We start from the raw sequence: 72089 nt of genomic DNA on the forward strand, positions 1-72089 counted from the left end.
GGGGAATGACAACATACTCCTAGGGGTACGCGTACCCTCAGTTAGGAAACACTGGTGTAGAGAATGATTATGCCAGGTCACTTACCAGTCACAGAACATGGCTGTTAGCATCTGCTTTGAATAGATAAGAGCATTTAAACATTTTATTAAAGAATATATTAGAAATATTTGTAATACTACAATGCCATGCATCAGGGTTCAAATCACGCTAACATTAATATTCCTTTTCTTTGGAGTGCACTTCTCCCCGTAGACCCCCTGTAAATCAAATCACGCTAACATTGATATTCCTCTTCTTTGGAGAGTGCACTTCTCCCCGTAGACCCCTGTAAATCAAATCACGCTAAAGTTGATGTTCCTCTTCTTTGGAGAGTGCACTTCTCCCCGTAGACCCCCTGTAAATCAAATCACGCTAACATTGATATTCCTCTTCTTTGGAGAGTGCCCCTGTAAATCAAATCACGCTAAAGTTGATGTTCCTCTTCTTTGGAGAGTGCACTTCTCCCCGTAGACCCCCTGTAAATCAAATCTTGCAAAAGATAATTGTTGAGTTCATTCAATCACCAAAATTTGAGTTGCCAGTCTTGTGGTTCAAACCATTACAAAATGACAACTGTTGTCAAAGACTTCACTACACCAATGTCTACTCGTTTCTTTTTTGGTAAAAAATGTTTATTGGCTTCTCTAATCAGTTTCTAAATGCAGTAACATGTACAGCCCTGTAAATCAGATCACAATGGTCTGGAACTAAAAGGACAGGGATGGGGAAGCATCAGCTACAACATTAGGTGTTGTGGTCGATCAGAAAAAAGGGCCATACAAAATCATCAGATCATGCATATGGGAAGAAACCAAATGAACAAACTTTTAGTGTTTTTGTACATTTTTGTAAACAATATCCTTCTAGAGATATGAAAACATTTAGGACAAGTAACAACAATAAAAGGATATAACATAAGAGAACGGTTCTATGAGGCACCTAGAATGCAACACTGCTTGGCGTGAATGCTTTACAGACAAAAAAAGATAATACATTTTGCATTTCAACGAGTCAATTGCTCTTCTATAAATGTAAACACAAGCAGTGTTACATGATTATACAATATGTTTAACCTATACTACAAGTATTTTCACTACATACATAAAACACGTGTTCCTGCTTTCTGTAGCTTCAGTGATGAGGTATATTTAGGTAAATCCTATTGTTTGTTTCTCTCAGCCTCTCGCTCTCTCTTTAAACGCATAGTGTGTGTTTTGGAGTGAAGTGGCCGGCCAGCCAGTCTTTCGTTTCCTGAGATCTGAGCAGATGTAGGAAAAGATCAACCCTGGCTGCCAGGATAGAAGTGGCTTGAGCCAAAGAAGACAAAGGCCATTGTTTATTCTCGCAAAATGTTTGAAGGACTGCATTTGGGGGGGGGTTTATAACGTGAAGTTGAGCCTCTCTCACCAAGGTTATTTTTCAGTATCAGGCCTGATTTCGTAGGGTGAAGAGATTGAGGTGCAGTGAATAATTGCACTTTCAAAACATGCTGTAAAAATAAACACTTGCTAGGTTAAAGACATGATCGGGCACTTTGGCGAGTAGCAAGTATCTTTTTTACCTCCAGCTTTGAGCTGGATGTGTCATTGTGTAGTTCATACATGCATAATATACATGAGCAGAATTACGGTGTCCTCAATTGGCCATGAAATCCCTAGTGAGACTTTTCTGGAAGCTGTGAGCGGCCATTTTGCTTTCATCTACCCCCACGTTGGACAGCCCCCCCCCCGCCGCTAGAAATTAGAGTTTTAGCAAATGAGCTTCAGCCCTTCGCCATTTGAGTGACAACTAGCAAGACGCATACACACAATAGAGCAAGCAATGATGTGGTGCACATATGTGACACAGTACGCTATTTTCCTGGATCACCTTTGGCTTGTGGGCGTTACTTTGAGAAATCCTGGCTAAAAAGTATACTCAAGTACCGGAGAATATCTTTAAGAATAAATAAAGGAAAAATAGTTTGATTTTTGCATCCAGTAGTCTTAGTACATCAGTGGGGGGAGTTCCAGCATAATGTCTGCATCTCTCATAATAATGGGTAACATACAATTCTAACAACCCCTCCACCTGACCAAACAGTCAAAAAACTAAAGCAACTATACATCTAACTGGCCATGGCCATAACCGTTCAACCCCAGTCTAACCCTCCCTACAGAACACCCTCACGCTCTATTCCACCCACCCCTGTTCAATTTTATCCAATAAAAATCACTTGGTTTTGCACATCCTTAATTGAGTCGGGTTGTTTTTCATTTTCAATTACGATGTTGTTTTCCATTGATTTCCAATGCCAAAAAAAAGGGTAACAGCCAGGAGTGGAGGACAAAGCGGTAAAAATGTGTGACAATATAATTGTTGAAATGTCGCTAATGGGGCCAGTGTGTTTCCTTGTCATGGGCCACTGAAGGGGGGGGGGGATTCCAAAGAGGTGCATGGCTAAACAGATATTTCGGTTGAGGCTGGGGTGTGTACACCATGAGTTCTTGAGTGTATAAATATCCATGTTCCCATGTCTTTTACATGTGGCCCTTTATGGAGGAAATGTGAGCGGTTGTTTTCACATTGACATAGAAGTACCATAACAAGTAGCGGAAAGGGTTGGATGAGGAAAACTCAACAGGAAGATCCAGTGAAGTCTTTTTGTTCCGCCCTCTTCCTGGGATAAATAGTCACAAAGCTTTGTAGTCTCAAAGTACACCTGTGAAAAGTGTGCCAGTTGCATCTCATAATACAAAGTTATTCTTATTACACAATTTTGCCTTAATTCCTGAGTAACACAATTCTTGTAACAGACAGTATAGAACTTTTTTTTGCCATTTGAATTCTGGGCTTTTCCCTGACACAAGCTTAATTATTATTATTGTAATTCTCATCATTCATTAATACTTTACAGCTGTATGATTGTTAAAACAAGGGGTTACAGGTGAAAGAAATAATTAAGTTCATAGCTACCCCCTATTCTTTTGTTTTAAAATTACATACAAATGTAGGTTTAGTTCATATCATAGCAACTACACTAACAAAATAAAGACTAAACACAGATACAAACAAATATCTAAAAATTGCATTTGAGGCCTTAAAAGACCTTCCCTGGTAGAGTTCTGGTTATCAACATTTAATGGCAGTGTTTCATTTTAAAAATCTCACTACAAGAAGAAAATGAAGGGTATAGGAACACAAAGAAAAACAAAACCCACAACTAGGTTCACCTATTTTCAACCCTTACCTGAAACTTTGGCTTGTTGCGGTTTTCGATCCTGTACTAACTGGCTCGCTGACATCAGCTAACAAACTGGTAAACCCTGAGAATTCTGACACAGTAGCCCGTATTCGGTGGTCGACCTCGGGCCGGAGGTCAATGCTGTAACCCAGCGGGGTATGGCGGCCCGACTTGAACTGGGAGCCGAAGGCCTGAGCAAAGTTCTCGATCTGGTAGGTAGCCCGCAGGTCCACTTCCTTGGGTGTATCCAGGTCGGCGTAGTTGCCGGAGCCGTTGCTCCTGTTTCCCTTGGCCCCCTGCTCCTTGGTGGCCCCGCCGGCGGCAGTCAGCTCCTGGGGTGTGAGCTGGAACCCATGGGAGTGGTGCACCTTCTCCAGCTGCTCAGTAAGCTCCTGAGAAGGGGTGAGCTGCTGGTGGCTAGCCGCCTCCAGGCCATTGAGGTGGAAGGCCGGCTGGGACGGGGAGCCTACCAGTATGCCGTAGTGGGACTTAGAGGATGACAACGAAGAAGAGGAGACTGTGGAGCTGGGCAACGGCAAGGAGATGGATGGTGGGTAGCCACATTCCAGCGGGGATGAAGTATAGACATGCTTGTCAGGGAAGAAGGGCCCTGTGGGGCTGGAGCTGCTAGGGAGCAGAGGGAAGGGCCTGCTGGGACCCAGAGTGGGGAAGGGCCCACTGTGGCTGGTACGCTCTAGGGCCTGCAGTAGGAATTTGGAGTACTCGCTCATTACCACCTGCTTGTCGCCGCCGTTGGGTGAGTCGTCATCCAACTCTGGGGTGACAGGTGCGGCCGGCTGCAGGTCCACGTGGTGCGAGCCACTGCTGTCGGTGAGGTCAAAGGTTATGTCACTATGGTGGTGGTGTGTGTTGTCTGACTTGTGGCTGTAGTGGTCCAGCAAGCTCTGGAGCACCTCGTCCGGGATGCATGACTTGTCATGGTGCTTGAGGTCCAGGGGCAAGGCGTCCAGCATGGCCATGGCGGGCTCGTTTTGGTGGCCCAGCGAGCCCTGAATCACACTGCTGGACTGGGGCTGGCCCATGTGGAGGGAGGGTGCCCCATAGTCGTTGTTGGCCATATGTTGGAGGTAGCGACGCTTCTTCACAAACTGCATGGCGCCGTCGTAGTTGTTGCTGGTGGCTGACTGGGCCTGCTTGGTGGCTGACTGGGCCTGCTTGGCGCCCCCACCGGAGGAGCCCTGGAGGAGGCCCAAGGCCTCGAGCCCTGAGCCCACCGCCAGCTCCATGGAGCCCTGCTTCTGAGACAGCAGCTTCTGCTCCCCGTCCTCCACGGAATTGAGGGACTTATTGTTCTTCTTGAAGACTAGCTTGGGTGTGCGGCCCTGCATGATGGGCCCGAGGTCGGAGCACTCCGTGCCGTAGTCCTGCAGGCTTCCCGACGACACGGTGGCGGCCACAGTCTTCTTCCGCTTGCGCTCGATGCCTTCGCCTGCGTTTTTGGACTTGCCCCTCCTGCGTCCAGAGGTGGCGGTAGCATTTCCCTGAGTGAGTGAGTAGCTGCCGTGGCCAATGTCTGCATCAACCAGCTGCAGCATGCTTGGGTCTAGTCCCTTCTTTAAGGCTTCTCCACAGGTCCGCTTGTGCTTTAGTAACCGGTCTGTCCTCGAGAAAAACTACAGGGTGAACAGGGGGAGATGCACAGCATTTTAAAATATGTTCTCGTCACCCGATTGACCAGATGGATCAACGACAACAAGATGTATTTGTCCAGTGTTACATGCACACAAAGTGCTCTCGAACAAGCGTTACTGTTCCAAACGGCTGTGATAACAGAGCACGTTGCAAGCATCCAACACTGGATTACCATTATATTTTGAGCAAACAAATAGGCTAGATTGAGACAAACTTCAGTGTGACATCAAGAATTGGCATATTGTCAATCCGACCTGGTTTCAAATACATGGTTATTTTCGTATTTGTACTTTCAAATTCCTATAAATGGCTGAAACCATTTTCAAAGACTTATTTCCAAAGACATTATCTGAAATAAGCTTAGGACAAAACAGACCTGGGTTTTAATGCATGGAGTATTGACATGAGTATTTTTAAATACATGCCAATATTCAACTACTTGAAATCTATGCCATTTTTCTAAATACTTTATTTTCAGAGACATTTTAAAAGTATTGAAATACCCTAAATAGTATTTGAACACAGGTATTTTGTCAATCAAATATCTGTTTCGGATTTGAGGGTAAATCCTAGCTACCCGTGTGACTAACTGACCTGTTGGCAGGTGTCACACCTGTATGGCTTCTCTCCGCTGTGGGTCCTCTTGTGCCGCTCCATGTGGTACTTCTGGATGAAGCACATGTTACACTGGTCACAGCTGAAGGGCTTCTCTCCTGACAACCGACACAGTTGGAACCAAATTTACTAACTCAAAGCTCGTCCCGAGCGATTAACCGATCTAGATAAATGTTCATTTTTTAGAAACAATTGCCTGACGTTTCAATTATACTAAAATGGATTATATATAACATTTTAGAAAACTCATCAATCTACACACAATACCCATAATGACAAAGCAAAAACAGGTTATTTTTTTGTGTAAATGTATAAAAAAAAATGGAAATACCAGATTTACGTAAGTATTCAGACCCTTTACTCAGTATTTTGTTGAGTCACATTTGGCTGAGATTACAGCCTCAAGGCTACTTGGGTATGACACTACAAGCTTGGCACACCTGTATTGAGTTTATCCCATTCTTCTCTGCAGACCTTCTCAAGCTCTGTCATGATGGATGGGGAGCGTCGCTGCACAGCTACTTTCAGGTCTCTCCAGAGATGTTCGATCGGAGACTTGTCCTGAAGACACTCCTGCATTGTCTTGGCTGTGTGCTAAGGGTTGTTGTCCTGTTGGAAGGTGAACTGTCTCCCAAGTCTGAGGTCCTGAGCAGGTTTACGTCAAGGATCTCTATACTTTGCGCCGTTCATCTTTGCCTCAATCCTGACTTGTCTCCAAGTCCCTGTCACTGAAAAACATCCCCACAGCATGATGCTTCCACCACCATGCTTTACCGTAGGGATGGTGCCATGTTTTCTCCAGACGTGAAGCTTGGCATTGAGAACAGAGAGTTCAATCTTGGTTTATTCAGAACAGAAAATCTTGTTTCTCATGGTCTGAAAGTCTAAGTGCCTTTTGGCAAACTACAAGCGGGCTGTCATGTGCCTTTTACTGCCATCTGGCCACTCCGCCATAAAGGCCTGATTGGTGGAGTGCTGCAGAGATGGGAGAAAATTCCAGAAGGACAACCATCTCCACAGGAACTCTGGAGAGTGGCTAGAGTTACCTTCTATTTCTTGGTCACCTCTCTGACCAAGGCCATTCTCCCCTGATTGCGCAGTTCAGCCAGACAGAAAGCTGAAGGAAGAGTCTTGGTGAGTCCAAACTTCTTCAATTTAAGAATGAAGGCCACGGTTGTTGGGTACCTTCAATCCTGCAGAATTGTTTTGGTACCCTTCCCAGATCTGTGCATCAACACAATCCTGTCTCTGAGCCCTAAGGACAATTCCCTCGACCTCATGGCTTGGTTTTCGCGCCGACATGCACTGTCAACTGTGAGACCTTATATAGACAGGTGTGTGCGCCTTTCCAAATCACGCCCAATCAATTGAATATACCACAGACAACAATCAAGTTGCAGAAAAATCAAGGATAATCAATGGAAACAGGATGCACGTGAGCTCAATTTCAAGTCTCATAGTAAAGGGTATGAATACATGTAAATACGGTATGTTTATGTAATGCATTAGCAAAATTTAAAAAAAAAAACAGTTTTTGCTTCGTCATTATGGGGTATTGTGTTGATATTTAATCAATTCAAATATTGAATAGATTTTAGTATAAGGCTGTAACGTAACAAAATGTGAAAAAAGTTCAGGGGTCTGAATACTTCCCGTAAGCACTGCAAATCACAAATTGAATGCACAAGCTGCATTTTGAATGCCTTCAGGGACCAGCGCCTGCTGTTTCTGGGAAGGGGCCATTGCGGGTCCCCCCACACAATGTATGCATTCATGATGGCAATGTTGAGCATCCCCCAAAACACATACCTCCACCATTTTCTACCTGTCCGTCCAATATTGTAATAGCTCCTCAGTTGGTCAAGCCTAACCATTTTCTACCTGTCCATCCAACATTGTAATAGCTCCTCAGGTGGTCAAGCCTAACCATTATCTACCTGTCCGTCCAACATTGTAATAGCTCCTCAGTTGGTCAAGCCTAACCATTTTCTACCTGTCCGTCCAACATTGTAATAGCTACTCAGTTGGTCAAGCCTAACCATTTTCTACCTGTCCGTCCAACATTGTAATAGCTCCTCAGGTGGTCAAGCCTAACCATTATCTACCTGTCCGTCCAACATTGTAATAGCTCCTCAGTTGGTCAAGCCTAACCATTTTCTTGCTGTAATCTATTACGAGCTCTGGAACAGATATTCCTACCACTTTCAAAAACAACTGCAAAACACCGCCACTGTGACCTTAGACCTTAGAGTCCGTACTGTTAGGTGACCTAAACTGGGATATGCTTAGCACCCCAGGCGTCCGACAATCTAAACTAGATACCCTCAATCTCACAAATTATACAACCCTAAATCCATAAACATGGGCACCCTCATAGATACCATCCGGACCAACTTGCTGTCTTCAACCAGGATCTCAGCGATCACTGCCTGCGACCACCCCATCACTGTCAAACGCTCCCTAAAACACTTCAGCAAGCAGGCCTTTCTAAATCGACCAGGCCCGGGTATCCTGGAAGGATATTGACCTCACTCCATCAGTAGAGAATGCCTGGTTGTTCTTTAAAAGTGCTTTCCTCACCATCTTAAATAAGCATGCCCCGTTCCATTTTTTTTTTTTTTAGAACTAAGAACAGATATAGCCCTTGGTTCATGCCAGACTTTTTACTTGACTGCCCTTGACCAGCACAAAAACACTACTGTAATAGCATCAAATAGCCCCCGCGATATGTAAGTCAGGAACCAATATACACAGTCAGTCAGCATTCCTAAGGCTAGCTTTTTCAAACAGAAATTTGCATCCCGTAGCACTAATTCCAAAAAGTTTTGGGACACTAAAGTCCATGGAGAATAAGAGCACCTCCACCCAGCTGCCCACTGCATTGAAGCTAGGGAATACTGTCACCACCGATAAAACTACAATAATCGAGAATTTCAATAAACATTTTTCTACAGCTGGCCTGCATTCCATCTGGCTACCCTACCAACAGCTCTGCACCCCCTGCAGCAACTTGCCCAATCCCCCCCGCTTCTCCTTCATCCAAATCCAGATAGCTGAGGTTCTAAAAGAAATGCAAAATCTGGACACCTACAAATTCACTGGGCTAGACAATCTGGACTCGCTCTTTCTAAAATGATCCGCCGAAATTGTTGCAACCCCTACTATTAGCCTGTTCAACATCTCTTTCGTTTCATCTGAGATTCCCAAAGACCGGAAAGCTGCCGCGGTCATCCCCCTCTTCAAAGGGGGAGACACTCTAGACCCAAATGGTCTAGAATGAACTATATTCATCCTGCCCTGCCTTTCTAAAGTCTTCGAAGGCCAAGTTAACGAACAGATTATCGAGCATTTCGAATCCCACCGTACCTTCTCCGCTATGCAATCTGGTTTCGAGCTGGTCATGGGTGCACCTCAGCCACGCTCAAGGTCCTAAAGATACCATAACCGCCATCGATAAGAGGCATTACTGTGCAGACGTATTCATTGACCTGGCCAAGGCTTTCGACTGTCAATCAACACATTCATATCGGCAGACTCAAAAGACTTTCCTTCTCAAATGATTGCCTCGCCTGGTTCACCAACTACTTCTCAGAGTTCAGTGTGTCAAATCGGTGGGCCTGTTGTCCAGACCTTTGGCAGTCTCTATGAGGGTGCCACACGGTTAAATTCTCGGGCCGACTCTTTTCTCTGTATATATCAATGACGTCGCTCTTGCTGCGGGAGATTCTCTGATCCACCTCTACACAGACGACACCATTCTGTATACATCGGGCCCTTCCTTGGACACAAACAAGCTTCAACGCCATACAACACTTCTTCCGTGGCCTCCAACTGCTCTTAAAGGCTAGTAATACTAAAAATGCATGCTCTTCAACCGATTGCTGTCCGCACCCACTAATCTGGACGGTTCTGACTTAGAATATGTGGACAACTACAAATACCTAGATGTCTGGTTAGACTAAAAACTCTCCTTCCAGACTCACATTAAGCATCTCCAATCCAAATTTAAGTCTAGAATCTGCTTCCTATTTCGCAACACAGCATCCTTCACTCATGCTGCCAAACATACCCTCGTAAAACTGACCATCCTACCGATCCTCGACTCCGGCGATGTCATTTACAAAATGGCCTCCAATACTCTACTCAACAAACTGGATGCAGTCCATTACAGTGCCATCCGTTTTATCACCAAAGCCCAATATGCTCTCGTTGGCTGGCCCTCGCTACATATTCGTCGCCAAACCCACTGGCTCCAGGTCACCTTTAAGTATTTTCTAGGTAAAGCCCCTCCTTATCTCAGCTCACTGGTTACCATAGCAACCCCCTCCCATAGCACACGCTCCAGCACGTATATTTCACTGGTCATCCCCAAAGCCAACACCTCCTTTGGCCGCCTTTCCTTACAGTTCTCTGCTGCCAATGACTGGAACGAATTGCAAAAATCACTTCAGGTGGAGACCCATATCTTCCTTACCAACTTCATGCATCAGCTGTCAGAGCAGCTTACTGATCACTGTACCTGTACACAGCGAAATCTGTAAATAGCACACCCAACTACCTCTTCCCCATATTGTTATTTATTTGTTATTATTTTGCAACCCAGTATCTACTTGCACATCATCATCTGCACAGCTATCACTCGTGTTAAGGCTAAATTGTAATTATTTCGCCACTATAGCCTATTTATTGCCTACCTCCCTACACACTAAGTAGTGTCAAACAGGCCAATCAATATTCTACATAGTTGAAGGAAATGTGGGAATTCACTACAATGACCATAATCCATTGCGAGCATACTTGTCCGTCCTGTGTGTCTTTTACGCTGGCTTCGTAAAAGAGATAAGAATGCACGAGAGGGATACAGAGCAGTTGCTTCACAAGTTCTCTACATGAAAATACATTATCCAAGTCATGTCCTAGAGTGCCACAGGCACTTCATGTTTTTGATTTATCAGACCTGGAAAACCAAGTGTGTTGAATTAGGCAATCACTGAACTGCTCAATTAGCTAAGTAGCTCAGTGTGGTGCCTAGTTGGGACATAATCCTGCAGTATCTGCGGCTCTCCAGTAACAGGGTCACCAATCCCTGATCTAAGATTGATAGTTTGTACTTGTATTCATCAGTCAAAAAAGTATGATTTACTTTCAAGAACTACTAAAATTGGGATTGTCAGACAGCAGCTCTATAGAGATGAGATGTTCTGGAATTAAATAAAGTCATCAACTAAAACAAAATGTAATATGAAACTGAAATATTTTGAAGTAAATTAATAATGAATAAATTCATGGTTAATAGGGTACCAGTCTAAAGTTGACACCTACTCATTCAAGGGTGTCTTTATTTTTTACCATTTTCTACATTGTAGAATAATAGAAGTCATCTTAACTATGAAATAACACATGAAATCATGTAGTAACCAAAGAAAATGTTAAATACATTTGATATATTTGAGATTCTTCAAAGTAGACACCCTTTGCACTCTGGCATTATCTCAACCAGCTTCACCTGGAATACTTTTCACTTTTGAAGGAGTTCCCACATATGCTGAGCACTTGTTGGTTGCTTTTCATTCACTCTGTGGTCCAACTCATCCCGAACCATCTCAATTGGGTTGATCGTGTGATTGTGGAGGCCAGGTCATCTGACGCAGCACTCCATCACGCTCCTTCTTGGTCAAATAGCCCTTACACAGCCTGGAGGTGTGTTGGGCCATTGTCATGTTAAAAAACAAATGCTAGTCCCACTAAGCCAAAACCAGATGGGATGGCGTATCGCTGCAGAATGCTGTGGAAACCATGCTGGTTAAGTGTGCCTTGAATTCTAAATAAATCACTGACCATGTCACCAGAAAATCACCCCCACACCATCACATCACCTCCCCCATGCTTCACGGAGGGAACCACATGTGGAGACCATCCATTCACCTACTCTGCGTCTCATAAAGACAGGGTGAAGACAGGGTGGTTGGAATCAAAGATCTCACATTTGAAGTCATCAGACCAAAGGACAGATTTCCACCGGTCTAATATCCATTGCTCATGTTTCTTGTCCAAAGCAAGTCTCTTATTATTGGTGTCCTTTAGTAGTGGTTTCTTTGCAGCAATTTGACCACGAAGGCCTGATTCACGCAGTCTCCTCTGAACAGTTGATGTTGAGATGTGTCTGTTACTTGAACTCTGAAGGATTTATTTGGGCTGCAATTTCTGAGGCTGGTAATTCTAATGAACTTATCCTCTGTAGCAGAGGTAACTCTGGGTCTTCCTTTCCTGTGGCAGTCCTCATGAGAGAACAGTTTCATCATAGCGCTTGATGTTTTCCATGTGTGTTATTTCATAGTTTTGATGTGTGCACTATTATTCTACAATGTAGAAAATAGTAAAAATAAAGAACAACTCTTGAACGAGTAGGTGTCCAAACTTTTGACTGGCACTGTAAGTGATAAGCAACAATGGGGCAGTCACTACCATCATGGGACTTATATGAATTGCTTCATTCTGTATCGTTACAGCATTCAATCCACAATGCAAAATGCATTTCATGTTAAAAAAAATCTAAACCAAAATAGAAAACCCATGATTATTTTTTATTTAAACGACCTCAAAAAGCATGAAATGCTCAGCTGAAACGTTTTAAAATTGCACACTGGGTTCAATTTCATTTCAATTTGGGAAGTAAACTGAAATTCCAATTTTGCCTCTGAATTTGAGATTAGTTCTTGAATTTAAATGGAATTGACCACAGCTTTGACTGTCATTGGTTAAGGGCAAAACTCACCACTGTGGATCTTCTCATGCCGCTGCAGCAGATACTTCTGGATAAAGCTCATGTTACACTGACTGCACCGGAAAGGCCTCTCACCTGTGCGATCAGAAATACAATCACCCACTCTCCACATTAATTGACTATCAGTGGGGGAAAGCAGAGGTTGGCTTTACTCAAGAAGGGTGGGGAGTGTCAGTTGATTACATTGGATCATTTGGAGTAACACCGCAGAAGAAGACAATGTTAAGTTAAAGAGTGAAATCCTAAAGGGATGGTTCCCCCAAATTACACATTTAGATTTGTTTCCTTACCTTGAAATCAATCATAGGACAAAAACAGCAATCCACACTTTGGTGTCCTGTTTACTAAAACTACAGTGTGAATTGCAGTCTCTCCTTGTCCATAGATCACTTTCAAGGTAAGGACATTTCTATATAAATTTGTAATTTGGCTGAACATTCACTTTAAAATACAAAAAATAACAGGATTTCCCTTTGCGTCAATGGGTCGGACCTCCTGCAAGAAATGTGAGTCATTTACATTACCTCAGCATTTAGAAAATATTCATTGCATCACACAAATGATCACATCCATGCTACTCAAATCAGTGATATTGTGTGCATTCATTTTAGTTCACCTGGTGCCTTGGGTGGGTGAGGATTTCAGTTTAGGACCAATAGATTGATCTACAAAGTACACACTTCACCCACCAGGTGCCACAGTCAAGCAAAAACAAATGCGCCAAATGAACAAAGAATTCTCATGCAAAAATCAATGAAAGCCTCTCACCTGTGTGAATGAGTACGTGTCTGCGGAGGTGGTAGGAGCTGCGAAAGGCGGCGCTGCAGTGCTCGCAGATGTGTGGTTTGGAGTTGGGAGACAGGCCACCCCCTTCGCCATCCAACATCTGTGCAGGTGAGCGACGGAATGAAAGGTCAGAATAACGCAATTGTGCTGCTATGTCAAAGTATAAAAAAACCTGTTGTGTGAAGGGGTTGACATGACAACCGCAGAAGTGAACAGTTGTGCGACATTCTGGTAGCTTTGACTCAAATGAAAATGAATGAACGTTAGAGATGTGTTGGGTTCTACCTTGTGTTCTCCACGTTTTCTTCTGGCTTTACCTTCCCCGTCGCTCTTCCGTCTTCTTCCCAACGACTCTTTTGTCCCTTTCACTGGTCTTCCAGACACCTGAGGATAAGGTGGCCATGTAGACAGATAACATACACAGTGTGAATATTCTCAAAGGGAGCTATCGGTCTTTAGAGGGAATCAGGGATTTTTCTGACATGGGTGGGCTGTAAAAAATAAATAAAAATAAATGTTTTTGCCCAGAAAAGCGCTTTATTATAGACAGAAATACTCCCTTTTTCATCAGCTGTCTGGGCGGTTGGTCTCAAACGATCCCATAAGCGAAGCAGCCCGGAAGTAGAGGTCCTGAGCTAGCGTGGTTACACATGGTCAGCGGATGTGAGGCCGATTGGACGTACTGCCAAATTCTCAAAAACGACATTTGAGGCAGATTATGGTTGAGAAATGAACATTCAATTCTCTTGTTGTCCTTCTGGAAGGTTCTCCCATCTCCACAGAGGAACTCTGGAGCTCTGTCGGTGTCTTGGTCACCTCCCTGACCAAGGCCCTTCTCCCCTGATTGCTCAGTTTGGCCAGGGTTCCAGCTCTAGGAGGAGTCTTGGTCTTTCCAAACTTTTTCCATTTGAGAATGGAAGCTGTGTTCTTGAGGACCTTCAATGCTGCAGAAATGTTTTGTTACTCTTCACCAGATCTGTGCCTCGACACAATCCTGTCTTGGAGCTCTAGGGACAATACCTTCGACCTCATGGCTTGGTTTTTGCTCTGATATGCACTGTCAATTGTGGGACCTTATGTAGACAGTTGTGTGCCTTTCCAAATCATGTCCTATCAACTGAATTTACCACAGGTGGACTCCAATAAAGTTGTAGAAACATCTCAAGGATGATAATTGGAAACAGGACGTACCTGAGCTCAATTTCGAGTCACATACCAAAGGGTCTGAATACTTGTGTAAATGTAACATGGCAGTTTATTCTTTAAATGCGCTAACATGTCTAAAAAACAATTTTTGCTTTGTCATTATGGGGTATTGTGTGTAGAATGAGGTGAAAAAAGGCTGTAATGTAACAAATATACATAAATAAATAGAGCACCAGGATGGGCGCCTCTAAAATGTTGTTAGAAATTCAGCCGTGCTGACCGTGCCCATTGCCACACCCACCACCGAAACTCCTTTTTGATACATAAAAAAACCCTCGGAGTACCAAAGTGGAAAATATTAAAAAGCATACGTAACCAATCAACAAACTATATTTATTGACTGGCATTGTTGTTTTTGACTGAAAAACTACAACGCCCACAACAAACTTGGCTTTCTCACCAGCTCCCCAATTCGGCCGTTGCTGAGGTCATGCAGGAGCATGTTCTGATGGTTGTGGTGGTGGCCTCCACCAAACTGCATCTCCAGCATTTCATTGCCCTTCCGCATGCCCCCTCCTCCACCACAGCTGCCACCCAGTCCTCCTCCACCATAGAGGGGCACACGGTAGTCCAGCTCGCTCATCTGCTCCTGTTTGATGCCCATGCCATGGAGGAAGCTGCCGGCTTGGGGAGGAGAGTCACGTTCCTTTTTTAGGATAATCTCCTGGGGTTGGTTGCCCACCATGACTGACTGCGAAGCCAGGCGGGTGAAGCTGGTGACAGGCGGCAGGTGGCTAAACATGAGCATACCCGGGGTGAAGTTGGGGTCCATACCCCCGTTGCTTTGCAGAAACTCGTTGCCTAGCTTGTCTTGGATAATACTCATGGCAAGTGCAGGAGGGGAAGCACTAGATGGGGTCAGGTAGGGGTGTCCTTAAAGAGAAGGGAAGAAAGGATACAGATGAAGTCAGAAGTTCACATACACTTAAGTTTTAATGACTCCAACCTGTTTTTTAACCACTCCAGAAATGACTTGTTAACAAACTATAGTGTTGGCAAGTCAGTTAGGACATCTACACTGTGCATGCATGACACAAGTCATTTTTCCAACAATTGTTTACAGACAGATTATTTCACTTGTAATTCACTGCATCACAATTCCAGTGGGTCAGAAGTTTACATGCACTAAGTTGACTGTGCCTTTAAACAGCTTGGAAAATTCCAGAAAATGAACATGGTCACGTTCATCTGTACAAACAATAGTACGTAAGAATAAACACCATGGGACCACACAGCCGTCATACCGTTCAGGAAGGAGACGCATTGTCTCCTAGAGATGAACGTACTTTGGTGGGAAAGTGCAAATCCATCCCAGAATTGCAGCAAAGGACATTGTGAAGATGCTGGAGGAAACAGGTACAAATATATCTAAGTCCACAACAAAACGAGTCCTATATCGACATAACCTGAAAGGCCACTCAGCAAGGAAGAAGCCACTGCTCCAAAACTGCCATAAAAAAGCCAGACTACGGTTTGCAACTGCACATGGGGAGAAATGTTTGGAGTAAAAGGGGAGAGGCATGCAAGCCGAAGAACACCATCCCAACCGTGAAGCACAGGGGGTGGCAGCTTCATGTTGTGGGGGTGCTTTGCTGCATGAGGGACTGGTGCACTTCACAAAATATATGGCATCATGAGGAAAGGAAAATTATGTGGATATATTGAAGCAACATCTCAAGACGTGAGTTAGGAAGTTCAAGCTTGGTCGCAAATGGGTCTTCCAAATGGACAATGACCCCAAGCATACTTCCAAAGTTGTGGCAAAATGGCTTAAGGACAACAAAGCCAAGGTATTGGAGTGGCCATCACAAAGCCCTGACCTTAATCCTTTAGAAAATTTGTAGGCAGAACTGAAAAAGCGTATGCGAGCAAGGAGGCCTACAAACCCGACTCAGTTACACCAGCTGTCAGGAGGAATGGCCCAAAATTCACCCAACTTATTGTGGGAAGCTTGTGGAAGGTTACCTGAAACATTTGACCCAAGTTAAACTATTAAAAGGCAATGATATACCAAATAATAATTGTGTGTGTGTGTGTGTGTGTGTGTATGTAAACTTCTAACCCACTGGGAAGGCGATTTAAGAAATAAAAGCTGAAATTAATAATACTCTTATTCTGACATTTCACATTCTTAAAACAAAGTGGTGATCCTAACCGACCTAAGACAGGGAATCTTTACTCAGATTAAATGTCAGGAATTGTGAAAAACTTAGTTTAAATGTATTTGGCTAAGGTGTATGTAAACTTCCAACTTCAACTGTACCAGGCTATGTATAGATCCACGTTATGGAAACATCTTGAGTGAGATAATACAGTACCGGTCAAGTTTGGACACATCTACTCATTCAAGGGTTGTTCTTTATTTTACTATTTTCTACATTGCAGAATAATAGTGAAGATATCAAAACTATGAAATAACACAGACTCTTGTAGTAACCAAAAAAAAGTGTTGAATCAATATATTTTATATTTGAAATTCTTCAAGTAACCACCCTTTGCCTTGTTGACAGCTGTGCACAATCTTGGCATTCTATTTGTTTAACATTTATTTGGTTGGTACATGTTCCCATACGTGTTACTTCATAGTTCTGATGTCTTCACTATTATTCTACAAAAATGCGCATGTTAAATTTGCTGAAAATAAACGCAGTTGACAGTGAGAGAACGTTTCTTTTTTTGCTACGTTTATTAGATGAGTTGTTTTCTCCTGCGGCTATTTGCAGGAGAGAAAGAATCTAACAAAACAGGACAGTTATACTGAGGAGGATATCGGCTGCAGGTATTGGTTTAACCCTGACCATAGGGCTAGACTGGCCCCAGGGGAATGTGGTCAGTGTGCTTACAGTCATCCATTAATTACTTGGGCTTCGCCTATCATCTGGAACACGATGTTTGAGTAATTCTTATTTCGATGGAGTGAGGCTATGAAATAGTGACTGGGTTAAGGTTATCAAGCAATACCTGTGTGTTGTGGTTCCTTTTAAGACCTTTTAACACCCTGCTTCTCAAATGAAATCTTTAAAGAGGGACACATTTACACTGCTATCGTGCAAAGTGCAGGGGGAGTGACCTACGTTAATCATGTCACAAGGTTATCACAGCAGCGGCGTGAAATCAAGGCCATTACTAGCCGTGCTACATATCGCGTCAGGTCAACAAAGATTGAAGAAACTACTTTATTTTATATTATTTTACTAGGCAAGTCTGTTAAGAACAAATTCTTATTTACAATGACAGCCTAGGAACAGTGAGTTAACTGCCTTGTTCAGAGGCAGAACACATTTTTACATTGTCAGCTCGAGGATTCAATCTAGCAACCTTTCAGTTACTGGCCCAATGTTCTAACCACTAGGCTACCTGCTGCCCTACTTCAGTAAGCTACGACAAAGCTTAACTTCTTGACTCCACCAATAATGGAACAAGCAGCTGTGGCCAATAACCGATCCTCCTACTAGGCCTATCAAACGCTTTTAAGACAAATTAAAGTTTTGAACGGTAGCCCATTTCCCAAATGTTCTAATAGTCTACGAAGGTACGGTTGTCCTAAAGCTGACGTTTTGTAAAAGAACAAGAATGAACGCCGGAGTCTATAGGCTACTCTCAATAACAGCTTTATGCGAGATGTAACAAACAAAAGCCTATTAAGAGAGGAGGATTACCATCCAGATCTGAAGACTGTAGATTTTGCTTCTATCCAGCCCATGATTTATAACCAAACTCACTACGGTAAGCCGGCCCGTTCCTCATCAGTTGAGTGTCACTTTGTGCCATCATATGCGCGAGACACAGACACACCTGTTCCATCATGAATCTCCACCAGAAATTAATATAAGACCTGCACTTTGGCTTTCAACAACCTTGTTTCATGTATGGTCCAGTTGTAGCATGTGATTTCACACTTTAGCACAATGGTAATTTGTGTGGAGTTTTCTACAACAATTGGGGGACTTGGCCAATACCATTGTATATCACAGTTTAGAGTACATAATCATTATAGGCGATGTCAACCGTTGTTCTAACGCTGTACTGTACTGTCCAAACTTGTGAACCCAACAGTGGACTGTGACTAGGATTTCCCCATTGCAGCAAATTCTATTGCAGATTGTTTTCAGATAATTTCCAGCTTTAAATCACAAAATAATTAATCAACTAAACTGATATCAGTAAAAACACTATCTAATGGATAGGTCTACTTGTTACTTCTGAACTTTCATTATCCTCCTTTGCAGTGCTTAATTTGTAAATTGGGAGGTGCTGGAACAAAAAGTGAGCCCAAGAGGGGATGACCTGGGGGGCTCTGAGGTAGTGGAATGTGTTACTTTTTAAAATTATAAACACATAAAATAAATCTTGCATGAATTATCATCACTTTTGAATAGAGCAGTAGAGGAGCTTGTAGAAGTTGCGCGCATGGGGGAGCGGAATTGATTTAGCCTTTAATAAATGGATTGCATGCGATTCTACATAGTTTTCGATGACTGGAGACTGTCAGATACCTAACAGTAACTCACAAATGATCAAAAGGACAGGCTACTGTGATAAACTGAAAATTTGAGATCAATAAAAATGACCTCGTCTTGAATCCATCAATAGCATAGGCCTAAGTGTGAGGAAACACACATTGTACAATATGAGGAGGAAATTAGTCCTAAAAAAAAGCTTTGCAGCTTTACTGACTGATGAGCAGACCGGTCACGGCCGATGCGCTCGTGCCAAAAACTATCCTAAAGTAAAACAATGCTGTTCGCTCAATAGGATTGTTTATTTTTTTACCCTTATTTGACCAGGTAGGTTGACAGAAATGACCTGGGGAATAGCTACAGGGGAGAGGGGGATGAATGAGCCAAATTGGAAGCTGGGGATGATTAGGTGGCCATGATGGTATGATGGCAACATCTGGAAATTAGCCAGGGCACCGGGGTTAATACCCCAACTCTTACAATAAGAGCAATGGGATCTTTAGCGACCAGGACAGCCATTTAACGTCCCATCCAAAAGACGGTACCTTACACAGGGCAACGTCCCCAAACTCTGCCCTGGGGCATTAGGATACATGTTTTTTTTACCAGAAGAAAGAGTGCCTCCTACTGGCCCTCCAACACCACTTCCAGCAGCATCTGGTCTCCCAACCAGGATCAACCCTGCTTAGCTTCAGAGGCAAACCAGCAGTGGAATGCAGGGTGGTATGCTGTTGGCCACTGACAGATTAGTCCTCTTTTCAACAGGATCCATTTGCTGTCCATTCAGGTTATCCCGCAATTGCATGTCAAATATTGCGAAAGGACCCTTTTGGATGCATACTGTTCTCTGACAGATTTGCCTCGTGTTCCCGACTGTAGGCATGCCTTGCGATTTGGCTACACACAATCCACAGGTAGGCTATTTAAAATAAAATAAAAGCTATTGATCCTCTTTTGCTGAATTCTAGGCCTAAACCTGGTGTAGTATTCAGATTTATTTCTGAACAGACAGCAGTAATTCTATAACTTTGGAAAATGTATTTCAATTGATCAGGGGTGCTGCAGCACCTCCAGCACCCTTCCATGGATTTGATCCTATATGGAAATAAATGATGAAGTGTAACACTGGAGATGAGTTGCAGGTCCACGTCTAATAGAGCAGAAAGAGAACATAGAAAGTTAATCTCATTCTAGTTCTGTGAGAGATACAGGCGTGCTTCTCTCTCTCACCAAAGCAATGGCCATTGGCCAATTTTGCTTACATTTTTAAAAAAAAAATTTTTTAAAGTTAGCTTATAACAGTGAACCTTTTTTTGTGAGATACACAAGGCAATTCTAGATCTTATGGCATATTTTGGTTAAACTATTCCTAATTCAATGGAATTGAAACCCTCTGCATGCACAGTGCATTCTTCCATCACATGTACAACTGATTCTCAAGATCTTGCACACCAATGAGATGCTATTGAGCCCACACTATTACACTGTCTGAGCCAAGGACCACATGCTTTCTGGTAAGTTTTGATTACAATACTGGGTGGGGTGAAAATATTTTATATGACACATGATTTGTTGTTAACTAGTAAATAGTAGCCCACAGCAGTGTTTAAGTCATTCTAACGTAACAATTTCTGCTACTTAGTTTTTGGTACCATGTGGGTTTTAGCTTGCTTGAGCCTGTTAACTGAGGAGTTTTGTTTCATTTTAAAACACGCATCTTACAAAGAAGTTGTTTAATATAACTCCGTAAATATTTATCTGTACATGGAATTTTAGGGTTTTTTTACTCATTTTTTTAGGAAACTGCCACGTGCACACTTGTGTAGAGACATTATTGCAGCTAATGTAGAAGGAAGAGCTGTGTACATATGCAAATACTGTGCCAAGTCATATGTGAAGAATGCAACAAAGATGCAGAATCACCTGGCCAAGTACATAAAGTTCCCTCAGCTCTCACAACAAGCAACCTCTGACAAAAGTCCCTCTACTTCTTCTCAAGGTGAAAATGTGGAATCAGACACCTTATCGATAGCAACAGCTCATGGACCTCCTGGAATCAGAAGTTTCTTTGGCTCAATGGAGGAACTTTGTCAGAGAAACTACATCAGCATTCTACAAGAGCACAGACAAGGGACAACAGACAAACCGGTCTACATTGCAGATGATTTGAAGGCAGTCAATGCTGCGAACATGTAGGCTGCTTGGTCTAAAGTGGAGGAGTCCTACCCTCACATCACACCCATTGGCTGTGCTTCTCATGCATTGAATCTGCTTCTTGAGGAAATCATGGCACTGAAAACAATGCATACACTCTACAAGAGAGCCAAGGAAATGGTTAGGTATGTGAAGGGCCATGCTATAGCAGCAATCTACCTCACCAAGCAACGTGAGAAGAATAAGAGCACCACATTGAAGCTGCCCAGCAACACCCCCTGGGGTGGTGTTGTCATGTTTGACAGTCTCCTGGAGGTGCAGGAGTCTCTCCAAGAAATGGCCATATCACAGTCTGCTTACATGGACAGCCCCATCAAGAGGATCCTCCTGGATGATGTATTCTGGGAGCGAAAAGTATGCAGCCTGAAACCTATAGCAGTTGCGATAGCACAGATTGAGGGAGACAATGCCAGCCTGTCTGATGTTCAGACTGCTTGCAGACGTAAGAGAAGATACCCGTACTGCCCTGCCCACTTCACTGTTTCTCCAAAGCAGAGGAAACTGCAGTTCTGAAATATATCAAAAAGCGTGAAGACTTCTGCCTGAAGCTCATACACGCCGCAGCGTACATGTTGGCCCCCAAGTACGCTGGCAAGAGCATCCTGTCTGGTGCAGAGATCAACCAGGTCTATGGTGTCATCTCTACCGTGTCTCACCACCTTGGCCTGAATGAGGGCAAGGTTCTTGGCAGTCTGGCGAAGTACACTTCCAAGCAAGGGCTTTGGGATGAAGATGCAATATGGCAGTCGTGCCAAACATCTCATCAGCCACCTGGTGGAAGGGACTTTGTGGATCTGAGTGTCTTTCCTGTTGCCTCCATCATCCTCCAAATCCCACCAACACCAGCCGCCTCAGAGCGCAACTGGTCCTTGTTTGGGAACACACACACCAAAGCACGCAACAGGCTGACCAACACAAGGGTTGAAAAATAGGTGGCCATCCGGGCGAATTTGAGCCTGACAATGAGCCATCCTCAACAAGGTCGGCAAGTGACTGAAGATGAGGCCTCAGAGTCCGATGTTCAAGAGGTGGACATTGAGGAGGTCCAGGGAGAAGACATGGAAGCCCGAGAAGAAGACACCCAAAGCTTTAGTTTCTAGACCATCATTTAACAGACACATGTTGAAAACATTTTAGGGACATGCGATGGCTCATTGGGGATCATTCAATAAACCCTTTCTTTTGTTGTTCAGTGAAATCATCCCATGTTTAGAGTCAACTAGTTTAATTAAAGTTCAATCCGTAACCAATTATAAATAAATAAAATATATTGGAAGGATTTAACCATTTGCAATTATGTCTGCTTTTGATAAGGTAAAAGGATTATGATTCTGTCTCTATATAATATGGTAAATATATTTAACGCACATTTACATTTAAATGCTAATAATATTAGTTTGCATATATTCCTGTTAATTCCCATGGAAAAGAGTCCACCTCTAAATATTCCCCAAAATGTGCAACCCTAATTTTGACACTTAATCATTTTAACAATGACATTTACTTTTAGTAATTATGTATGAACCAAATACGTTTAGACTTTTGCTGAAGTTGCATTTTACTGGGTGACCTTCACTTCAGTTATTTTCTATTAAGGCATCTTTACGTTTACTCAAGTATGAAAATTGGGTACTTTTTCCACCACTGCTTTTAAGCTACACCCAAGCCATGGGCTAAACCCAGGCCAACACAAATTAATTGCTATCACTAGCTGGCTACCACCCGGTTACTCAACCCTGCACATTTGAGGCTGCTGCCCTATAAAATACATAGACATGGAATCACAGGTCACTTAAATAATGTTTGCATACTGCATTACTCATCTCATATGTATATCCTGTATTCTATTCTTCTGTATTTTAGTCAGTGACACTCACATTGATCGTCCTAATATTTATATGTTTTTTTATTCCATACTTGTACTTTCAGATGTGTGTGCATTGTTAGATACCAATGCACTGTTGGAGCTAGGAACACAAGCACTTTGCTACACCTGCAATAACACCCACTAAATATGTGTATGTGACAAAATATGTTATTTGATCATATCAGGCACATTTTCAAGTTACATTGTTTTTAGGGGGCAGGATAATTACATAAGAGTCTCCTTGAATTAACACAAGCAAGCCTTCATGACCTGGCCTCTGTACATTTGTATAGAATCAGCTTGATTTTATTTAACCAGGCAAATCAGTTAAGAACAAATTCTTAATTACAATTGACGGCCTACTCCGGCCAAACATGGACGACACTTGGCCAATTGTGCGCCGCCCTATGGGACTCCCAATCACGGCCAGATGTGATACAGCCTGGATTCGAACCAGGGACTGTAGTGTCGCCTTTTGCACTGAGATGCCGTGCCTAAGACCGTTACGCCACTTGATCCCCTCTGTCGAAGACGCTTCTTTTTTGATATTGTCAGTGGTATGGGTAACAAATACACCCCCATAAAGAGAATTTGCCACCAATGCTCCTTATAGGAGACATCACTGCACTCCATACTGCTCATCTCTGTATACCCGTCACAAGACCCACTGGTTGATGCTTATTTATAAAACCCCCTTAGGCCTAACCCCATCTGAGATATGTACTGTAGCCCTCATCCTCCACATACAACACTTGTTCTGCCAGTCACATTCTGTTAAAGGTCCCCAAAGCACACACGTCACTTCTCTTTTCAGTTTGCTGCAGATAGCGACTGGAACAAGCAGTAACAAACTGAACAGTTTTATCTCAATCTCTTCATTCAAAGACTCAATCATGGACACTGACAGCTGCTTTGCGTGATGTATTGTTGTCTCTACCTTCTTGCCCTTTGTGCTGTTTTCTGAGCCAAGTAACATTTGTATCATGTTTTGTGCTGCTGCCATGTGTTGCTGTCGTGCTGTTGTTGTCTTAGGTCTCTCTTGTCATGATGTGTGTTTGTCATGAGTGTTTGGTCCGATATATTTTTTTTTAAATCCCAGCCCCCATCCCTGCAGGAGGCCTTTTGGTAGGACACCTTTGTAAATAAGAATTTGTTCAAGCTGACTTGCCTAGTTAAATAAAATTTTAAAAAATAAATAAAAAGAGAATGCAATTTTAAAATTATAATAAAAGCAAACAGTGAAATACATTTGTTACAAGCGGTAGGCCTACCGAATCCTGGCAATTGAGTTTCGGAACGAAACAGTCCGAAACTGAAAGGTGTCGGATCCTGTTCCTGCTCATATTAAGCACTACTCCCTCACGAGGGAGAGAAATCAAAAACATCTTCAAGGTGTGTTTTTTTTGCAATGGAATTTCAAGGCAATGTTTCTTAAACTTACAGAGGGCAGGACAACTTCTCCAAAACTAAATCTGTGTTGATATTAGTTGGCAGCGGTCTTAAATTCCACATTATTATGGCTTGATGTATTTTTAATACCGTAAAGACATTTTCTGCTAAATATTTTCTAAAACTCCTTTTCCATCTTTGACCCAAAATGAAACCCTTTGCTTAGTCCTAATTTTTTAGGATGAAAATGTGCCTTAACTTCTCAAAAACGGACTCTTAAGTTCATAGGAGCGTGTCAAATGAAAGCTCACGTTGGTGCTCATCGGTCGTTTTACATGGAAATGCCCAACTGCTTATTATGATTGCTAAAAACAGCACAATCTAAACAAATAGCCAAAACACATGTAAATATTGGACTTTAAATTGAGCCTTCCTATATTATACTTATGCTAAAAGGTTTATATTGTACTGAGCCATTTACTTTGTTCGTATTCTTATATTTTCTTATTGTTGTTGCAGGGTTGAGAATTAACCTACAAATAAGCATTTCGTTGGACGTGTATACAAAATAACATTACCTCTGTCTCAAAACCACCTTGTGCTCGCCTATTACCAATTAGACATCCCCATAACATTAGGCCCAAGTGGAATAGTGTGTGCCATTTCACCAGCGTAAGACAAAGTTGCATTTTGTATCATATACAGCTTGGATTGTAGCCACACAAAAAACTGTGCTGCAATGTAAAATTTGCAATGGTATATTCTCATTCAAATGACACTAAGTGACAATTACTTCAACTTTATTACAGGGGGTGTGAACAACATGAATTTGCTGCCCTTGGAAAAGTGAGTATACAAATAAAGAACCATTGGAAGGCTGGACACATTACATTTTTAACAATGCTTTTTTTCTTCTGATTTAAAAAAAAAGTATTGTATTTGCCGTGGAGCCCAGTTTCATAATATTACCATATGTCCCAGCTGGTTGCCGTAGTTTTGAAGTAATCACGAAAAAAAACAGACCTTGTTTTAGGGCATTTTTCACACTGCCAGCTCATATTAGTTCTATTGAGCAGCGTGGTACCAACTCGCCTTCCAAACGTTCTATTCCCAGCCCATTGTTCCACGTCACAATGCCTGCTATTGTTGGCAATGAGACCTGCTCATGTTGTTTGTAGGTAAAATGTAAACAAATTTACTTATGGAACTCTGAGGTCGTCCCATTGTTTCCTATAGGGAAATATAGGTATGCCTGTCTATATCACCAAATATCTCACAATTTGTGTATTTAAGAGTTTTAAAATTTACACCATTTTAATGAGAATCTCCCCTGTCTAATTTATGTAAGGCTGGGCAGTGTAATTCCACTGTCATCAAACGCTAGCCATGAAATGTATTTTGCCCTCGGAACGCTGAACTCCCCCCATTGTCTACCCATAGAGAGGCATGCTGTTATATTTCGCCAATTATCTCGCAATGTGCAACTGTATATTTTTTTAAAGTTGGACACCACTTTAATCATGAGAATATCCTCTTTATAATTATGTAAGGCTGGGCAGTGTATTCCTTTGTCATCAAACGCTAGACCAGAAAGTCAGAAGTTGCCATTTGTTTCCTGCTTCCACTTTATGCAGACTTAAGCACACTTGGCACCATTGAGGTGGGGATGTTAACTTTCTGCACGAGTTGTTATTTTTCCGTTTCGTCCTAAGAACAGATTGTAGTGGTAAAATAAAGGGATACATCTTTGGGTGCCATTAAGGCTAAATTGAACTGTAAGCATCACTCCAGTTAACAGGCTCTGCGGAGGTCATTTGCTATGGGATTGGGCTAGTGTTCCAGGTCAGACAACCTTTTGACATGTCCAGCCTTGGGTGAATTTAGACTCCTATTATCCAGCCTACCATCGGCTGAAATCGCTACCTGCTAAATTGTACACCAAATTACACGGGTCCACTAGACTAAAGCACACCATATTTTACCACGGATTTAGCCAGAATTTTCTCTAACGTCGTTGGGGTAAAACTGCTGGCCAGCTGACAATTCCAGATGGCTCAGGCACAATATTTTGTTTAGTCTAGCCGACCATAATTTCACGGTGAGCGGATGGGCTTTTGTGATGCATAGCCAGCAGCTAGCTAGCACGCTACAAATAGCGTTAGCTGTCCTGGTCAACTGTTGATACAAAGCACGCTTCTGTCACAAATACAATACTATCGAAACACAGATGACAACAAACCGGCTCACATGATGACAATAGATGCCAAAAGGCGACGGCTCAATCAATAATGGGTTACCCTGATTCGCCATATCAAACCATTGTATAAAACTCAGGGAGCTAGTAGCTTGCTAGTCTCATGCTGGCAAAACATTAGCCAGGGATTCAACGTTACCGCTCGCACGACCTAATTTGTCCGAAGGAAATTTGTGTTATTAAAACCTTAACGCCAGCTAGTTAACGGTATAATAGCAGCACATTTTATTTGCCCGTCTATGAAGGAAGCTTGGCTGTCCTTGGCTGGGACGACGTTGGTGAAATAAAGTCGGACTAACAAACGCTTCATAGTGGTCTTTGGCGCTCGACCCTATTTATCGAGATTGTGTTAACACTAACTCAGTACACCCAGATCTAATTATAGCCTTCTTCAAGGCTTGCGGTGCACGTTAACTTTAGATCACATACTGTAAATAGTACGGGTGAGCCAAGTTTCTGCTTACCAGCTAGCTAACGAGCTAGCCGACTGAAAGCCCACATTCTGGCCCATGCAACAGAGAAACAATGATGCTCGACTGAGAGTCTCTCTCGCATGCTGAAGCGATTTGCCTCTGACATTTCCACCGCGTATAACTCCACACATTTAAACAAATACTCAGAAATAAAGGTACATTTCAATAAACATTTACCTACACATGACCGCGACTGGCTAGAAATGTTGTTATTTTCTTCGCTTGTTCGTTCCTTTGAGGTGTTATAGACAAAACATTGTCGTCTTGCGGCCGATGCTTTCTTCCATCTTGTCCAGGCGCGGGGAATTGTGGGTCTAGCGGACGGGTCGTGAGAGGAGAGAGCTGCTGCAGTATGACTAGATATGGCTAGTGTCACCAAAGGTCGCCTGACAAACTTTTCCATTGTCAGGGCAATATTGTTGACTGGAATATTGTCCACTATATTCCGTTTTATTGTGTTACACTTTTAATTCTCTCAAGGTAATCATCATTGCCATTGCACATGCGGCTTCTGGTGATAGAAGTCACAAAATTGTTACATTTAGTGAATTAATTAGTTGATTTACGAATTGTACTTTCATAAGGGCAGTCTTTTATGGAATCGTATTATTATTTGAAATTAATGTGATGATAGGCTAGGTCTCTCTGTCACGCACAAAGATCTAGCTTAACCATATATATATATATATATATATATAATCTTTATTTAACTAGGCAAGTCAGTTAAGAACAAATTGTTGTTTACAATGACGCCTACCAAAAGGCATCCTGCGGGGACAGAGGCTGGGATAAGAAAAAAAAATTATATGAAGAATGAAGTGAAATGAAGAAGTATTGTTGAAAACTTATGTGCAATAGACAATTTATTTTTCTTTACTAAACTGCATCAGTATGCAGAATGTTCTAAGGGTCAGATCAGCTTTGCCTTGTCATTTGCACAATCCTTTTTTGGACTGTTGACAATCTATGCAAGACAGATGAGAATCGTATTATATATATATAAAGGACAAAACACACATCACCGTGAGAGACAACACTACATTACATAAAGAAAGACCCAAGACAACAACATAGCAAGGCAGCAACACATGGTACACACTTTATTGGGCACAGACAACAGCACAAAGGGCAAGAAAGTAGAGACAACAATACATCACGCAAAGCAGCGACAACTGTCAAGTAAGAGTGTCCATGATTGAGTCTTTTAATGAAGAGATTGATATCTCTTAAAACTGTCCAGTTTGAGTGTTTGTTGCAGCTTGTTCCAGTCGCAAGCTGCAGCGAACTGAAAAGAGGAGCGAACCAGGGATGTGTGTCATTTGGGGACCTTTAAGAGAATGTGACTGGCAGAACAGGTGTTGTATGTGGAGGATGAAGGCTGCAGTAGATATCTCAGATAAGGGGGAGTGAGACCTAAGAGGGTTTTAATAATAAGCATCAACCAGTGGGTCTTGTGACGGGTATACAGAGATGACCAGTTTACAGAGGAGTATAGAGTGCAGTGATGTGTCCTATAAGGAGCATTGGTAGAAAATCTGATGGCCGAATGGTAAAGAACATCTAACCGCTTGAGAGCACCCTTACCTGCTGATCTATAAATTACCTATAAATTATGTCTCCGTAATCTAGCATGGGTAGAATGGTCATCTGAATCAGGGTTAGTTTGGCAGCAGGGGTGAAAGAAGAGTGATTATGATGCAAGTCAGATTTAACTTTAGCCTGTAGCTTTGATATGTGCTGAAAGAAGGACAGTGTACCGTCTAGCCATACCCTCAAGTACTTGTATGAGGTGACTACCTCAAGCTCAAAACCCTCAAAGGTAGTAATTACACCTGTGGGGAGAGGGGCATTCTTCTTACCAAACCACATGACCTTTGTTTTGGAGGTGTTCAGAACAAGGTTAAGGAGAGAGTTGTTGGACACTAGAAAGCTTTGTTGTAGAGCATTTAACACAAAATCCAGCATTTAACACAAAATCCAGGGAGGGGCCAGCTGAGTATAAGACTGTATCATCTGCATATAAATGGATGAGAAAGCTTCCTACTGCATGAGCTATGTTGTTGATGTAAATTGAGAAGAGCGTGGGGCCTAGGATTGAGCCTTGGGGTACTCCCCTGGTGACAAGCAGTGGCTGAGACAGCAGATTTTCTGACTTTATACACTTGCACTCTTTGAGTGAGGTAGTTAGCAAACCAGGCCAAAGACCCCTCAGAGACACCAATACTCCTTAGCCAGCCCACAAGAATGGATTTTTTTAGCTGGCGTCGATAGAGATGGCAGCTTCACGTCTAGTCCTTAGGATTCTATGCAGTATATATTTTTTCATGTATTATTTCTTACATTGTTAGCCCAGGAAACTTTACATGTTATTACATACAACCGAGAAGAACTATTGTATATCAAAGAGATGTCAACTTACCAGCACAACCAGCACTACAACCAGGAATACTCGGAGTGTGGTGTCAGGAAAATAACCTCTCACTCAATGTCAGCAAAAACAAAAGGGATGATTGTGGACTTCAGGAAACTGCAAAGGGAGCACGCCGTTATCCACATCGATGGGACAGCAGTGGAGAAGGTGTCAAGTTTAAAGTTTCTCCGTGTACACATTACCGACAAACTGAAATGGTCCACGCACACAGACAGTGTAGTGAAGAACCTCTTCAACCTCAGGAGGCTGAAAAAAGTTGGTTTGTCACCGAAAACCCTCACTAACTTTTACACGTGCACAATTGAGAGCATCCTGTCGGGCTGTATCACCTGGTACGGCAACTGCACCGCCCACAACTGCAAGGCTCTCCAGGGGGTGGTGCAGTCTACATAACGTATCACCGGGGGAAAACCACCTGCCCTCCAGGATACCTACAACACCCAATGTCACAGGAAGGCAAAAAAGATCATCAAGGACAATAACCACCCGAGCCACTGCCTGTTCACCCCGCTATCATCCAGAAGGCGAGGTCAGTACAGGTGCATCGAAGCTGGGACCGAGAGACTGAAAAACAGCTTCTATCTCAAGGCCATCAGACTGTTAAACAGCCACCACTAACATTGAGTGGCTGCTGCCAACACGCTGACTCAACTCCAGCCACTTTAATAATGGGAATTGATGGGAAATGTAAAATATATCACTAGCCACTTTAAACAATGCTACCTAATATAATGTTTACATACCCTACATTATTCATCTCATATGTATACGTATATACTGTACTCTATATCATCTACTGCATCTTTATGTAATACATGTATCACTAGCCACTTTAACTATGCCACTTTGTTTACATACTCATCTCATATGTATACACTGTACTCAATACCATCTACTGTATCTTGCCTATGCCGCTCTGTACCATCACTCATTCATATATCTTTATGTACATATTCTTTATCCCCTTACACTTGTGTCTATAAGGTAGTAGTTTTGGAATTGTTAGCTAGATTACTAGTTGGTTATTACTGCATTGTCGGAACTAGAAGCACAAGCATTTCGCTACACTCGCATTAACATCTGCTAACCATGTGTATGTATGGTCCTTCTGTAGCTCAGTTGGTAGAGCATGGCGCTTGTAACGCCAGGGTAGTGGGTTCGATTCCTGGGATCACCCATAGGTAGAATGTATGCACACATGACTGTAAGTCGCTTTGGATAAAAGCGTCTGCTAAATGGCATATATTATTATTATTATAAATAACATTTGATTTGATTTGATTTTACAACCAGCGTGAAAACAATGACCAGTAGAAACTGCAGTCATTTTCATTATTCTTAGCAATGATTTAGGAATCCTTGTGAGTAAGTATTAGCAAGGTTGCCACTTGTTGTTCACCTATTGAAATTGAACTTCAGTTCATGAAAATAAATAGCGTTAACCCTGTTGCCCAAAGCTAACGTTATAAGCAGCCAGCTAGCTTCATTTGGCTAGTGAGGCTCGACCGGACCGGGTTATGTGTTGTGAAGCTAGCCACAATAAGGATTAGCCACAATAGTGGAATTTGCAGTTGGCCTTCAAAATAAAAGTATATTATTGACAGTGATACAAATGAATAGAAATAGTAGAATTTATGCCATACTTTTATTTTGAAGGCTAACCGCAAAGTCCTCTATTGTGGCTGATCCTTACTGTGGCTAGTTTCACATAGATGTTTCCGACCACCATTAATCAAGTAAGAACTGTCTTATAAATGAAAGTGATTTTACATGATGACACCTAGCTATGTAGTTAGCTAGCTAGCTAACTATAGCTACTGAAACAGATTATGTTGTGTCATTTGTTCAGTCATTTCATTCTCAACTAGGATTTCTTTGGAACGCCGTTTGGGTCTTTGCATGTCAAAAAAGATATTCATCAAATAATCTATTTGACATGTAATGACCCAAACGGTGTTCCATAGAAATCCTGGTTGAGAATGAAACGACTGAACAAATGAACAACGAAACAGCACAGCATGTAAGTGAAAGAAAAAGGTTTTGATTATGTTTTACTGGTAATGGGGACATACGTAAATGCCAACAAAATAACTTTTTGGGACGTGATAAAGTCTGGATTCGAGCCAGGGACTGTGGTGACACCTCTTGCACTGAGATGCAGTGCCTTAGACTGCTGCGTCCATCTGTGTGTGTTAACTATTAAACTGTACTAGAATGCTTAAAAGGCCGCTTAAATTTTAAATATCAATATCGTTTTTTTTTTTTTTTACAAGGAAAATATCGGATATCGGACAAAAATGTCATATCGGTGCATTACTATACAAAATCATTACATTCATTTCAACAGGAAAGTTACAAAACTATATTGTGGTATTCAGTGTATTTTTGCACTTTACTGACCTGTAATACAGGACAAATTATGATACAGGAGAACGAGGCCCCTCTTTCAAAGGTTCTTTCAATTTATGAGAACACACATGTGCAGTATCGCATAGAGTCACAGTGCGAAGCAAACGCGTCTCACTGCCCCCTACTGGCCAACAGTAGTATACATGCATCGCAATGGCTAAATCTTGGAGGACTGACATTTCAGTAAAAGTATTCTTCCCCAATACAAAGAAACAATACATAAACACAAATGTGACCATACATTTTGTATGCGTCACACTTGTATTACGAGATTTGCTTCACGCAATTATGTATATGTCTCTATCCAATTTTGAGGAGCGTCTGTGCGAGCTGGTGAGACAATACGAAAACTTCTACAACCCTTCCCCTTGCAGTTTTGAACTTGCAGTAAAAGGGCAGTAGCTGCAGTCAACTGTGCTATTTTGGATGCAGTATTTGCAGAATACTGCAATTATACAGTAGTGTACTGCAGTTATACTGCACCCCGACCGCAATATTTTTTTCGTACGGGTCGATGCGGTTGTATTTGGACAAGCACGCAAAAGACAACAGTTGGAGGGGGATATCATGAAATCTGAACACCGATCCAGATCAGCTGCCGGTGTGTGTCCGACAACTGGAATGGCTTTACTGTTTACTTGAAACATCAGACAGACACCCAGACCCGGCACCAGATTTCGACTTAGGGGCAGTTGAAATCGGTGAGGGGGCACCGTTTTGGGGGGTTCTTGCATTGGAATTGTATTGAATTCTGCTTGTCATGCTATACCACAATAAACAAAGTTAAAATGCAGAGACTCTGAAACCAACGATTGAGAGCTTTTGGAGTGATCTCCGCTGCACTTTATTAGCACAACGGACAGCGACCTACATTAAAGCAAGGCCGTTTGGTAATGAATGAAGGCCACAAGGCCGATAGGGTAATTCACCTTTTACAAACAGCCTATGTGAATGCAGCCGTACACATAGCTGTCTTAACAAAATCCATGTTTAGTAGCCTAGTTATTCATGCATGCAAACAAAAATACCAACACAACTGCGAATGTGAATGAAAGAATGCCAACCGAACAAAACAGCGGTAGCAAGTAGTAGGCCTAGTAAACATAATATCAGATGGATAAAGGCATGACAATCTATATTTAGGCTAGTTATAGTAACAGTAAACATAATATCAGATGGATAAAGACATGACACAATCTATATTTAGGCCAGAGATATTAACAGTAAACATAATATCAGATGGATAAAGGCATGACAATCTATATTTAGGCTAGTTATAGTAACAGTAAACATAATATCAGATGGATAAAGACATGACACAATCTATATTTACACTAGTTATAGTAACAGTAAACATAATATCAGATGGATAAAGGCATGACAATCTATATTTAGGCTAGTTATAGTAACAGTAAACATAATATCAGATGGATAAAGACATGACACAATCTATATTTAGGCCAGAGATATTAACAGTAAACATAATATCAGATGGATAAAGGCATGACAATCTATATTTAGGCTAGTTATAGTAACAGTAAACATAATATCAGATGGATAAAGACATGACACAATCTATATTTAGGCCAGAGATATTAACAGTAAACATAATATCAGATGGATAAAGGCATGACAATCTATATTTAGGCTAGTCACATTAACAGTAATCAAATGCAGAAAACAAAGGGTGAATGGAGATACAAATAACCAAAACATCGTCAACTGGGTTTGGCCTCGGGACACATTCTTCCTGAGCTAATAGTCGGCGGGCCATTAATTGGCCTACACTACAAATTGAATAACATGTTTAACAAATCCGATTAATACATAATAAATTCGGTGACAATAACATAATTTCGATCTGATTACGCTCATAAAATCACTATTCTAATATTATTTTCTCTATTTCACTGTGTGGATTAGTGGGAAAAACAGGTCTATGTAAGCTACTGTAGGCTACACTACTCTGTTTACGGCAACATTCGTTCAGAACAATTATATTCATAGCAACAGAGAATGTAGCTCTCAAAAAGTATCAAAAGAAAGGTGGATAACGAAAAAGTTTCAGGGAAGAATGTACAGAGAGATGTGCGTTCATCTTATGATATTTTCACAATGCCAAGCCAGTGTGTCTTCTTTGCAAAGAAATGTCACTGTTTAGAAAAAATTCCATCTCAGTCATTATAAATCCAACCATTAAACTTGGTGGCCTTCCCGCCCCAGACAGGCCAGACGCAGAAACATTGAAGCGTTAACGGCAAGCTACACACGAGGCATTCTTGGCTGACATATTCTGTCACTTAAACGGGTTTAATCGCCAGTTTACAAGGAAGAGGGAAACCAGTCGTGGACATGGTGGAAAAAGCTTTACTAGGAAGCTTGAGTTGTTCGATTTGTACTTGTCCTCTGGAAGGCTACTGCACTTCAGCACACTGAAGAAACGACAGGCTGAGGTACCAGGCCGCAGCATTGTCACCGAGGCGATGGAAGATTTCATCAAGCAGCTGAGGCACAACTTCTCCACCACGTTAGAAGACTACAGCACGCCCAAGGATATCAATGCGTTTGTACGTGATCCTCTTACAGTCCGCCCAGGTGGAGAAGTCTCATCCCTTGCTAAGAAAACGATACCCGAGCTGGATAAGGCCACAATTCATACTGAGCGGATTGAATTCCAGAGCGAAATCAGGGAGGCGCTCAGGAGTGCTGAGTCCTTGTGTGTGTTGTGGGTGTCATGCTCAGAGGAACACAGCACAATAAATAAACTTGCCTTTTATGTGCTAACAATGTTTGCATCTACTTACACCTGCGAGTCCTCATTTTCCTCTATGAACGCAATTTCTGTTCTCACGACAGAAACCGGCTTTAATTGGAGGACTGCCTGCGAATCAAAAGCACACCCATCTCACGCGACATCCACAAGATGGTGTCAACGGGAAATGCAACTTTCCTCATTGAGTAAGTCACTTAATGGCCTATGTGACTGTATTTAGTAAATACTAACATTGTGAGTGCTTATCCAGGGATATTTAGGTCTCAAGCTGACAGTATTTTCTGTTCTGTCGTTAAAGGAGCAGGCTATCCCGGATACAGACATTCAGACACCAGCTTTTTTTCTTAACATTTTTGTTTTATGTGGGGATGTTACATTTTTGTCCAGTTGCAATTGTAAGTAGGCCTAATAATAAAACATCCCACTTCTATTAGTCCATATATTGTTTTATAGTGAAAGATGCCAGTTAAGTTATTTTATATAGACCAAGGTTTGAGAATAAACAGACTCAAATTAAGCCATCTTGATGTTTGTAAAGTCAAGACGATTATTGTTTAAATGAATTACTGGTGTAGGTTCTCTCCATCTGTTGCTGTGCAAGACTTTTATAACAAATTAGCAATATTTTCACCACCTTATTGTGGTGCTGTTCACCACCTATTGATTGCAATGCGGTTGCGGATTTACGTTTCAGCACCACAAAATGGCTTTATTAGTTGACTGCATTCTCTCTCCTCATGAATGAAGTTAAAATGTCACCTTTGCCTTATTTAGGTATGGTAACTTCTTTCTTGAGACATTGCATGTGGGTGTTTTTGTATCTCGGGCCCTTGAAAAAAATCTTCTCTTATAGTAGGATGCATCCATGTACAGCTGTCTTGCCAAACAAATAGGCCTATAGGACTGCTTCAAACATGGAAAAGCATGCCTCTAATAAGTTTAGCAACACCTTGTGATATGGCACAATACACTTCTGTGGATCAAATTTGACCCACATAAATGAACCAATACCAGCCTACCATAAACATGTTTCTAATAAGTACAGTTCCATTTTACAACCACGGAAACTAATAGGCTTCCAAGAAAACCATAACAGAATGTATCCATTTCTATGACGAAACAAACCAATATGTAGCTATACCCAGGGGCGTCATTTGCAGTCTTGCATTGGAATTATATAGACTTTTGCTTGTATCACGCTATACCACAAACATAAAAGATCAAATGCCGTGGCCATTGAGTGCTTTTCAACAAGAAGTGACAGGTTGGCATGAAATCCCCCCTGCTTTCTATCAGCACCATGGACAGCGCCCTACACACAAAAGCAAGGCCATTGAAAACCTATGCTGGCTAAGGAAGTCGTGAAAATAGGACTATATAAATACATTTAATTGATTAAATTAAATTGATTAGCGGGACTAGTTTTAACATCTGAAAACAGACACTGTGGTGTGTGTGCTAATTAGATTGATATGTTTATGAAGTCAGTTCTTTTTAGTAAGCATTTTAACTCAAAAAGGAGCCCATGGTGATGATTTACGATTGCTTGCAATGTATTTGCCATCTGTTTGTACGTTTTGGAGGGTGTTGTTTTGGACAGCCCAGAGACAATGATGGACTGATTGCCCGTCTACAGGTGGTTCACCTCCCTGGCCCCTCTCCCCAACTGCCAAGCCCTTCTCACCAACGCAGCATCCAGGCGCACCCTGGCAACTCCCATCAACCTCCACCCCATCTCACTGGCCCAGCTCCAGTGGCCGGAAAAGGAAGACAGCCGACGATTCTTTGGACACTGACATTATGCAGCGGGTGGATGACTTAAAGAAATGTCAGTAGGAGGTACAGAAACAGCATCAGTGTCCAGAAAAGGCTGTCTTTGTCACGTTCTGCCCTTAGTTCCTTTGTTTTGTCTTTGTTTTAGTATGGTCAGGGCTTGAGTTGGGGTGGGCAGTCTATGTTATTTTTTCTATCATTTGGGATTTCTGTGTTTGGCCTGGTATGGTTCTCAATCAGAGGCAGCTGTCAATCGTTGTCCCTGATTTAGAACCATACTTAGGTAGCCTGGTTTCACCTTTGAGTTGTGGGTGATTATTTTCTGTTGAGCGTTTGTATTCCGCACCAGACAGGAAGTGTTTCGGTTTCGTTTGTTCACTTGTTGTTTTTGTTCAGTGTTCAATTTCTTTATTACAAATTTGGACACTTACGACGCTGCGCATTGGTCCTCACCTTCTTCCACCAACAACGGCCGTTACAGTCTTTGACGTCATGGTACCATGGATGGTGTTTATTCCTCCTGATCAATGTCTCCCGTTTGTCAGGGATGATGTTTTCATTGATTTTTGTATTTTTTTTTACATTGTATTATTTTCCTAGTGATATTTCCTCGTGATCGTAAATAAATACTCTATAAAAGGTCTGCAAATGTCTTTGTCTGGATAATTGTAGTTATAAACAAATGACTTCAGTTACTCAGTGAACTTGTACTGCTTTGTACATGAGCTATGTAGATGAGGTTAATGTCTTGAGGGTCTGTCCTTATTGTCTACAGCGGGACACTCATTCTCACCCATGTACCATAGCAGGAAGGTCTCCATTGAAAGAGCTCTAAACATGGCCATGTACAACCTTGTATTATGTTGATTAGGTGAATGTCTCGAGGGTCTAGCCTACAGCTGAACATCCCATGTACTATAGCAGGAAAGTCCTCACAACACAAGGTTAGGTAAATGTCTTGAGGGTCTATACTCAATAAGATATGACAAACTAAAACAACAAGGATGAAGTGTGATTGTGGTCGTTATTGTGATTTGTAAAGTGTGAATAAGAAAAAAGCTCAATTCAAAACAGCGAAACAAGTGTGTAGCTCACAGCATGACAAACAGTCATCAACCAGAAGAAGAGAACATACATGGAGTGTACAAAACATTAGGACACCTTCCTAATATTGAGTTGGATCCCCTTTATCCCTCAGAACGGCCTCAATTCATCAGGCATGGACTCTACAAGGTGTTGAAAGCGTTCCACAGAGATGCTAGCCCATGTTGACATGTCACCCTCCGAATGGCACACATACACAATCCAGGTCTCAATTGTCTCAAGACTTAAAAATCATTCTTTAACCTTTCTCCTCCCCTTGATCTACACTGATTGAAGTGGATTTAATAAGTGACATCAATAAGGGATCCCAGCTTTCACCTGGATTCACCTGGTCAGTCTATGTCATGGAAATAGCAGGGTTTCCTAATGTTTTGGACACTCAGTGTGTAGTCACATGTATTTAGTGTATCTTACCTGGATATGGTCGCATCAGGTTTACCCTCAGAGGGAATGACTCGTCTCGCACGAAGACATATGGGCTTGTTAACAATAATTCAATCCTAATTCAATTGAGTTGCACTTCCAATCAAGTATCACTAGGGGGAACTAAATAGCTAGTGATCAAATTGTCAGGGTCCTTGAAATAAACATGATTATAGTTCTACTGCATTAAAGCTGTTTTGGTGTAGGCCTCTGTCAGAATAAGTTATGTGCACATTTCACACAACGTAGCCTATAGGCCTAGGTAAATAGTATTTTACTGATAGCACAGCGAGATTGGATTTGACAAAGAAGCATATTTACCGTCCCTCTTTCTCTCTCCCCAGCAGCTACATCTGCCAGCAAGTGCTGCAGTTCTTTAGAAGTATTTCATCTGAACAAGTGGTCACCCTTACGAAAAAGATTGCCGTTTTGAAACTGCAGTAAAAAGTGCAGCAACTGCAGTCGACTGTGGTATTTTGTAAGGAGTACAGTTGAAGGGTTGGAACTGTTTGGATCTGTCATAGACACATCTTTGCATTTTTCAATGAGCTTTTGACAGTGTGACATAACAAGCCTGGGATAAAAATATAATATAAATATAAAAGTTGCCCAGGAAGGCCTGAGGGGCCAACAAATGCTGGGATGCATACGGCCTATTTATTCGACTGATACATGATGGTTATGCATCTTTTTTTAATCACTTTAATTTACCTAAAAACAGGAGCATCCCATGGCGAGCAAGTTAATATTATTGCATCTCCCGGATCGCGTAAAGGCTATTTGGTGAAATGCAAATCGGTCATCATGTCTGCGATATGCAGGAGACACCAAACAGGACATGACTATATCTGCACCCGGGAAGAGAGAGCGCCGGCGGTTTGTGGAATAGAACGGCCGCTTGCAACGTCCAGCATGATAACCTTGTTGGGGAGACAAGCTGATACATCTCCAAACTTTTCACCACGCTAGTCAACCTGAAGTGGCGGTGGAACCTACACAGTAGCCTGGCTGGTTATGGAATCTGTGGTGGATAATAGCCTATATTCACAGTGACATCAAACCACACGCCCACAACTCTACCTTACACACCGTGTCGCCAACATTTACAACTTTCCGTCCGCATTCTCGTTGTAGTAGGATGGCCGTTGTGGGTATTTGTACCTATGTATGACGTGCAGACTAGGCTAGTAAAGATGTTGAAGCTAGAACCTCGTTGTCGTGCCTCCTTCTTTTAGATGATGTCAGAAGTGGTTTTAATGATCACAAAAACGGGACGGACTTACCAAGTAAATCATACATTCAGGCTAACAGGCTGTTTCAAAGCAAGGAGGGCACAGTGTTGGAGATAAAACAGAGCAGATCATCATTGGGCTAGCTAACGAGCAAGGAGTTACTGCTAGCAACATGTTGCAAGAGGAAGAAGCTGGCGGGATTTCAGGGTTTGCGACTCCAAGTTCAACGGGCTCTCGCACAAACATGGACAGGCCAGTGGCTAGTGCTGACGGATTTCGAATTAGTCCCTCAGAGAATTTTGATTGCATGGACATTCAAAACTGTCCGAAATGGAACAGGCGCTTTGAAAGGTAAAGAGTAGATTCAGGCTTAAATGTGAACAATTTGGCATTTCAAGTTAATACACTTATCTACTCTATGGGTGATGAAGCCAAGGATATATTAAAATGCTTCACCATTGACTGAGGAAGAGAAACTCTGTTAAAGATGGTTTTGAAATGCATTTCGTAGGGAGACTCAACATTGTATTTGAGAGAGCTAGGTTTAATGTGAGCAAACAGGAGCATTGTCAATTTGGTGCACTCAGGGAAGAGCTGATCCGAGATCGGATTGTAGTGGGAATAAGAAATATCTCACTTTCTGAAAGGTTACAGTTGGAATCCCAGTTTACCTTGTCCAAAACTGTAAACCAGGTTAGGCAGAGTGAGACAGTAAAAAGACAATAGATGATGCTGCGCCGCAGTAGCTCCTTGCAGAGCGAAGAGAGTGAGGAAATAAATGTGTTTTCACACCGTGCCAAAAAAACGGAGGGGAACGCAGAACAGAGACAGAGGTGGAGAAAACAATCACAGACAGCACCAGTATCTAGTTCAAGTGTTTGTTGCGGATGTGGGAAATCCCCTTTCCACAGCTGGAAAGATTGGCCAGCAAATATATTAGAGATGGCCCTTTACTCTCTACAAAGAAAAAAGTGTACGGGCCCAGTAATAAGATATAACCAGTGGTAGGGCAGTTGGTGTGTGAACTGGAGAGTAAGGACAAAAGTGCTATCCAGCCTGTCTTCGTCATTGACTCAATTGGAGCATTGCAACTCAATGACAGAGTGATCGAACTGGAGGACCCAGGGGAGGTTTTCAAAAATAAATTCCCAAAAGTGTTTTCTGGCCTAGGAAGGCTTGAAGGTAACTACAAAAGCCGCCTGAAAGAGGATGCTGTCCCCTATGCCCTTTCCACCCCCCACCATGCCTATATCTTTATTGGCCAAGTAAAGGAAGAGTTGGGGAGGATGGAATAAATTGGGGCTGTGTCTAAAATAGAGAGTTCCACTGACTGGTGTGCAGGGATGGTAGTGGTCCCAAAAGCCAATGGGGACATAAGGATCTGTGTGGACATGACTAACTTGAGTGAGGCACTCTGCAGAGAGAGACACATCTTACCATCAGTGGAGCAGTCACTGGCTCAGATGGATGGCTCACAAGTCTTCACAAAGCTGGATGCCCGCTCAGGCTTCTAGCAGATACCGCTGTCATCAGAGAGTAGGTCACTCACAACGTTTATAACACAATTTGGCCAGTACTGTTTTAACATTTTGCCATTTGGAATAGCTTCCGATCCTGAGAATTTCCAAAGACGCATGTGGCGTCATAGTCCACGCGGATGACATGCTCGTGTGCGGACGGAACAGAGCAGAACATGATGAAAGACTCACAGCAATTCTGACCAGACGCTTGGAGAGTGGCCTGACACTCAATTAAACCTTCACCTTTGCACAGTCAGAGGTCTTGTTCTTGGGACACAAAATCAGTGCAGCTGGAATAGAGCCGGACCCGGAGAAGATCAACGCCATCACAGACATGCCCATCCCCCAGAATGTGGCTGAAGTCATGACCTTCTAAGGCATGGCCACGTATGCAGGAAGTTCCTCCCACAGTTTTCAGATACAACCAAAACCCTGAGACTTACTAGCCAAAGAGAATGACTGGTCACGGACTCACATGCATCAGGTGGCGTATGACAAAATCAAAGGAGACCTGGCCTCAGAGCTTGATGGCCCAGTACTGTCCCCACGCAAAGACAAAGGTATCAGCAGATGCATCATCCTTTGGGCTAGGGGCGGTCTTCACACAGATGCATCATCCTTTGGGTTAGGGGCGGTCTTCACACAGATGCATCATCCTTTGGGTTAGGGCGGTCTTCACACAGATGCATCATCCTTTGGGTTAGGGCGGTCTTCACACAGATGCATCATCCTTTGGGTTAGGGGCGGTCTTCACACAGATGCATCATCCTTTGGGCTAGGGGCGGTCTTCACACAGATGCATCATCCTTTGGGTTAGGGGCGGTCTTCACACAGATGCATCATCCTTTGGGCTAGGGGCGGTCTTCACACAGATGCATCATCCTTTGGGCTAGGGGCGGTCTTCACACAGATGCATCATCCTTTGGGTTAGGGGCGGTCTTCACACAGATGCATCATCCTTTGGGCTAGGGGCGGTCTTCACACAGATGCATCATCCTTTGGGCTAGGGGCGGTCTTCACACAGATGCATCATCCTTTGGGCTAGGGGCGGTCTTCACACAAATGCATCATCCTTTGGGCTAGGGGCGGTCTTCACACAGATGCAACATCCTTTGGGCTAGGGGCGGTCTTCACACATATGCATTACAACATGGAGTGGGATCCAATAGCATACATCTCACAAAGCTTATCCGACAGAGCAAAAGTGGAGAAGGAGGCGTTGGCTATCACACAGGCAGGTGAAAGGCTCAGCCAATACCTTATTGGCCTGTATTTTACAGCAGAGACTGACCACAAACCACTGTTGGCTCTGTTAGGGGCAAAAGCACCGGACGACTTGCCTCCCAGAGTTCTGCGCTTCCACAGATTGCTGAGGTTCACCTACAAGATGGTGTATGTGCCAGGGAAAGCACTGATCACAGCAGATGGGGCCCCAATTAAACGTCCATTAAAACTTCAAAGGGATAGCCCCCTTTTTTTCAATTTTCGCCTAAAATGACATATCCAAATCTAACTGCCTGTAGCTCAGGCCCTGAAGCAAGGATATGCATATTCTTGGTACCATTTGAAATTAAACACTTTGAAGTGTGTGCAAATGTGAATTGAATGTAGGAGAATATAACACAATAGATCAACATTTTTTTGGCATTTTCTTTCTACCAAATGCAACAGAAAAGCCCCAGTTCTAGCCATCACTCTGGTCCTAATTCTGATGGTGTCCACAAGATGGCAGCAGTGCATGTGCAAAGTTTCAGAAGGATAACTTGAAGTATGAGCGAATTACATGACATTTAGTGTGAAGTCACCCAGGTACATTTGGGCAAATGGTGAAGGAGATATTTGCATTCATATATAACATTTCTGCAAGAATATCATCAAATCTGTATACTTGGGCTTTGATTTAGCTTTCCCAGTTTTAGTAGCCATGTTATAAGTTCAACATTCGCAAAACTACCAGTTTTCATAACTTCATAACTTTGAACATTTGTCATTTTTGTCCAAAAGGAAAAGGCATGCTGTCGCACAAGGTTAGTAGCTACATTTTATGACAGATACAGGATTTCCGGATACTCCCGTAAAGCCCAGCTCATTGGCTATCTAGCTAGCTTTGTTTGACCCTGATTGGTGCAACAAAGCAACACGTCATGTTATCTCTGTGACCCTTTGGATGATAAATCAGAGCAAGATTTCAGACTGTAAGTACACATTTCACCTTCAGAGGTGAATTGATCAAACCTATCACAGTGAAAAGGGTGTTTTGTTGTTAGGAGCTCTCCTCAAACAATAGCATGGCATGTTTTTGCAGTAATAGCTACTGTATTGGACACTGCAGTTATTAACAAGAATTTAAGCTTTCAGGCGAAAGGCCATGGCAAAAGGTAGGGGCAGATATGTTCTATTGGAAAAATGACACTTATCTGCTAGTGGTAGATTACTACTCAAGATACATTGAAATAGCAAAGACACCCATAACCACATCAGTTGGTGTTATTAATGGATTAAAGTCAATTTTTTTCAGGCAAGGGGTTGCTGAGGTCCTGGTTACAGATAACGCTACCCAGTTCTCTGCATGCTCCTTCTCTGCTTTTGCCGCAGAATATGACTTCACACATGACCAGTAACCCCTACCATGCACAGAGTAATGGTGAGGCAGAGAGAGCTGTGAAAACAGTCAAGGGACTGCTGAAAACAACAAGAATCCATACAGGGCTCAGGGCTCTGTTAGCTTACCTGCCGAGATCCCAATAGGCAGGAGGCTGTGTGTTCCCATTGTCTCGCCGGCTCAGCTTAAACCCCAATGGCCTAACAGGAAGGCCTATTAGGCCAATGCTTTCATACTGTTTCAGGATGTACTGTAGCATGTTAAAAAGAACAATACTGGTATCCAAATTGCATTTCAGTAATGCTTCAGAGGTTATGCATGTTGAGTTCTTGTTCCTTGGAGAGGGGAAGATGTAGTAGGATGGCCCATGTGGGTATCCATACCCATGTATGATGTGCAGACTAGGCTAGTTAACATGCTGAAGCTAGAACTTCGTTGTTTCTCCTTATTTTAGATGATACTACACTTGTTCTTCATTGAAACGGAGGCTACTATCGGCTATGGCTACCGGTACATCACAGAAAAGTGTTCGGAAGGCACTATTCTTTTTCTCTTCCAGTCACTTCTCGTTGCTATATTGGACGCATTTCTTATCGGCTGCATGTTTGTCAAGATGTCCCAGTCGAAGAAACACGTGTAGATGCTCAAGTTTAGCCAGGACGCCGTTATCTCGCAACGGGACGGGAAGTTGTGCCTCATGTTCCAGGTGGGGAACCTGCGCAACAACCACATGTTGTCAGCCCAGATCAGGTGCAAACTCATCAAGGTAAATATTTGACATTTTCCAAAGGTCTCCTTCCATTGTCTCTCAACCATTTGGCATGCTATGCAAAGACTGTTGTAATTTGACTGCTGTGCTTCATAATGTGAATTAGGCATAGACAACTCAAAATCACCAATATCAGATTTTAGGTCGATTAAATTCCTATTTAGTAAATTCAAGGGCTGAATTGGTTCGTGCCCAGTGTATACAATGGGGGCTTTTCAGGAATTTAACTTAATTTCTCCTCCTGTGTTGACTGAATTCCCTGTGAGCCACTAAATTACATTTCCTGGCAGGTTACAGTTATTGCCTCGGGCTGCAAGGTGTTTATGAATCAAGGTGGAATTAGTTACAAATGGAACTAATAAAATCAATATAACACACCATCGTGGGACTAGAGGATGAAAGCAAGTCTCTCGCTCTCTGTGTTGTGATCTGTCATATTGTATGTGTCACTGATCTGCTGTTGTGACAGAATCCCTTCTTGATGACACACTTCTTGGTGTGTGTGTGCGTGAGAACTAATTTGTAAAAGGTATGATTGGGGAAGTCCCACTCCTTTCATAATTTGTTCATTTATTTTTAGATGTGAAAGACTGGTAATGGGGAGTGAAAGTGCAGTCGCCAGGATTCAAACCAATGCCAACTCTCGCATACATGTGTGCCAGGGTCAGCGGCTATAACTACTGGACCACACCGGCCACCAAACTGTAATTTCTGTCATTGATCTGCTGAGTTTGACGCAAAAACACACAGTACAGGTTCATCAAATAACCCCACTGTTCTCCAGTCAGCAGTATGGCGATTAATGGGCCATATATCTCACATCAACCCCCTGTAGTAACTGACTGGAGTAGAGAGGTTACTGGAGATGGATGGTCCCTCAGGGGACAGTCATTGAGAAATCAGTTGTATTTTAATGGTTAAATCAAACTCAGTGTACCCTATTGTATTGATGCCCAGCCTGGTCTCATAAACTAGTAAAAGTAAATCCATCGTAAAGGTAAATCCATAAGACAGAAGGTTAGCAAAAACTAGTAGGGTGGACGATTAGGCATATAACGTGAATGACTAGCAACCCAAAGGTTGCACGTTCAACTCTCAACACAGGACTTTAGCATTTTAGCAACTTTTCAACTACTTACTACTTTTGAAGCTACTTTGCAACTTCTTAGCATGTTAGCTAACCCTTCAACCAAACACTAAACCCTATTAGCTAACCTTTCACCTAACCCTATACTTAACCCTAACCCTAATTAGTCAGCTAAATAATGTTAGCCACTTAGCTAGAATTCGTAACCTATCATATATTTGGCAAATTCGTAACATATACTACGTTTTACAATTCATAACATATTGTATGTTTTGCAAATTTGTAACATACAGTACCAGTCCCAGAATTTTGGACACATCTACTCATTCAAGGGTTTTTCTTTATTTTTACTCTTTTCTACATTGTAGAATAATAGTGAAGACATCAGAACTATGAAATAACACATATGGAATCTTGTAGTAACCAAAAACGTGTTAAACAAATCCAAAACATATTTTAGGTCCTTCAAAGTAGCCACCCTTTGCCTTGATGACAACTTAGCACACTCTTGGCACTCTCAACCAGCTTCACCTGGAATGCTTTTCAGTCTTGAAAGAGTTCCCACATATGCTGAGCATTTGTTGGCTGCATTTCCTTCACTCTGTGGTCCAACTCATCCTAAACCATCTCAATTGGGTTAAGGTCGGGTGATTGTGGAGGCCAGGTCATCTGAAGCAGCACTCCATCACTCTCCTTCTTGGTAAAATAGCCCTTACACAGCCTGGAGGTGTGTTGGGTCATTGTCCTGTTGAAAAACAAGTTTTAGTCCAACTAAGAGCAAACCAGATGGGGTGGCATATTGCTGCAGAATGCTGTGGTAGCCATGCTAGTTAAATTGGCCTTGAATTCTAAATAAATCACTGACAGTGTCACCAGCAAAGCCCCCCGCACACACAATCACACCTCCTCCTCCATGCTTTATGGTGGGAACTACACATGAGGAGATCATCTGTTCACCAACTCTGCATCTCACAAAGACACGGCGGTTGGAACCAAAAATCTGAAATTTGAACTCATCAGACCAAAGGACAGATTTCCACTGGTCTAATGTCCATTGCTCGTGTTTCTTGGCCCAAGCAAGTCTCTTCTTATTATTATTGATGTCCTTTAGTAGTGGATTCTTTGCAGCAATTTTACCATGAAGGCTTGAGTCAGGCAGAGCTCTTCTGGCCATTATATGGATTGTCTTTTACCAAATAGGGCTACCTTCTGTATACCACCCCTACCTTGTCACAACACAACTGATTGGCTCAAAGGCATTAAGGAAGAAATTAATTCCACAAATTAATTTCACAAGGCACAGCTGTTTATTGAAATGTATTCCAGGTGACTACCTCATGAAGCTGGTTGAGAGAATGCCAAGAGTGTACAAAGCTGTCATCAAGGCTAAGGTTAGCTACTTTAAAGAATCTCAAATACAAATATATCTTGATTTGTTCAACACTTTTTTGGTTACTACATGATTCCATGTGTTATTTCATAGTTTATGTCTTCACTATTATTCTACCCTGGAATGAGTAGGTGTCCAAACTTTTGACTGGTACTGTATAATACAAATGATAATTCGTAACATATCATATAAAACGGGTGTGGACATGCACAAATTAATATATACCATACAAAACGTAACATATCATACTAAATGGAGTGTCTTGGATTTGCATACAGAATAATATGAAATGCTCTGAGACCAGGTTGTGATTTTTACTGAACCATAAATGCCAGTAAAATACGTTAAACCAATGGATCAACAAGTCTAGTAGCCTACTTATACATATGTGAGGTGTTTCAGGAGACTAGGCATATGTCACTATTTCACAGGAGAGGCATTTGAACGTAAACATGTATTTTTTTGTTGTCAGAAATGCCTTCTGGAACATGTAAACTTTCATCTACCTTACTAACAAACTCGTATTCCGTCCGTAAATACAAAAAAATATTGTTAAATTACACGCCTAGTTGGTTTAGCCACAGAAAAAAACAGGAAACTTCCTGCTAGACATAATGGATGTTCTGGACATGCCGGGAGAGAAGTGTGGATTGGTCTGCCATGTAGCATGCTTCTGTATATAACATGAGCTGTTCACTATGTCTTGATACACCTTTCTACTGCTCTGTTTTTGAAATATATACGTAATGTTAGGCCATAGAGGAATCCGTAGCCGCAGTGCGATCCTGATTCGAGTCCAGGCTCTGTCGCAGCCGGCCGGGACCGGGATACCCATGGGGCAGTGCACAATTGGCCCAGCGTCGTCTGGGTTAGGGGACGGTTTGGCCGGCAGGGATGTTATTGTCCCATTGCGCACTAGTGATTTCTGTGGCCGGCCGGGCGCAAAGCACGCCAACACGGTCGCCAGGCGTACGGTGTTTCCTCCGACACATTGGTGTGGCTGGCTTCCGGGTTAAGCGGGCATTGTGTCAAGAAGCAGTGCGGCTTGGCTGGGTTGTATTTCAGAGGACGCACGGCTCTTGACCGTCGCCTCTCCCGAGTCCGTACGGGAGTTGCAGTGATGGGACAAGACTGTAACTACCAATTAATTGGATACCACAAAATTGGGGAGAAAAAGGGATTCAAATTAATATCTTTTTAGTCCAGGTCTAAACTTAATCCGTGTCTGGGATAACCCCTTTAATGCTGAAGAACCAGTTATAGCCTTCAATAATCCTACAGAATTATATGATAATAATATATACTGAACAAAAATAAAATGCAACATGCAAAATGTTGGTCCCATGTTCCATGAGCTGAAATATAAGGTCCCAGAAATATTTCTCAAATATTGTGCACAAATTTGTTTATGTCCGTTAGTGAGCATTTCTCCTTGGCCAAGATAATCCATCCACCTCCACAGGTGTGGCAGATCAAGAAGGTGATTAAAATGGCATGATCATTACACAGGTGTACCTTGTGCTGGATATAATAAAAGACCACTAAAATGTACAGTTTTGTTAAAACACAACACACACCACATATATTTCAAGTTTTGAGGGAGAGTGCAATTGGCATGCTGACTGCTGGAATGTCCATCAGAGCTCATTCCAGAGAAGGTTAATTTCTCTACCATAAGCCACCTTTAACGTTGTTTTAGATAATTTAGCAGTACGGTCAACCTGCCTCACAACCGCAGACCATGTGTATGGCGTTGTGTGGGCAAGCGGTTTGCTGATGTCAACGTTTGCTGAAGTCAATGTTATGGTATGGGCAGGCATACGCTATGGACAATGAATACAATTGCATTTTATCAATGGCAATTTGAATGCACAAATATACCGGGACGTGATCCTATGCCCATCTTTGTTTTTTTATAGCCTAATATTAGCTAGTTGGTTAGCTTTAGCAACCAGCTAATCTGGTTGCAGTGTAGAAACTTTGGGACTATGGTTCATTGTTTCGCTAGATAGCTACATGTCTAAACAAAAGACTCCACTATGCAAGTAACCATTTCACTGTACCTTGTACGCCTTTTGTATCCTGTACATGTGATTTTATTTGATATAGTGTATTTTTTACCAGAGACGGTAAAGTGAAGATCAACATGACCTGAACCAAAGTCAAATTAAGATATAACGTTAGGACAAGGAGACAGTATCTAAGTTAGAAAATTATCTGGTAGAATACCCAGCTTCTATTTTGTCACACTCACAACCGCAAGCTATTTTCTGTAATTAGCTCACCATTAACTTGCAAATAATGATCTTGTTGTGAGTTTATTTTCCTGTAATAATGAATAAAAATGAGCTAAAGTTAAGACGTTATCTACAGTACCAGTCAAAAGTCTGGACACACCTACTCATTCAAGGTTTTTTCTGTATTCGTAATATTTTGTGTGTGTGTGTGTGTGTGTGTGTGTGTGTGTGTGTGTGTGTGTGTGTGTGTGTGTGTGTGTGTGTGTGTGTGTGTGTGTGTGTGTGTGTGTGTGTGTGTGTGTGTGTGTGTGTGTGTGTGTGTGTGAAAGACAGACACAGAGAGAAGAACAGAGAAGAGAACAGATTGGGATAGTCCGAGACAATATACAGTAGACAGACTGAGGAGGGGAGGTGCAGTGCATATAATTGATGTGCCCACCAGGAGCTAGCTGGCTGGCAGGGGGATAGGGGGAAGAAGGAGGGAGAGAAGAGATGAGCACCGATGCCAAGACAGCAGCAGTATAAATGGAGGCCTGGGACTTAAGGAGTGAGCTGCTGCACCACGCGGGCAGACTGGTCTGAAACTGTGCCATCAATCAGGAGGTATTTCACCCTGCCATGCCAGCGGGGACTCCCCTCTGAGCTGAGGGGTAGAGGTGGTAAGGCTGGCACAGTTGGTAACCTCCTAGTCAGTGTATCATTGCCATCGAGTAGTGTGGCGAGCCAGCATGCAGGCAGAGAGTGGGTACAGTTGGCAATCCATTTACATTACATTACATTTAAGTCATTTAGCAGACGCTCTTATCCAGAGCGACTTACAAATTGGTGCATTCTCCTTATGACATCCAGTGGAACAGCCACTTTACAATAGTGCATCTAAATCTTTTAAGGGGTCAGAAGGATTACTTTATCCTATCCTAGGTATTCCTTAAAGAGGTGGGGTTTCAGGTGTCTCCGGAAGGTGGTGATTGACTCCGCTGTCCTGGCGTCGTGAGGGAGTGTGTTCCACCATTGGGGAGCCAGAGCAGCGAACAGTTTTGACTGGGCTGAGCGGGAACTGTACTTCCTCAGTGGTAGGGAGGCGAGCAGGCCAGAGGTGGATGAACGCAGTGCCCTTGTTTGGGTGTAGGGCCTGATCAGAGCCTGGAGGTACTGAGGTGCCGTTCCCCTCACAGCTCCGTAGGCAAGCACCATGGTCTTGTAGCGGATGCCAGCTTCAACTGGAAGCCAGTGGAGAGAGCGGAGGAGCGGGGTGACGTGAGAGAACTTGGGAAGGTTGAACACCAGACGGGCTGCGGCGTTCTGGATGTGTTGTAGGGGTTTAATGGCACAGGCAGGGAGCCCAGCCAACAGCGAGTTGCAGTAATCCAGACGGGAGATGACAAGTGCCTGGATTAGGACCTGCGCCGCTTCCTGTGAGGCAGGGTCGTACTCTGCGGATGTTGTAGAGCATGAACCTACAGGAACGGGCCACCGCCTTGATGTTAGTTGAGAACGACAGGGTGTTGTCCAGGATCACGCCAAGGTTCTTAGCGCTCTGGGAGGAGGACACAATGGAGTTGTCAACCGTGATGGCGAGATCATGGAACGGGCAGTCCTTCCCCGGGAGGAAGAGCAGCTCCGTCTTGCCGAGGTTCAGCTTGAGGTGGTGATCCGTCATCCACACTGATATGTCTGCCAGACATGCAGAGATGCGATTCACCACCTGGTCATCAGAAGGAGGAAAGGAGAAGATTAATTGTGTGTCGTCTGCATAGCAATGATAGGAGAGACCATGTGAGGTTATGACAGAGCCAAGTGACTTGGTGTATAGCGAGAATAGGAGAGGGCCTAGAACAGAGCCCTGGGGGACACCAGTGGTGAGAGCGCGTGGTGAGGAGACAGATTCTCGCCACGCCACCTGGTAGGAGCGACCTGTCAGGTAGGACGCAATCCAAGCGTGGGCCGCGCCGGAGATGCCCAACTCGGAGAGGGTGGAGAGGAGGATCTGATGGTTCACAGTATCGAAGGCAGCCGATAGGTCTAGAAGGATGAGAGCAGAGGAGAGAGAGTTAGCTTTAGCGGTGCGGAGCGCCTCCGTGATACAGAGAAGAGCAGTCTCAGTTGAATGACTAGTCTTGAAACCTGACTGATTTGGATCAAGAAGGTCATTCTGAGAGAGATAGCGGGAGAGCTGGCCAAGGACGGCACGTTCAAGAGTTTTGGAGAGAAAAGAAAGAAGGGATACTGGTCTGTAGTTGTTGACATCGGAGGGATCGAGTGTAGGTTTTTTCAGAAGGGGTGCAACTCTCGCTCTCTTGAAGACGGAAGGGACGTAGCCAGCGGTCAGGGATGAGTTGATGAGCGAGGTGAGGTAAGGGAGAAGGTCTCCGGAAATAGTCTGGAGAAGAGAGGAGGGGATAGGGTCGAGCGGGCAGGTTGTTGGGCGGCCGGCCGTCACAAGACGCAAGATTTCATCTGGAGAGAGAGGGGAGAAAGAAGTCAGAGCACCGGGTAGGGCAGTGTGAGCAGAACCAGCGGTGTCGTTTGACTTAGCAAACGAGGATCGGATGTCGTCGACCTTCTTTTCAAAATGGTTGACGAAGTCATCTGCAGAGAGGGAGGAGGGGGGAGGGGGAGGAGGATTCAGGAGGGGAGAGAAGGTGGCAAAGAGCTTCCTAGGGTTAGAGGCAGATGCTTGGAATTTAGAGTGGTAGAAAGTGGCTTTAGCAGCAGAGACAGAGGAGGAAAATGTAGAGAGGAGGGAGCGAAAGGATGCCAGGTCCGCAGGGAGGCGAGTTTTCCTCCATTTCCGCTCGGCTGCCCGGAGCCCTGTTCTGTGAGCTCGCAATGAGTCGTCGAGCCACGGAGCGGGAGGGGAGGACCGAGCCGGCCTGGAAGATAGGGGACATAGAGAGTCAAAGGATGCAGAAAGGGAGGAGAGGAGGGTTGAGGAGGCAGAATCAGGAGATAGGTTGGAGAAGGTTTGAGCAGAGGGAAGAGATGATAGGATGGAAGAGGAGAGAGTAGCGGGGAGAGAGAGCGAAGGTTGGGACGGCGCGATACCATCCGAGTAGGGGCAGTGTGGGAAGTGTTGGATGAGAGCGAGAGGGAAAAGGATACAAGGTAGTGGTCGGAGACTTGGAGGAGTTGCAATGAGGTTAGTGGAAGAACAGCATCTAGTAAAGATGAGGTCGAGCGTATTGCCTGCCTTGTGAGTAGGGGGAAGGTGAGAGGGTGAGGTCAAAAGAGGAAAGGAGTGGAAAGAAGGAGGCAGAGAGGAATGAGTCAAAGGTAGACGTGGGGAGGTTAAAGTCGCCCAGAACTGTGAGAGGTGAGCCGTCCTCAGGAAAGGAGCTTATCAAGACATCAAGCTCATTGATGAACTCTCCGAGGGACCTGGAGGGCGATAAATGATAAGGATGTTAAGCTTGAAAGGGCTGGTAACTGTGACAGCATGAAATTCAAAGGAGGCGATAGACAGATGGGTAAGGGGAGAAAGAGAGAATGACCACTTGGGAGAGATGAGGATCCCGGTGCCACCACCCCGCTGACCAGAAGCTCTCAGGGGTGTGCGAGAACACGTGGGCGGACGAAGAGAGAGCAGTAGGAGTAGCAGTGTTATCTGTGGTGATCCATGTTTCCGTCAGTGCCAAGAAGTCGAGGGACTGGAGGGAGGCATAGGCTGAGATGAACTCTGCCTTGTTGGCCGCAGATCGGCAGTTCCAGAGGCTACCGGAGACCTGGAACTCCACGTGGGTCGTGCGCGCTGGGACCACCAGATTAGGGTGGCCGCGGCCACGCGGTGTGGGAGCGTTTGTATGGTCTGTGCAGAGAGGAGATAACAGGGATAGACAGACACATAGTTGACAGGCTACAGAAGAGGCTACGCTAATGCAAGGAGATTGGAATGACAAGTGGACTACACGTCTCGAATGTTCAGAAAGTTAAACTTACGTAGCAAGAATCTTATTGACTAAAATGATTAAAATGATACAGTACTGCTGAAGTAGGCTAGCTAGCAATCCATCGCTGTAGCAATGCCTTTTTCACAACTTTTCAGTAAGGTCAATAATTTAATACATATTCATTTTATTCTATTGCCTTTGTTTTGCGGTAGTCATCCTATCATTTTTTACAATGTAGTGTACTGTTCTCAGTTTTCTTTTCTTCATTTTGTACAGAATATTATATAGTTATGTACTAGTATGTGCACGTGTGAGCTGAGCAGCCTGTCGGCGTACCTTCTATGAGCAGCATACAAACCTTTCACCATACATTTCTGAAATTAAGCATATGATTCATCTGGATAAATAAAGGTCAAATAACGAATGATAGATACATGAATTGATCAGCTCATAGATATTTTACGTAGTGCTTTCATTGGATGGTGAGGCACATCACTCTCTCCATTAAATGGCTACTTGACCATTTTTCTGCTAGATTATGGGGGCGGCAGGTAGCCTAGTGTTTAGAGTGTTGGGCCAGTAACCGAAAGGTTGCTGGATAGAATCCCCGAGCTGACAAGGTAAAAATCTGTCATTCTGCCCCTGAACAAGGCAGTTAACCCACTGTTCCCCGGTAGGCCGTCATTGTAAATAAGAATGTATTCTTAACTGGCTAATTATACGATTCTCGCTAGTTTCAAGGATGGTGACCCTAGAGCACCATTTTATACCAGGGACCGGCAAGCTATGGCCTCTTTTGTGTAAGGGTCCGGTATTTTATTTTGGGGAACCACTTACATTATAACCAGTGAAACAGACATCAGCTTCCTCCACTGTCCCTGTACCCTTACTGGGACTCTACTCAAAACGCACATGACCGTTCTCCTTGACAATGTACCAACCAGTTGAGCTATAGAAAAGGTTCCAATTCGATAGCTCCATTGGTGACATTTCAAGCTAGCTGTGGACTCTCTGTTACACTAGCCAGAACTGACTCAATAAGTGTCAGTTTGTGTCACCTTAGATATCTCTGTTTTCTTTATATCTTGTCTATGTGTAGTTGCCTGTCAGCACTCGTTTGTATAGCTTCACGTTTCGTTTTGTTATTTTGTTAGTTTGTTCAGTGTTCATTCTTTTAATAAATAAGAATGTACGCATACCACGCTGCGCCTTGGTCCGATCCTTATAATGAAGGTGACAGTTTGTCTTATGGATGGACTCCAGTCCATGGACCGGAGGTAGAGAAACATTGTCATGTCAACCATTTCTAAATTCAAATAGGGATGGCGAAAGCAAGAGAGTAAATGCGAAACGCAAGAGAGAGCAAGAGAGCGAGTGAATGATATTTACTATTTACTTTATTTACTAACCATCCCCATTGGCAGCAGCTACTCTTCATGAGGTCCAAAGAAGATTAAAGCAATTACATCAATAAAAATGTTTTTACAGTACATCATACAACACATTACACCACTACTCTACCTCTACATAGCTATGATACAAAATGTATACTACCACAGTAAAACAATACTACATTACAATGTGCAGTGCCTTCAGAAAGTATTCACACCCCTTTACAACGTGAATTTAAAATGGAATAAATGTAGATTTTGTGGCACTGATCTACACACAATTAAATTACCATAATGTTAAAGTGGAATTATGTTTTTAGAAATGTTTGTTGTGTAAAGTACTTAAAGTACTTACATTAAAGTACTGCTTAATCGTTAAGAGTCTATTGACGCACACGTGCCTTAATCTAAGTAACATAATAAAAACATCCCTTTAAAAATGTGTCAGTTTAAGCTAGAGATATCTGCACCGCATCCGCCTATGTCGACCTCCTGCATCATTCCACGCAGACACCGTGCGGGACACTTGGCAATTGTAGTCTCTTATGGTCAATCTTCCAATGATATGCCTACAAATACGTCACAATGCTGCAGACACCTGGGGAAACGATAGGAAGTGTCCGTTCATTCCTGTTGCATTCACAGCCATATAAGGAGACAATGGAAAACGTGCCTCAGAAATCCTGTTGATTTCCTGGTCACTCAAGCATCTTGGTTTTGCCTGTAGATTTTGTTCTATGGCACTCACAGTGAAAATCTTTGCAGTTCTGGAAACGTCAGAGTGTCTTCTTTCCAAAACTATCAATTCCAAGCATAGTCGAGCATCTTTTCGTGACAAAATATTGCGCTTAAAACTGGCACGTCTTTTTATCCAAAAATGAAATACTGCCCCTATAGGACTAACAGGTTAAAAAAGACAGACATTGATTATCCCTTTGAGCATGGTGGAGATGTTAATTACATGTTGTATTGTGTATCAATACACCCAGTCACAACAAAGATACAGCACAGGTGCACTTCCCAACTCGTAAAACTTTCATCATGAAACCAATGGTGATTTGAATGAGTAATGCCTGAGGATGGAGGATCTACAGTATGGTATTAATGATCTACAGTCCTACAGTATGGTGTTAAGGATGGATCAAAAACATTGTAGTTACTCCACAATACTAACATAATTGACAGAGTGTAAAGAAGGACGCCTGTACATTCCAAAACATGCATCCTGTTTGAAATAATGTAATGTAATAAAGTAATAATGTAACAAATGTGGCAAAGAAATGAACTTTTGAGGTCAAATCCAACAACAAATCACTCTTCATATTTTCAAGCATGGTGGTAGCTGCATCATATTCTGGGTATGGACTAAGGAGTTTTTTAGGATAAAAAGAAACTAAATAGAGCTGACCCCATGCTAAATCCTGGAGGAAAACTTGGTTCGGTCTGCTTTCCAACAGACACTGGGAAACAAATTCCCCTTTCACAAGGATAAATCAAATTGTATTTGTCACATGCCCCTGAATACAACAGGTGTTACCTTTACAGTGATCGTGGTCCTTCTGTAGCACAGTTGGTAGAGCATGGCGCTTGTAACGCCAGGATAGTGGGTTCGATTCCCGGGACCACCCATACGTAGAATGTATGCACACATGACTGTAAGTCGCTTTGGATAAAAGCGTCTGCTAAATGGCATATATTATTATTATAATGCTTACTTACAAGCCTTTAACCAACAATGCAGTTTTTTTGAAAAATAAGTGTTAAAGTATTTACTAAAAGAAACTGAATTAAAAATCTTAAATGAAAATGAATAAAAGACAAAAATAGAAAAATAAAAAAATAATTAAGGAGCAACAATACCATAACAGTAGCAAGGCTACATACCAAGTCTTCCTTCATGAACGGGCCTCTGTAAAATGGTATAGAATCAGCTTGATGCCCTTTGTCGAAGACGCTTGGACTGACTTTTTTGATATTTTCAGTGGTATTGTTAACAAACACACCCACATAAAGAAAATGAAAATAAACAGGTTCGGCCCCTGGTTCGACCGTGATCTTGCAGAGTTACTCCTCCTCAAGAATTGAATTTGGCAAAAGGATCGGCACACGCATACTCAGGCTGACTGGCTATCGTTCAGGCAAATGAGAAATAAGTGCACTCAGTCTATCCGAACGCCAAAGTTAGTTACTTTAAGGAGCAGTTCTCTCTCTGTGGGTCTAACCCCAAGAAGTTCTGGAAAATGGTTAAAGACCTGGAGAATAAACCCTCCTCCTCACAGCTGCCCATGTCCCTTAATGTTGATGATGTGTTTGTTACTGACAAGAAGCTTCATTAATCACTTCATTAAGTCAGGAATCCCATTTGACTCAGCCATGCCTCCTTGCCCGTCCAACATTTCCCTGCCCGTCCAATATCTCCCACCCCTTCTAATGCGACTATCCCCGATGCTTCTCCCTCTTTTCCCCTGCCCCGCTGCAAAGTTTCTCCCTGCAGGCAGTCACTGAGTCTGAAGTGCTAAGGAGCTCCTTAAACTTGACCTCAAAAGACATCTGGGTCAGATGGTTTAGACCCTTTCTTCTTTATTAAGGTTGCTGCCCTATCATCGCCAAGCCTATCTCTGACCTTTTAACCTGTCTCTCCTTTCTGGGGAGGTACCTGGTTTCCGCTCAGTTCATGGATGTGTCACTGCAACCTTAAAGGTCCTCAATGATGTCACCATTGCCCTTGATTCTATGCAATATAGTGCTGCTATTTTTATTGACTTCGCCAAAGCTTTTGATACGGTGGACTATTCTATTCTTGTGGGTTTGCTAAGGAGTTTTAGTGTCTCTGAGGGGTCTTTGGCCTGATTTGCTAACTGCCTCTCTCAAAGAGTGCAGTGCCCTGGATTGTGTGTTAAATGCTCTACAACAAAGCTTTCTAGTGTCCAACAAGTTTTCTCTAACCTTAACCTTGTTCTGAACACCTCCAAAACAAAGGTCATGTGGTTTGGTAAGAAGAATGCCCCTCTCCTCACAGGTGTGATTACTACCTTTGAGGGTTTAGAGCTTGAGGTAGTCACCTCATACAAGTACTTGGGAGTATGGCTCCTCAGCTCCTACTTCTCTCAGCACATATCAAAGCTGCAGGCTAAAGTTAAATCTAGACTTGGTTTCCTCTATCCTAATCGCTCTTCTTTCAACCCTTTGCCAAACTAACCCTGATTCAGATGACTATTCTACCCATGCCAGATTACGGAGACATAATTAATTAATTATTATTAATTACATAGGTAATTTATAGATCAGCAGGTAAGGGTAGATGTTCTTTACCATTCGGCCATCAGATTTTCCATCAATGCTCCTTATAGGACACATCACTGCACTCTATACTCCTCTTTAAACTGGTCATCTCTGTATACCTGTCGCAAGACCCACTGGTTGATGCTTATTTATAAAATCCTCTTAGGCCTCACTCCCCCCTATCTGAGATATCTACTGCAGCCCTCATCCTCCACAAACAACACCCGTTCTGCCAGTTCCATTCTGTTAAAGGTCCTCAAAGCACACACATCCCCGGTTCACTCTTCTTTTCAGTTCACTGCAGCTAGCGACTGGAACGAGCTGCAACAAACACTCAAACTGGACAGTTTTATCTCAATCTCTTCATTCAACGTCTCAATCATGGACACTCTTACTGACAGTTGTGGCAGCTTTGTGTGATGTATTGTTGTCTTTACCTTCTTGCCCTTTGTGCTCTTGTCTGTGCCCAATCATGTTTGTACCATGTTTCTTGCTGCTACCATGTTGTGTTGCTACCAAGCTGTGTTGTCATGTTGCGGCCTTGCTATGTTGTTGTCTTAGGTATCTCTTTATGTAGTGTTGTGTTGCCTCTCTTGATGTGATGTGAGTTCTGTCCTATATTTATATTGTATTTATTTTTAATCCCAGGCCCCTGTCCCTGCAGGAGGCATTTGGCCTTTTGATAGGCCGTCATTGTAAATAAGAATTTGTTCTTAACTGACTTGCCTAGTTAAATAACGGTTAAATAAATAAATAAATGTCATTAGTGAAAACATTTTTAAAAGTAAGGGGCCTAGGTGGCTGCCCTAGGGTATGCCCGACTCTACCTGGACTATGTTGGAGAGGCACTCTCTCTTCTGTTACAGTTAACTCTCGATCCACCTACATAACAGAGATGTGAATCCATAACTCAAGTTATTTTTTCAGCAGCAGACTATGATTGATTATGTCAAAAGCTGAACTGGTCTAATAAAACAGTTCCCACTATCTTCTTATTATCAATTTCTTTCAGCCAGTCATCAGTCACTTGTGTATGTTCCGTACATGAATTGAATGTCCTTCCCTATAAGCATGCTGAATGTCTGTTGTTCATTTGTTTACTATGAAATAGCATTGAATCTGGTCAAACACATTTTTTTCTAAAAAGTTTACTAAAGGTTGGTACCAGGCTGATTTAGTTGGCTGTTTGAACCAGTAAATGAGGATAAAGAGGGATGAGAGAAGTCAAATTGTTTTAGTCACCTGCGCCGAGTACAATAGGTGTAGGTAGACCTTACAGGGAAGTGCTTACTTATGAACCCCTAACCAACATTGCAGTTTATAAAAACAAGGATCAGAATAAGAAATAAAAATAACAAGTAATTAAAGAGCAGCCGTAAAATAACAATAGCGAGACTATATACAGGTTGGGTACCAGTGCAGAGTCAATGTGGAGACTATATACAGGTTGGGTACCAGTACAGAGTCAATGTGGAGACTATATACAGGTTGGGTACCAGTACAGAGTCAATGTGGAGACTATATACAGGTTGGGTACCAGTACAGAGTCAATGTGGAGACTATATACAGGTTGGGTACCAGTACAGAGTCAATGTGGAGACTATATACAGGTTGGGTACCAGTACAGAGTCAATGTGGAGACTATATACAGGTTGGGTACCAGTACAGAGTCAATGTGGAGACTATATACAGGTTGGGTACCAGTGCAGAGTCAATGTGGAGACTATATACAGGTTGGGTACCAGTGCAGAGTCAATGTGGAGACTATATACAGGTTGGGTACCAGTACAGAGTCAATGTGGAGACTATATACAGGTTGGGTACCAGTGCAGAGTCAATGTGGAGACTATATACAGGTTGGGTACCAGTACGGAGTCAATGTGGAGACTATATACAGCTTGGGTATCAGTACAGAGTCAATGTGGAGACTATATACATGTTGGGTACCAGTATAGAGTCAATGTGTAGACTATATACAGGTTGGGTACCAGTACAGAGTCAATGTGTGCAGGCACCAGTTAGTTGAGGTACTATGCACATGTAGGTAGAGTTGAATGGATGATAGAGAGAGAGCAACTGTTTTTTTCATCTCTGGTTGATGTGGAATTCTAACCACTGACAGCTCATCCACCAGACATTCTTAAATAGAAGAAGTTTGGAACCACCAAGAGTCTTCCTAGAGCTGACCGGCCGCAATTGGGGGAGAAGGTTCTTGGTCAGGGAGGTGACCAATAACCCGATGGTCACTGACAGAGCTCCAGAGTTCCTCTGTGGAGATGGGAGAATCTTCCAGAAGGAAAACCATCTTTGCAGGACTCAGGACTTTATGATAGAGTGGCCAGACGGAAACCACTCCTCCATTAAAGGCACATGATAGCCCGCTTGGAATTTACCAAAAGGCACCTAAAGGACTCAGAACATGAGAAACAAGATTCTCTGGTTTTATGAAACCAACGTTGAACTCTGGCCTGAATGCCAAGCATGACATCTGGAGGAAACCTGGCACCATCCTTACAGTGAAGCATGGTGCTGGTAGCATCATGCTGTGGGGATGTTTTTCAGCTGCAGGGACTGGAAGACTAGTCGGGATCGAGGGAAAGACGAATGGAGCAAAGTACAGAGATCCTTGATGAAATCCTGCTCCAAAGCGCTCTGGACCTCAGACTGGTGTGAAGGTTCACCTTCCAACAGGACAACGACCATAAGCACACAACTAAGACAATGCAGGAGTGGCTTTGGAAAAGTCTGAATGTCCTTGAGTGCCCAGCCAGAGCCCGGACTTGAACACAATCGAACATCTCTGGAGAGAAATTAAAATAGCTGTGCAGCGGCGCAACCAATTCAACCTGGCAGAGTTTGAGAAGATCTGCAGAGTAAAACCTGTTTTTTTATAACGTAACAAAATCTGGAGAAAAATCTGAATACTTTCCAATTATCTAGCCTACTGATTTTGCTACACTCGTTATGTCTCCAGGGGTTCTAGTCCTAACTAAATGGTCTGTAAACTGATTAAATGTCAATATCCTTCCAGGATACCCAGGCCAGGTCGATTAGAAAGGCCTGCTCGCAGGAGTGTTTTAGGGAGCGTTTGACAGTGTTGAGGGGTGGTTGTTTGACCACGGACCCATAGCGGATGCAGGCAATGAGGCAGTGATCGCTGAGATTCTGATTGAAAACAGCAGAGGTGTGTTTGGAGGGCAAGTTGGTCAGGATAATATCTATGTGCGTGCCCATGGTTATGGATTTAGGGTTATACCTGGTGGGTCCCTTGATAATTTGTGTGAGATTGAGGGCATCTAGTTTAGATTGTTGGACTGCAGGGGTGTAAAGCATATCCCAGTTTAGGTCACTTAACAGAACGAACTCTGAAGATAGATGGGGGGCATCAATTCACATATGGTGTCCAGGGCACAGCTGGGAGCTGAGGGGGGTCTATAACAGGTGGCAACAGTGAGAGACTTATTTCTGGAGAGATAAAAAATCTATCATTTGAAGCTCCAACTGTTTGGGCATAGACCTGGAAAGTATGACAGAACTTTGCAGGCTTTCTCTGCAGTAGATTGCAACTCCTCCCCCTTTGGCAGTTCTATCTTGACGGAAAATGTTGTTGTTGGGGATGGAAATCTCAGAATCTTTGGTGGCCTTCCTAAGCCAGGATTCAGACACGGCAAGGGTTGGCGGAGTGTGCTAAAGCAGTGAGTAAAACAAATTTACAGAGGAGGCTTCTGATGTTGACATGCATGAAACAAAGGCGTTTACGGTTACAGAAGTCAACATATCAGAGAGCCTGGGGACACGCAGTGCCTGGGTTAACCTCCACATCACTTGAGGAACGGAGGAGGAGTAGGATAAGGGCACGGCCAAAAGGTATCAAAACTGGTCGTCTAGTGCGTTGGGGACAAAGAATAGAAGGAGCATAACACCCAACTTCCCGCCATATCATAGCGTAAGGATTTTGAGTATACTTTCATGCCATAAGTACTGTGTCAAACATATATTAGTCATAACTCATTATCACGTACAGTTATTTGACTAAATGTTAATACACAGGTGCTGTAAAAAAGGTAGATTGAAACAGTGAAGCAAGTGGCACTGGTCCATTTCCCGTAATAATGTGTCACATAATTGACGTGTAAACGCCAGTAGAAAATGAATTGTAGTGACATCATGTTGCAGTGTCTGTCACTCTGTGTGAATTTCAGGAAAGGTCATTGTGAGGTGAAGTTAGTAGTGCTGACGGGTGGCCAAAGCCCATGTCTGGCACAGGTGAGAAAAGAGGGAGGATGGGGGGTGACATAGAGAGAGCAAAAAAGATATCAAGGAATGACGTTTGAGAGATGTGCATGTACATGTGGGAGGTTCAGGAGGAAAGTGTGAAAGAGAGGTGGTGTTGCAAGCAGAGCCAGGTTGTGTGCAGACAGCAGCAGCAGACTGCTCTCCGGCGAGAGATGGGGGGATAGAGTGTGGAAGGCAGAGAGAGAAAGAAATAGAGAGAAATGAGAGAGAGTAATGAAAGGACTCCGACACATGATTACATTGTTTTCATCCGATATGCATTTCAGAAACAGAAAGCGAGAGAAAAAAAGGAAATATGACATGCAGAGAGAGAGAGCAACTGAGAGAGAGAGATAGAAACAGACAAAGTGAGGGGGGTCAGATTTGACATAGATAAGACGGAGAGGTTGGGAAGTGTAGGAGGGGAGCGAAGGAGAGAGAAAACAGAGATGTCTCAGAAAGTCAATCTGCCAGGGAGGTGTGGAGGGCTCATGTGGACCGGCCCTCCTAATGTCACCCATCCGTCATCGCCGTGGCGCCTTACACCGGTCCGTGTCACACGGTGTCACTGCCTCCACCCCCTCACCTCAGAGGCATTGTGCCGTTGCACAATCTCCTCGTGTTTTGCTCTTGTTTGTTTGTTTTTCCCTTTCCGGCATTTTCCTCTCTCCCACTCTTTTTAACAAAGAACGCCGTATGCAAATGAGATGGTTATTACCCCACTGCTCATCAAACCTTGCGGAGAAGACATTACAAGGCTGATGAATATGCATGTGATTTGTTAATTAACTTAATTATTCTGCTGAAAATGCATTCATCTCCAAGGACATCTTCTCCAGGATTCCAACCTGCTCCGCTCATTATTCATGCAATATTTCATACGAAGGGAGAAATAGAGAGAGAAATAAAGAGAGGGAGAGAGAAAAGAGGGGGAGTTTAAGGGGGACAAACTAAGAGACAATGCAATTTGGGAGAGTGTGTCGGGGGGGTCTGGGAAGGGGAAGATTTGAAAAGTAGGGGATAGATAGTGACGCTAATCAATTGCAAAGTTACTTAATATTTACAATATCAACCAAATAAATATTCCCTAAAAATACAAATAATACTTAACTTTATATCCCTCTAATTGCTTATTAAAACCCTCTTAAATGAACTTTTTGTGCCAACTTTCCAACACATTAATTCATTGTTGTAGCCAATTAAGTGTGGTTGTGCAAATGAGCCCCATCACAAATTATCCTGGCTGCTCCCTCCCCTCTTTCTTATTCTCTTTGTCTCTCTCTCTATCTCTCTCTCTCTCCCTCTCCCTCTCCCTCTCCCTCTCTCTTTTGCTCTCTCTCACTCGCTAACCCCCCCCCTCCCACACAGCAAGCCTGACTTCATGCTGGGTGCCACGGCAACCAAAGCGCCATCCCAATAGTCTTGCATCACTTCCTTCCCTCGTTCCCTTCAATCATGACCATCTGAATACCACTGTATGGGCAGCAGAGCACAAGGATGCAGTGAGGTGAGTCCATCCACATACTGTAGACTGTGTACATTAATGATTAGTAGAATACTGGAAAAAGGAGCAAGGACCTGTGCTGCTGCAAATGAATATGACCCTTACAAACTTTGAAAAGGCCGTCCACACCACGTACAAAGTGAGCTATATACCCAATGGTCTGGTGAAGCAATTTGTGCTTAATCTCATTAAACCACATGAGGATATATGCAGATTATTTCTCAGATATCGAGCGAATGCCCTGATTGGTTTTCACATTATTCCTGAATTTCAGTAAATGAATTAAATCACCCCATGTTTCATGTTAAACCCAACCTTTGTACATAACACATCTCCTTACGCTTACAATAGCTGTAGGTCTCTCTCATTAATTTCTCCCGCACCATTCTGTGTCCTCCAAGGGGACAGGTTTAAAAACATTTAATCACCCTTTTGGCATAGCTTCTCTTTTACCCCCGGGTTGAAAGAGCAGAGTTTAGAAAATGAAACATGAGACTGATTAACATCCATCACCATGTTTTGCTGTAGATGGATCTGGGTTTGTAATATATGGCATATCTAGATTGTTAAAGGCTGGTGTGAAAGTCCGAGGGCGAGACGGTCAGAATATAAAGTATACACACACACTGGACAGCTGAGCCTACGGCAGTGGAGGATCTCTAGGGAGATTTTTACACCAGCCATAGTATGATTAAGGGAGTGTGCAGTACTGTGAGTGGTGCTTCCTTGTGTGTGTGTGTGTGTGTGTGTGTGTGTGTGTGTGTGTGTGTGTGTGTGTGTGTGTGTGTGTGTGTGTGTGTGTGTGTGTGTGTGTGTGTGTGTGTGTGTGTGTGTGTGTGTGTGCATCTAGCCATTTACATTGTGCACTACATACATTGTATTATGTCTTCGTTTTTGGATATCGGTTTGTGTAAACTGGAGGCTACATCCGACTATATAGATGTCTGTTAATACAAATGATGTGTATTATTGTAGACATATGTATGTATTTGGTATTCTCCCTCCTTGCTCCTGTGTGCTGGTTGACGGGAGAATTAAGGATGAAGTGATCTGCGCTATAGCATCCTGTTTGGTGATGCCCAGAACCGGGCTAGAGAGATAGCTTATGGGTAGGATGCTGAGAAGTTTGGGAAGGGGTCCGCAGCAGATGGCACGCCACGAGGCCTGTCGGCTGGCATCGGGGAGTGGGGGGGGGGGACAGATAAATGGAGAGGTACTTTTCCCCATAGTGCCAACAGGCATGAGAAGAGGGGGAAGGGGGTGTGTGCATGTGTGTGTTGGAAACCCATGAGAAGGGTGAAGCTTCATTGCCCCCCTACCCTCTGAAAATTCAAGTCAAGAAGAGTGTATAGGCTTTTGACGGTATCAGAATAAGGATAGTATATGAGATCAAAACCATGACCCCTTATAACCATAATACAAGAATGTAGCCTTTTTCAACTACAAATGAACCATACTCAGCTATTTTAAATCACTCTCATCCCAGTTGTTATACTACCAATTGTGATGTCGTTGTCAGACTTCATGGGTAAGCCTGTAGAAATGGCCATGCCTTCCATGCCGAAAGTCTGATGCAGAGATGTTCTTCCATTAGTTCATTTTTTAGTTCATTAGACCATTTTTCACACACTAAACATTGCCTAACCAAACACTGCAAAATAAAAATGTGCCTTACATCATCAACCCACCCCTCCTCACACACACTCCGACACACTCCCATCCCTCCATACCCCCCACCCTATACACACACACACCAATTAAAGTGATCGCCTGCAAACCCACCATCATCCTCTCTATACTGTGTTGCATGTGCCTACCAAACAGATGTTGTGGAATTTAAGATGCAAAAGTTCCCACCTCCCCTCAGTCCCCCCTTCTATCTCTCCCCACGAGTTGGCCTGGCACGGGTGGGCCATGTGTCAATCCATTTCCCCTGGCACCACCACTCCGACTGTGTCAATCCATTTCCCCTGGCACCGCCACTCCGACTGTGTCAATCCATTTCCCCTGGCACCGCCACTCCGACTGTGTCAATCCATTTCCCCTGGCACCACCACTCCGACTGTGTCAATCCATTTCCCCTGGCACCGCCACTCCGACTGTGTCAATCCATTTCCCCTGGCACCGCCACTCCGACTGTGCCAATCCATTTCCTCTGGCACCACCACTCCGACTGTGTCAATCCATTTCCCCTGGCACCGCCACTCCGACTGTGCCAATCCATTTCCCCTGGCACCACCACTCCGACTGTGCCAATCCATTTCCCCTGGCACCACCACTCCGACTGTGCCAATCCATTTCCCCTGGCACCGCCACTCCGACTGTGCCAATCCATTTCCCCTGGCACCACCACTCCGACTGTGCCAATCCATTTCCCCTGGCACCACCACTCCGACTGTGCCAATCCATTTCCCCTGGCACCGCCACTCTGACTGTGCCAATCCATTTCCCCTGGCACCACCACTCCGACTGTGCCAATCCATTTCCCCTGGCACCGCCACTCTGACTGTGCCAATCCATTTCCCCTGGCACCACCACTCCGACTGTGCCAATCCATTTCCCCTGGCACCACCACTCCGACTGTGCCAATCCATTTCCCCTGGCACCGCCACTCTGACTGTGCCAATCCATTTCCCCTGGCACCGCCACTCCGACTATGCCAACTCTGTCACTTCTTGAAGCTGCAGATTTGAAAAGCATGCAGGAATGTGTAAAACCAGGAATACCCAGACCTCGGTACTGTTTATTGTGTTGTAGGTCTACCTATTTGTGTTAAGTGTGTGTGTTAAGTGTGTGTGTGTGTGTGTGTGTGTGTGTGTGTGTGTGTGTGTGTGTGTGTGTGTGTGTGTGTGTGTGTGTGTGTGTGTGTGTGTGTGTGTGTGTGTGTGTGTGTGTGGTATATCACAATTTGGGTACATAGAATGCTGTCATACTGTGAAGCTGCTAATGAACAAAAAAGTTAACAAAATATTTTGCATATTATATTGTCTGTATGGAAGATACAAATCAGTGTTGATTTGACCTACGGGTTTGTGTGTCATGGTTTGTGTGTGTGTGTGTGTGTGTGTGTGTGTGTGCGACTGTCTGTAGTGAGTTGCCAATGTACTTGGGAATGCTCGTAAAGTTCCTGTTACCATGGAGATACCCAAGAACATTTGTAATGAAATCCAAACTTAATCTCTAAAAGCCATTGTGTGGGGGTTCTACCAAACTTACATATGGAATTGTTTAAGGTGGTTAGCCCACAGATCTTTTAGCTATTTGATTTAGAATGTAGAACCACTGTATAGTTTTTAAAAAGTATTATTATTATTTGATAAAATATAGAATTTTGCCTTTACTACTATAGCCCATAGAAACGCATTGAATAATACATTCATAAATGTTTAAATAACTGACAGTCCCAGAAATATTATAAGGAATAATGTTTTGAAGTGCCTGTCCTATATCTAGGAGATGTCAGAAAGCTCAGGAAATACTTTTGTTTTTTGGACGCATATATAACCCTTTTTTTTGTTGGCTCAGAACTACTTCCAGTTACCTTCAGACAACTCCTGTGACAGTTGTGGGGGTAGTAGATCAAATGGAGAACATTTGTGATTGTCTCCCCCTTTCCACAGGGGGGGTCATATTAGTTTGTAGCCCAAACGCTACAGACGTTTTCGTGAGAAGATCGATTTTCGGGATGTCTCCTCTGACAAACAGCACTGTAGCTCTGCCACGTTCCACTGCAGATGATTAAATTGTTTTAGCGTTAACCATGTTTGGAGGCTATACAGTGTTTGCTTACATTTATATTTTGGGTTCTGATGGGGAATGCATGACAGTTAAACTAAGCTCATGAGGGCTCTCCTACCCTTACCGGAACCCTAATCTAGCGCACCTGATTCTAATAATGAACTGGATGATAAGGTGAATCAGGTTAGTTACAACTTAGGTTTGATCTAAAACCTACAGGAGGGTAGCTCTCAAGGAACAGGGTTGGAGAGCCCAGAGTTATATTCTTCAATAATCACATTATTAATTTAAAAGTCTAAAAATGGAGGTACCAACTGCATATTGCAGATGCTGATTGAGTTCGAATGGCAGACTGGATGCTTCAAATGGAGGGTGGTGCTTGGAATCATTGTTCTTCCTCTGTCATCCATGGTCACCTGCAAGGAAACACGTGCCGTCATAATTGCTTTGCACAAAAAGGGCTTCACGGGCAAGGATATTGCACCTAAATCAACCATTTATCGGATCATCAAGAACTTCAAGGAGAGCGGTTCAATTGTTGTGAAGAAGGCTTCACGGTGCCCAAGAAAGTCCAGCAAGCGCCAGGACTGTCTCCTAAAGTTGATTCAGCTGCGAGATCGGGGCACCACCAGTACAGAGCTTGCTCAGGAATGGTAGCAGGCAGGTGTGAGTGCATCTGCATGCACAGTGAGGCGAAGACTTTTGGAGGATGGCCTGGTGTCAAGAAGGACAGCAAAGAAGCCACTAATCTCCAGGAAAAACATCAGGGACAGACTGATATTCTGCAAAAGGTACAGGGATTGGACTGCTGAGGACTGGGGAAAAGTCATTTTCTCTGATGGATTCCCTTTCCGATTGTTTGGTGCATCCTGAAAAAAGCTTGTGAGCGCTACCATCTTGAGACAAGGTGAGCGCTACCATCAGTCCTGATTCATGCCAACAGTAAAGCATCCTGAGACCATTCATGTGTGGGGTTGCTTCTAAGCCAAGGGAGTGGGCTCACTCACAATTTTGCCTCAGAACACAGCCATGAATAAAGAATGGTACCAACACATCCTCCGAGAGCAACTTCTCCCAACCATCCAGGAACAGTTTGGTGACGAACAATGCCTTTTCCAGCATGATGGAGCACCTTGCCATAAGGTAAAAGTGATAAATAACAAACCAACATCGATATTTTGGGTCCATGGCCAGGAAACTCCCCAGACCTTAATCCCTTTGTGAACTTGTGGTCAATCCTCAAGAGGCGGGTGGACAAACAAAAACCCACAAATTCTGACAAACCTCAAGCATTGATTACGCAATAATTGTCTGCCATCAGTCAGGATGTGGCCCAGAAGTTAATTGACAGCATGCCAGGATAGATTGCAGAGGTCTTGAAAAAGAAGGGTCAACACTGCAAATATTGACTCTTTGCATCAACTTCATGTAATTGTCAATAAAAGCCTTTGACACTTATGAAATGCTTGTAATTATACTTCAGTACTCCATAGTAACATTTGTGGAAATTAATATTTGTGTCATTCTCAAAATTTGGCCACGACTGTACATGTAGATATGGTTAAAGTGACTATACATATATGATGAACAGAGAGTAGCATTAGCGTAAAGAGGGGTCGGTGGGTGGTGGGACAAAATGCAGATAGCCCGGTTAGCCAATGTGCGGGAGCACTGGTTGGTCAGGCCAATTTAGGTAGTATGTACATGAATGGATAGTTAGTGACTATGCATATATGATAAACGGAGAGTAGCAGCAGCGTAAAAAGGGAGGTTGGGGGGGCGCACACAATGCAAATAGTCCGGGTAGCCATTTAATTACCTGTTCAGGAGTCTTATGGTTTGGGGGTAAAAACTGTTGAGATTCCTTTTGGTCCTAGACTTGGCACTCCGGTACAATTTGCCATGCGGTAGTAGAGAGAACAGTCTATGGCTGGGGTCTTTGACCATTTTTAGGGCCTTCCTCTGACACCGCCTGGTGTAGAGGTCCTGAATGGCAGGCAGCTTAGCCCCAGTGATGGGCCATACGCACTACCCTCTGTAGTGCCTTGCGATCAGAGGCTGAGAAATTTCCGTACCAGGCAGTGATCCAACCATGCTCTCAATGTTGCAGCTGTAGAACCTTTTGAGGATCTCAGGACCCATGCCAAATATTTGTAGTTTCCTGAGGGGGAATAGGCTGTGTCGTGCGTTCTTCACGACTTTCTTGGTGTGTTTGGACCATTCTAGTTTGTTGTTGATGTGGACACCGAAGAACTTGAAGCTCTCAACCTGCTCCACCACAGCCCCGTCGATGAAAATGGGGGCGTGCTCGGTCCTCCATTTCGTACCTGGCCATGCAGTCATGGGTGAACAGGGAGTACAGGAGGGTACTGAGCATGCATCATTACATTACATTTAAGTCATTTAGCAGACGCTCTTATCCAGAGCGACTTGAGCTCCAGTGTTGAGAATCAGCGGGGCAGATGTGTTGCTACCTTCCATCACCACCTGGGGGCGGACCGTCAGGAATTCCAAGATCCAGTTGCAGAGGGAGGTGTTTAGTCCCAGGATCCTTAGCTTAGTGATGAGCTTTGAGGGTACTATAGTGTTGAACACTGAGCTGTAGTCAATGAATAGCATTCCCACATAAGTGTTCCTTTTGTCCAGGTGGGAAAGGGCTGTGTGGAGTGCAATAGAGATTGCATCATCTTTGGATCTGTTTGGGCGGTATGCAAAATTGGAGTCGGTCTAGGGATTCTGGGATAATGGTGTTGATGTGAGCCTTTCAAAGCACTTCATGGCTACGGACATGAGTGCTGCGGGTCTGTAGTCATTTAGGCAGGTTGCCTTCGTGTTCTTGGGTACAGGGACTATGGTGGTCTGCTTGAAACATGTTGGTATTGCAGACTCAATCAGGACATGCTGAAAATGTCAGTGAAGACACCTGCCAGTTGGTCAGCACATGTCCGGAGCACACGCCTCTCGGAAGAATCCCAGGAACATATACCAGTCTGTGATAGCAAAACAGTCCTGTAGTTTAGCATCTGCTTCACCTGACCACTTTTTTATAGACCGAGTCACCAGTGCTTCCTGCTTTAATTTTTGCTTGTAAGCAGGAATCAGAAGGATAGAGTTATGGTTGGATTTACCAAAAAGGGGGGGCGAAGGAGAGCTTTGTACGCGTCTCTGTGTGTGGGGTAAAGGTGATCTAGATTTTTTTCCCTCTGGTTGCACATTTATCATGTTGATAGAACTTGGTAGGACTGATTTAAGTTTCCCTGCATTAAAGTCTCTGGCCACTAGGAGTGCCACCTCTGGGTGAGTGGTTTCCAGTTTGCTTATTTCCTTATACAGCTGACTGAGTGTGGCCTTAGTGCCAACATCTGTCTGTGGTGGTAAATAAACAGCCACGAAAAGTAGAGCTGAAAACTCTCTAGGAAAGTAGTGTGGCCTGCAATTTATCACAAAATACTCTACTTCAGGCGAGCAAAATCTGGTTACTTCCTTAAATTTCGTGCACCAGCTGTTGTTTACAAATATGCACAGACTACCCCCCCCTCGTCGTGCTGTTCTATCTTGCCGGTGCAGCGTAAATCCCACTAGCTGAATATCCATGTCGTCATTCAGCCACGATTCCGTGAAACATAGGATATTACAGTTTTTGATGTCCCGTTGGTAGAATATTCGTGATCGTACCTCGTCTAGTTTATTTCTCCAATGATTGCATGTTGGCGAGTAGTATTGACAGTAACGGCAGCTTTCCCAGTCGCCTTCTCCGGGTCCTCCGGGTCCTCACGGGGCATCCGGCTCTTTGTCCTCTGTACCTGCGTCGCTTCCTCTTGCAAAAATCTTTGTCTAATCCGAGGTGAGTGATCGCTGTCCTGATATCCAGAAGCTCTTTTTTGCTGTAAAATACGGAAAATGCAGAAACATTATGTACAAAATAAGTTACAAATATTGTGAAAAAAACACATAATAGCACAATTGGTTGGGCACCCGTAAAACTGCTGCCATTTCTTCCGGTGCCATTTTAACCACAACCGCAGACCACATGTAACCATGCCAGCCCAGGACCTCCACAACTGGCTTCTTCACCTGCGTGATCGTCTGAAACCAGCCACCCGGACAGCTGATGAAACTGTAGGTTTGCACAACCAAAACATTTCCATACAAGTGAGACTTTTTTCTGGCAATTTTGAGCCTGTAATTGAACCCACAAATGTTGATGTTCCAGATACTCAACTAGTCTAAAGAAGGCCAGTTTTATTGCTTCTTTAATCAGGACACAGTTTTCAGCTGTGCTAACATCATTGCAAAAGGGTTTTCTAATGATCAATTAGCCTTTTAAAATGATAAACTTGGATTAGCTAACACAACGTGCCATTGGAACACAGGAATGATGATTGCTGAAAATGGGCCTCTGTACGCCTATGTAGATATTCCATAAAGAATATGACATTTCCAGATACAATAGTCATTTACAACATTGACAATGTCTACACTGTATTTCTGATCAATTTGATGTTATTTTAATGGACAAAAAATGTGCTTTTCTTTCAAAAACAAGGACCAAACTTTTGAACGGTAGTGTATAAGTGGTCGAGGAGTGTCAATTCGTTAGTAGGCAAATGGAACACCCCTTCTTTATAGCCTCCTTTTGGCAAGGAAGCACATGTGTATCCTACCTGAGTCTTTTCGCAAAAGAGTTTGAAAATCACCCCCTTTGAATCAGCTATTGTTTTCTCGAAGGAGAAAAGCATGCAAACATTTAATAATGATATCCTACTTATCATTTTCTAGAAAATGTATTGCACAACTAGTTAAATACATTTTATATCACTTTATACATTCATTTGGGGATTTCACCCTGTGAATGTCATTTGCCTGATGACGAGCAATTGGAGAAGGAGAGTCTAATTTCATCCAAGCGTATTTTCGTGCACTTTCCCTTTCCTCACCGCCTCTACTCGATTACTATTTACCTTTTTCAAAAGGAGGCAATAGAGGACGGAGGAGAGAGGATGCAGGAGTTGAGCAAATCCAATTGAGAATCTCCCTAGGAAACTGTTGATAGTTTAAAGGCCTAGTTTTCTCAAGCCATATAAGTGAGACTTTTTTAAAAGACATTTCTTGTTCAGATAATACCTCCCTGTTTCGGACCATTTTCTTCAATTTTGTGCTGAACACGACCCACGATTCTCTCCTGGCGTGAGACTTCTATCTTGTTCCCGTCCTATAATCTCTTTTAATCTGAGGCGACAGAGCCTGCTGTGTCAACACTCTAACTCGAGCATCTCAAGCCTCGCATCAGGATGCACA

The 72089-nt window shown here is 43.2% G+C and overlaps 1 protein-coding gene across 3 annotated transcripts; it reads right to left on the bottom strand.

Moving 5' to 3' along the window:
- Positions 1-642: 642 nt before the first annotated feature.
- On the bottom strand, positions 643-27376 carry LOC118357586 (zinc finger protein 281-like). 3 transcript variants are annotated; one of them, XM_035734849.2, is made up of 7 exons: positions 27142-27376; positions 14708-15180; positions 13387-13485; positions 13084-13201; positions 12307-12390; positions 5511-5629; positions 643-4897 (listed from the first exon to the last, which is right to left on the bottom strand). In XM_035734849.2, exons 1-7 carry the CDS (start codon positions 27365-27367, stop codon positions 3266-3268), a joined length of 2751 nt encoding a protein of 916 aa, XP_035590742.2. In that variant the 5' UTR covers positions 27368-27376; the 3' UTR covers positions 643-3265. The 3 variants fall into 3 exon arrangements, with proteins under 3 accessions (XP_035590742.2, XP_035590741.2, XP_035590743.1); XM_035734848.2 differs by having other exon boundaries at positions 12307-12399; XM_035734850.2 differs by having other exon boundaries at positions 12307-12399; positions 27146-27293.
- Between the last annotated feature and the right edge of the window lie 44713 nt (positions 27377-72089).

This window comes from Oncorhynchus keta, chromosome 24, assembly GCF_023373465.1.
Source record: "Oncorhynchus keta strain PuntledgeMale-10-30-2019 chromosome 24, Oket_V2, whole genome shotgun sequence".
NCBI lineage: Eukaryota > Metazoa > Chordata > Actinopteri > Salmoniformes > Salmonidae > Oncorhynchus > Oncorhynchus keta.

What these genes read in the sequence shown, in the direction of transcription:
- LOC118357586 (XM_035734848.2), bottom strand. Translation starts at nt 27,367, where the DNA reads ATGGAAAAGTTTGTCAGGCGACCTTTGGTGACACTAGCCATATCTAGT. An exon ending in ACGGCCGAATTGGGGAGCTG is followed by an intron (nt 13,486 to 14,707) that starts GTGAGAAAGCCA and finishes CCTTATCCTCAG; the next exon opens with GTGTCTGGAAGACCAGTGAA. An exon ending in GCATGAGAAGATCCACAGTG is followed by an intron (nt 5,630 to 12,306) that starts GTGAGTTTTGCC and finishes GTCGGTTGTCAG; the next exon opens with GAGAGAAGCCCTTCAGCTGT.